The following is a 72,089-nucleotide window of genomic DNA, read 5'->3' on the forward strand; positions in this document are numbered from 1 at the left end:
GCATGTAACAGATGTCTAGGAGCTGCGTGTGTGATCTGTCATGTGACAGAATTGTGTTGATACTTTTCAGTAGGACAGCACTAGTCAGCAAATGACATGTGTCTCTATGAACTGCACATGTGATCTTGAGATACTTCCATGGTCAGAAAAATCCCAAGATCTGTCCCTGATAGAAAATGTTTGTGACCACCTGGGGCATCAACTCTGTCCCCCAGTGATGGATAACTGAAGGAATTATAATCCTAAGTAAGAGGGAAAGGCTATTTCGTGTCAAGGTCTGACCAAGTAAAGATCTCATGTTATATGCATTCTACAAAACATACTATAATATTTTAAGTAAAGTCATTAAAATGTCCATAAGTTTGCATGACCTGATAGAACCCAGTCATGTAAATAATAAGATCAAAACCATGTGGATATCGTGGAACATGTAAGGGGTCCGTAGGCCCTTACTATAACTTTGAACTCGGCACAGGTCGATAGGGCGAACAATCGATTGTGACGTGTTGCGAGAGCGAGTGGAGATGTGCCAGTGTGGTTGGCGGGATTGGTGTGTGTGGAGGCCCTTGTTGAAACACAGGGATTTTTTAACCGAGAAGGGTGTGACCATCGCCGTGGTTAGACCCCTATGTAATAGATTAATACCGGGAAAGTGATGAAGTATCATTATGAAAGTGATCAGTGACGTTACTAGTGCCGATATTTGGTTTCGCGTCTACCGCGCCGGCCTAACCTTGGATTGCAGTGTTGGATGCAGTGATGGATTAGCGTGTGACGATAATGGAAAATGAAGGAAGCCTGTGCTGAGATTAGCCGTAATTAGATATGTATGACGAAGGCAGTGGCTGTCTCCTTTTTGTGTTTTGAGAAGAATATAAGTTCGTAATTAGTAAAACTGTGTTGGTGTTCCTTATTACCAGACATTCAGTATTATAGTATTGAACAGGACGAACTGGAAAGTAACAACTTCCGTAGCAGTCAATTCCGATTACCAGCCCCATTAGGTTCACAGTCATATTAATAATAAATATTGGGCTGCTATTCGATCTGACGAGGTCAGGATAAAAACGGAGGTGTTACAAACAGAAGACATGACAATGAATCAGTGCCGAAGATACCATCACAATTAAACTAAATAACAATTTTGCGACTGATAGTGCACAAGTTAGGCGTATTTTCAACCAGCACTTTCTCAATGTAGCAGCAGGAATAGGACTAAATGTTACAGTTCAAGAGGGAAGAGTGTATATTAAAAATGTTATTTCACAAAACCTGAAGCAAATAGAATTAGCAACACCATCTATCACTAAGTTGTAACAAAGGAGATATGGTGTTAATGGAAATTCAAAAATAATTCTCATAAGTAACGTCCTTAGAGATATACAAACTGCATCACTAGCACAGGGCAATTTCCCAGGTGGATTAAACATAGCACTGTGAAACCACTCAGTAAGAAAGGTGACAAGAATGATCTAAATAATTATCATCCAGTCTCCTTAATGACGTTTTCTCCAAAATATTCGAAAACTAAAGCACTCGAGAGATGTTTCACATTGAAATGGAAACAATTTACTTAGTACATCACTGGTAGGAGTAAAAAAGGGTTTTGTCAATTCATAAGTCTATTTCAACATTGGCTATGAGCACTATGGGACTTAACTTCTGAGGTCAACAGTCCCCTAGAACTTAGAACTATTTAAACCTAACTACCCTAAGGACATCACACACATCCATGCCCAAGGCAGGATTCGAACCTGCGACCGTAGCGGACACGCGGTTCCAGATTGTAGCGCCTAGAACCACTCGGCCATTTGAACATTCACTCATCAAATGTTATTAACCCTTAAATAATAAAATATCGACAGATGATATTTTTGTGATATTTCCAAGGCGTTTTGTTGTATGAATCATATTACTCTCATAGGCAATATTAAGTGTTACAGAAGTGATGATTTTACAAAGAAAACCTGGTTTGAATCATATACACAAACAGAATTTAGCTTGTTGCACTGCATAATTCAAACGATGTTGGAACAAGAGTAAATTTTAGTCATTGGGAACAAACCACATAGGGTGCCCCACAGGGTTCAAATTTTTCCCCACTCCTTTTCTTTCTATATGCGATTTTTCTTGGTACTTTTTCCAGGTGGCAGTAATAATAAATCCCATTAGACACAAAGCAACAAAAGAGATTACTAATATTTTCAGAGAATTATTAAGTGGTACTCTTAAAATGGACTTTCCCCAAATTTTGAAAAAAAACTACTGTTTTCATTTCTGTACAACAAATAGAACCATTGATGGATCACATGAAGAATATTCAGCAAATATGAAGAATGCTCAAAGTTTGTGTATGGAAGAAACTGCTCAAATAACTTTGGTTACTTTTCATCTCCATATAATTGCTAGTCTGAAAAACAAACGTATAAACTGCATAACATATCATGCATACTTCCACTCAGTAATGTCTTTGAAATAATTTTCTGAGGTAACTCTTCACTTAGAAAGAAAGTATTGACGAAACAAAAGCAAGTAGTGAGAACAATGTGGTGTTTCTGAGAAGTCATCTTGTAGGTAACTCTTCAAACACTAGCCTCTAATGAAAGTCGTCATCAGTAATAAAACGCTTTTTGAGAAGAATGGTTATGTTCATACCTACAATTAGAGGAAAGAACTAATTTTATTTTCCATTAAAGCTGTCAGTGGCTCAGAAAAGAGTTCAATCTGCAGCAACATAAATTTTTGATCATTTGTCTAGTAACATGAAATGTCTGACACGTAGCAAAACAAGTTTTAAATCTAATCTTCTCGACAACTCCTTCTGTTCCATGAACGAAATATTTTTGAAAAAAGCTATTAGCTTAGAAGGAAAAATTACTTTTAAGTCTAGTTCCACGAGCAGGATCGGAAGGCAAAACGATCAGGAATTTTAAAACCAATAATATGTACATATTCAGTAGACAGATCGATCAAACGATCTGTGTAACATGGAAGCAATGGACTACCTAAATTGGTTTTAGTCATAATCTTTCGACTGAAGCTGAAATCGAATAACAATAGCTCTGAAAATAATTTATGTCTTCAGTTGTGAAGTACTTGCAGTAATTCGATTTTTGTGTGCAAGAAGATCTAACGCCCCTGAAATTCATCAGAGTTGTACCTAATTTATAGACCTACAGCCAGTGAAAGAAAGCTTAGAAAATGGGGTCCGAATTTCGAATGTGGCCTTATGAACGTGTATGATGAGGAGCAGAATCACACATGTTTTCTTCCGGCAGCCAGCTAATGCAGATATCGCCACCTAAGCTATCCCATCATCATTTCACGATCACTGCCACCAGACTTCTTTAGGGTATCACTCCGCTGCTCTCTGCTATATTCATCGTCTCACTCTGCTGGACTGCGATTGGGTTTTGACTCTGTCAGCTGGTTGCCACTTTATGCAGCATGCACCCAGCAAATGTTTCAAATTTTACTGACACATTTACTGAGGGACATTCTCCCACTGCTCAGTTTATCGTAGTACTGCAGCCGATTAAGAAGACCCTTTACGCAACTTCCAACAAGTTATCACACTGCAACCTGAAAGTGGACATTTTTTCACCGAGAAGTAAAGTACTTAGGAAGTAAATGGGAAAAGATGGAGTGAGACCAAAGAACCGCACATGTAATCCGTATATTACGTCCTGAAGTGAATAAACAGAAAGAATTTCAGTCAGTCCTTGGTAAAATAGATCAACAATAGCCTACAAAGGAATTCTTATCAGCCACAAAAAAAAAAAAAAACACGCTGTTTCTGGAAATAATTCGACCCTGAACTCAAATCGAATTTCTATATCTCTCTCAGTTTCTGTGTGATACTGTTTTTTGTAAATGTGTACATCAGTCTATGTATTATAGCAGTAAATGGCCGGCCAGAGTGGCCGAGCGGTTCTAGGCGCTACCGTCTGGAACCGCGCGACAGCTACGGTCGCAAGTTCGAATCCTACCTCGGGCATGGATGTGTGTGATGTTCTTAGGTTAGATAGGTTTAATTAGTCCTAAGTTCTAGGGGACTGATGACTTGAGCAGTTAAGTCCCATAGTGCTCAGAGCCATTTGAACCATTTTTATAGCAGTAAATGTGTCTGGAAAAAAGAACAAAAAAATTCTGTTAGCGCACAAATTAATCCCAGAAGTCAGTAACACAAGAATAAAGAAAAGTGAATAAACGTACTTAAAAAAAATTTCTTACTGGTTTTCTGCGATACTCAGGAATGTCTCTTCGAGAGGTCCAATAGTCGGACAATATTGCAGTACTCCAATAGCCTTGGAACGCTTTTACATTTGTGAAATGTCGCGGTGGAACAGTTCTCCTTGCTCGTTATTAATGGCACCAAAGTTATCTGAGAAATGGTTCAAATGGTCGTTCGGGAAATTTATTTTGTGTGGCATGTTACGTCCTATGAGGTGGTGGGATCTCTCCAGTTGTTGTAGAATATTGCAGAGGCTTTCGGCCTTGTGGTTACTCAAAAAGTACTTACAAACACTTGTGAAAGACAGCCATCTCATTGTTGCCCAAAAAGTACTTACAAACACTTGTGAAAGACAGCCAGCTCATTTTTTTTTTTTAAGTACCACTCAACAAATAAAGGAAATGTTCGTCTGTCGTTAATTCCGTTATTTGCGGTCCTACAAAATTCCCTCACTAATTTTTGCACCACTGGTCCTTGGGAACTTACCTCGCCAATACATGAACTCATATGATGTTTTGTGCATGGCTTTCATGAAGTTTAATATGCAGGTGATTTAGATATATATTTTTGTGGTTTGCAAGAATCTATGAACAAGCGTCAGTCATTTACACTAAATTCATTCCTAATAGTCCGCGTAAGGGATTCACTGTCATCTTCCTTGGAGAAATACTCGGAAAAAAGAGCGTGGTGAACACGATAAACACTTTCTTATGCCGGCCGCTGTGGCGGAGCCGTTCTAGGCGCTTCAGTCCGGAACCACGCTGCTGCTACGGTAGCAGGTTCGAATCCTGCCTCGGGCATGGATGTGTGTGATGTCCTTAGGTTAGTTAGGTTTAAGTAGTTTTAAGTCTAGGGGACTGATGACCTCAGATGTTAAGTGCCATAGTGCTCAGAGCCATTTGGACCATTTGAACACTTTCTTATCAGGAAGGAGATTCTTTTCTTTTGAACCATGAAGCTAGAAGTTCAGCCTGTTGCTTTGAAAATTTTAAATTACGAATAAGACCATTGGAATCCCATTGACAAAAATAAATGTGGCTCATTTGGCTCATAGGGGGCGCGAATTTTGGATCGACATGCATATCTCCTTTTTTGTCTTCTGGATGTTAGTCTCTGTAGTAATATTCACTCAAGTTCACATTCTCAGGTGGCATGGGCAATTCTTCACTCTGGCGTATAGGTCTTAACGCAAGTGGTAAATGAAGGTACTGCACCGTTTTCTTTATTTTAGAGGTCATTCCAGTCATTTTTTTGCCACGGGGAAATAACAGTTTGTTGCGTGTTCTCTCCAAATCATGGGGACACTAAAAGGTATCTGATCCTTCTAACCATCCTATCAGCAGTGTAACACATGTCGAACAGCATACGTGGGGCCCAGTTTTCGGTCATGGCCTCCAACATTGCACTCAAAGTTTATATAATTTTTTGTACAAGATGATTAAGTTTTCGTTTTTGCGATTTCAGAGTTAACTAATCACAGATATAACAAAAGGAAACTGGGTTATTTATTCAAGTAGGAGACACTTACTCTTCTGAATTTACACAAAACACAAACCTTCACGAACCTACACGAGTTCACTTCATAAGGTCAAAGCTCTCTCACTACTGAAGCTGATTCAAGAAACACAACATAATGCGATGCAATATGGGCATGACCCATTAGTAAGGCCACTTCATATCCTGGCAGTGAAAGTATTATTTCAACTGTTTGTAAACAATTACATCCGCAAAAAAAAAAATAATAGCAAATTAACCAAACAAAACCAAAGTAACCAGTATGCAGTATTTTCATGTTATTTTATAGGCAGAGGGTTCCACATCACGAAAACTGACTGACAGTCAAAAACAGGTATCATTTTGGAATTCAGAAACCATGAACACCACTCATGCTAAGAAAACCATTCATATTCTTTGTGGCAAAAATGCTGTTGAACAGAGTTGCTATAGATGGTTCATTCCAAATGATGCCACAATAGCTTCACCACTGAGCATATTCCATAAGGCTGGTCTCCCTTTCCAATGAATTTGCGGTTATAAGAAAGTGTTGTCAGCTCTTAAGTGCAGTATAATGTAAGCTCTGTGCATCATTCACATTTATTTCCCAATAAATGCCTTCCACTGTTGGACTGGAACAATTTTTAGCATCACGTAACTGATGGTTTTGAATGTCCTACAGGTTATGTATATGAAACCCTGTAACATGCCGAAGAACAGCGGATTGAAAAGAGGTTCTCTCCAGGATCTAATAACGATTTCTGATGGTCATTTATCACAACACTCTGCTGGCAATATTTGTACCTTATCATCACTTACCAAAATGCACTGCTGAGTGCCTACAGTGGTTGTCAGTGTTTCTCAGTAATGATTAACATATGGTCATATGTAGGTCCTTCAATAGCCACGCCAATACAGAGGCTTTATCCTTTATTCAGACAAGGCATTAGAACCCTCCACTGAGACCTATAGGGAAACAAAAGACCAACCAGCTGCTGAAAGCGCCTCTGTGATTATTCCAGAAGACTCAGGTGCAACATTTTTCCATAAAGGATATTGGGACATACAAAGAGCCAAAAAAATTGCTCACAGTATGCATACAAGTATGGCATCAGTCAAGACATCACCAACATAAGTGCCCACTGCCGGCTGTACACTACACCCCAGCCAGCACATCAGCAGTTCCATTCCTGGCCATCTCTGTAGGGTCCCTGGGACCACCTCGACATCGGAATTTGGTATCATTTCTGAAGCATAAGTGGGTAGTAGCAATGGATGGCTATTCACACGTACTCTATGAGCTATAAATATCTTCCACCTCACCAGAAGGCACCATGTGGATGTTAACCAGTATATTTACAGTAGAAGGTCTTTAATGGACCTCTGTTGCAGCCGCTAAGGTCTTCAAACCTCTGTACCTCTAACGACATGAAGCCTCTTCCACTGTCCCCTCTCCTTACTAAAGGTGCAGCAGAACGTCTGTTGTGGGCTGCTGAAGACAACACACAACCGAGAGCATACAATAGGAGAATAGAACAACACAGATCATCTTGCTATGTACCACACCACACCCATCGCCGGAAAGAGCCCAGCTGAACCTCTTCATGAAAACCAAGGATAGCACTTCGTCTCGTACAGCGAGACAGGAACCAGTCACCAGCACGTTCTCAGCATACTTTCAGAGAACGAGATTCAGTAGTATTCGTGGCTCTGGGCAACAATCTCGTTGGCTCCTGAGCACCATAACCAATCTCGACGGTATGGCAAAGGCAGCTGTAGAAACCGGGCTGAAATGGTTCATCGACACATCAACAAAATGCGCAGTCAAAGGTTCTCCATGTTCCACGAGACACTGTTGCTGTTAGTTTAAGTACGACCATCATCCTCACTATCACAACTAGACCCAGAAGCTCGTAAAGTGCATAATGCTTGAGGTACTTAAATCAGGAGCCTACAATGCACTAGTTGTCACAAAAAATGCCTATTTATTCAGGCCGCAACAAGTTATCCCTGTCGTATTTTGTTGCGATTATGGTACTGAACGAGAATCAGTAATGAAACGTGTGTGGTCAAAAACAAAATTTACTGGCACCCTTTCTCCGCTATTCCGGGGGTAATAAATGTCCGCAAAAGAAAATCTCCGCTCCAAGCAACAGGCCAAGTCGTAATCAGCATTACTCTCATTGTTAATTGTCCTCCTTGTGTTACTCACTTTTGTCCAGAGTGGATGAAACTGACTTGACGCAAAGTAAAATGTGTAGCATTCGTACCACTGCTTCACATTAATTTGAGCTGTGAATGCAATGCTTTGGTAGATGACACTGACAGGCGCTTCTCAACCTAGTGGAAGAACTCGAGACCAAAAGATGCGTGAACAAGATGAACAATATAACTTTCTTACTACTTTTTCTGCTGCGACATCAATAAAAACAGTAATTAACTCTCTGTGTTCCAAAAACAAGTTTTAACAGTTAAAGAGTTAAATACACAAATAGTAACTAGGCAGTTAAGTGTATTGCTAGAAATTACGCTGACTGCAGTTCTATTAGATGAAAAGTACTCATACTTGGATGTCGTCGCAGCACTGAGTTCAGGGAGACCTGCTGTGATTTCGTTCCCTGCTGAAATATCCAGAAGACACTTTCCCTCAGGGCAAAGAGAGTAATTTATAAAGTCTTCAGAAATAATAACCTACTAGTTCATATATCTTCTGTCAATGATATATTCTTATCAAACATTACATAAATGAAAATCTGAACCATTGCTACAGTGTTAAGACCTGTTAGTAAAAGTAGTGGAGCAAACCATGTGTCACCCCACTCTCCACTGTTGCCAGATGTATCCAAGATAGGGACGATGACATCATCCAAGATGCCAGCCTGTAGACTTGGCAACAACGCATGACATAATCCACGATGGCAGCCGTGACGTCAGCTGATGAGGTGAGTACCATTATCCAAAATGGCGGCTTTTGGCAGGAAAGTGCCATGCCTCCCTGGCGGGAAGTTTGAATTTTAGTGGGAAATTGAATTATGTGCATCTATGGGTCAAACAGCAGTCCCCTGTCCCCCTTTCCGAATTTTGCATGATGGAGCGTTATCCTCTTGAAAATTGGTGGGAATTTCGATTTTTCGAGGGAATATTGCTCTAAGAGCTTACTCCTGCAGCTGAGGGGAGCTGCTATGTGGTTGCCCTCACTAGAGACTGCTCATGATATTTCTTCAAATTGGTATAAATGTGTATAAATTTGTTGAAATTTATTATCCACCTGCAGAATTAGTGGCTCAGTGTTACCACCACAAGAGGCTAAGGTACCAGTGGCTTGTGAACATTGGTGTTGCAGGAGCATATGTTCAATTAGTGAGATGTTGGTGCAAGACTAGGGGAGTTTTAATAGCTGTATTACATGCACATATTCAGGCAAGGAGTACATTCACAGCTCACTGCATGAAGAATGGAAGTGAGTATTAATGCTTGAACATATGAAGAGGAAGAATACAGTCCTGCAAATAAATGCTTTGCATTAAAGATGCATTACACAATGCATGGAAATGTATGTCCCTGCTGCAATTGTCTGTCATTTCTAAACCCATGTATAATCACACCACACAAGAGACAACTGCCTCTGATCGAGCAGACCAAATAACTGAGCTAGTTCACGAATGCACCGATAGAGGGCGCCACAATAGGACACGTGATCGCCCAGTTCAGTAAATAGGGGCACAGCATCATGATGACATCACATCTTTTTGTCAGCTGCACATGTGCCCCAGCCTCCTCATCCCTCCCAGCATCTGGAGGGGAAAATTGGTGGGAAAAGGAATCAGCCTGTTCTGGGCTGCTGGAGAGAGGAAGGCATGTACTTTATTTATTTTTGCAACAGCTTATTTAGGGACAGATTTCACGTAGTTTATTTATTCCTCCGATACAAAACCCTCAACCTGACATTCTTGGGGTCACAACATATAGTTTACAGACCTGGAAACTACTTGTAAGTGCAGAGAGGCAAACATCTCGTAAATTACCGATATAATCCAGTAAACAGGATACAGACGTGCAAACTACTGACAGATCACCGAAATATACATGTGTAATGCTATACAAACATGCTCACAATGCTTAAACACCAGAAAGTAACGCTGTGCACAGACACTCAGTACACATAAAAAACCTCAATGTATCAGTGACTCGAACCCTGGTCCTCCTGGGTGGAAAGCCCAAGTGCACCCCCCTAACAGAATTAATCCACCAGAGGCGCTTGGAAATGATGGGAAATTAAAAGTGGCAATACCCTTTCCAGGCCTCGAACCCTAGTGCTCCTGGATGGAAAGCCCAAGTGCACCCAAAACACATGGAAACTCTCCGGCTGCGGGAGAGGAAGGTTAGGTTAGTGTACTTTATTTATTTTGGTCGGGAAACTGACGCAAATATCAATCCTAATTATGTAATTAATGACAATGATCGATCCTAATTACTTAAGTATATGCATAGCGCTGCACAAGGATTGCATAAAATCGCAATACAGCGCAAAAACTGACGGCACGATACAACTGGTGTTATCCTGCTGGGAAAAAATTTTGCAATCCCACTCGAAACCAGTGACAGAAACACACAAACTCCACCCTACACCTACAAGCTAGGGGGAAAAAGGCTGGGGTGTAAGGTACTTTTTTTTGGGGGGGGGGGGGGGACACATCCAACTGACAAGATGCTGGTGTTGGACAGAGAGGAGTTGAAAAAAAGTGTATTACCTGCAAGCATACAGCATCTATCGTTGTTTGACGTCGGCGTTCACTACCGACACCTACTAAAAATCACCCTACACCCCAGGTAGTCGAAGCCAACACACGCTATCACAGTTGATAGAAAAAAAATGCGTCAAAGCTCTAATTACAGTTCGAAACTCTCGTGAAAAACCAGCACTCGTATTGAGTGGGTCAGAATGCAACACATGTACTGGGGGAAATCGTCGTCCTAAAAGACTACAGAGGAGGCGGTAAGGAACTTGCGTTCTCCTCGATGTAAAATCACAAATTGCCGAAAATCGAGGCCCTCTCTCCACCTACTGGGTGGATGGACTGAGGGAGGGAGCTACTCTACCAGCAGCCTCACGACTCATGCTGACTGCTGTCCGCCTTGATACGATGGTCCTTCGCCTACACAAAACCAGGTACAGTTGACTAAACAACAGGAGATAAATGGACGACTTTCCGAAATGCATCTTGGTCATCTACAGTAAAGTGACACAGACGCCCCTAATGGTTAGGGGGCATAGCTGCAGCCACGAGCTGTCACAGACTAGACAGGTACCTGACGCCTCCAATAGGCCTCTTCTTCTGGGATGGAAAACATTTTTGTTTAACATCACGTAGGACGCTCCAGCTGGGACCGAGGGGGAGCCACGGGCTCGTAGAGAAGTCGCCCGCCATTCTGCGCTGGACTATTTAACATCATTTCGACTCCTATAATAAAGCAATTATTAAAAAAAAACATTCACGACGATAATAAATGTCCTCTTTCCATGAAAATAGACAAAGTCCAATTTCATTTAGTTTTATGAGCAAATTCGGTATAGTTTTTACGTTCGACTGCACTCGCATCTCATTATTTTGTGATGTCCAGCAAAGTGTACCGCCACTGATCACAAATGATCACTGTAGACATACACACCCCGCATAAAATCAGGAAAAAAAAACTTCGACTATTTTGACCCGAAAACTACCGATCACCCCAGAATGTCCTCGTTATTTCGAAATTAAATTTATCATGACAGTCACTTTGCATGGCGAGTAATTTTTGTTTTTGTTTTTTCCTGTAGTTGGATTACACTCACCAGGTAGGTCAAATGGGAACCTGTGGAGGGAACAAGATATTGTTTTCGGGGAACACTATTGAGAAATGACATCTGACGCTAACCACAGAGGGATTCTACAGCCCACAACATACATTTCACATAAGGGCCATGCTATTAAAAACACGATCGTGGTGACGACGTTACCGTCACTATGCATGAAAAGTGGTCTTGAGTCTACAGCCACACATACACGAGCCACTGATAGTGTTACGCTTTCTGATAGAAATGCTGGCTGCGATTTGGAATCAAGTCTATCCATTCAACCACTTACTAGCGTTGGATCCTGTAGAGACATCTTTTAATGATTACAGCCACTGGTGAATCATATTCGTGGCACTCTCACATCTCGAAATGAGTCAGTTTTTCGAAACTCTCTGCTAAGGATCCCATACGACAGAAACTCCAGGGCTGTGTTTTTGGACAGTCCCTCTGCATCTTGTAGCTGATCCTAAGTCTCTGCCCTGTCCTCCCTGTAGCTTAGTCCATGTGATCGTCCCAGTTTAAGGCTGACCTGTACGGAATTCGGAGAGCGATATATCTAAGACCTTCTGCATCCTCTATGGAAACAGAACGAGCTGAGTTAATGCGACAGGAGCACGTTTTGACCACTCGGTGGAAATGGGAATATGGTGTCATATCTCAGGCAGCCATGTACAGTCTGTAAGAACAGCACCAAACTAAGCTGGTGGTGTAAGCGTAGGCTTCCGCGGCCGTTGTCTTCTTCAATAAAATTCTTCAGGGTATCAGACCGCATCGTCATAATTTAAAATGCGCCAACGTTTCGGCCAGCGTTGCAGCTAGCCTTCATCAGGGCCTTACGTTAACTGCTAAATGAACACACTTGGTTCCTTAAATAGCTGCACGAGAAAACCGTGTCATTACTTGATTGGCTGTAAAAGGAAGAGGAGGAGGGGTGAAAGGTATGCTTTATTGGTGTTTCCTTTATTATCTGTCATTGGCTGAAATAGCTGTTTTCTATTGGTCTTTATATTAATCCACCCCATTGGAGGAGACGGACGAATAGCGAACAGGTGATGGCTGTGACGTCACACTGTTTCCATGCTGTCCAGAAGCCGGCTGCGGCTCTCCGCGTGTCTGCATGGGCCGCCACGGCTCTGCCGCCGCTCCGTAGCCCTGCTATTGCAGGCAGCCAAGACCTCGGAAGCTTGTACCCGTCCTCTCTATTCATGTTGGCGGGTCTTTTGGCTATTTCTATCGCCTCTCTAATCTTTCTTTTGAAAGTGAGAGGCTGTTTCGCCAGGACGCGGGCTTCTTGAAAAAATATTGGTTTCCCGCACTCGTCTCGGTGTTCCGCCACTGCTGACTTAGTGTGTTGTTTCAGGCGGATATATCTTTCATGTTCCGAGAGCCTTGTGCTAATCGGACGTCCCGTCTCACCTATGTAGACTAATCCACACGCACAACCAATTTCATACACGCCAGCTGTGTGTAGTTTGTCAACAGATAATAAAGGAAACACCAATAAAGCATACCTTTCACCCCTCCTCCTCTTCCTTTTACAGCCAAACAAGTAATGATACGGTTTTCTCGTGCAGCTATTTAAGGAACCAAGTGTGTTCATTTAGCAGTTAACGTAAGGCCCTGATGAAGGCTAGCAGCAACGCTGGCCGAAACGTTGGCGCATTTTAAATTATGACGATGCGGTCTGATACCCTGAAGAATTTTATTGAATAAGCTGGTGGTGTTTATTGTTGAGAAAATAGGAAGACTACACATCATACATGGCATGGAGGAAGGACGAAGATTTTGCAACACATCTCCAAACTACATACAGCTAGTCCGAAGGAGATCTGTGTCTCTCAGTGTGCATTCATGTCTATCACCCAAACGTATGTGGCAATCCTATTAAATACACAGGTATTGGTTCATTGGAGCAGGTGGTTCGTGATCGAAGTCGCTTCCAAAGACCGATGTAAGGTTTCAACACCTGTAGTGTAGGATGAGCATACACAACAGACTATCAATCACACAAGAGGGTTCCTGTATTTCTCCTTCATAGGCAGTTTAATACACTGTTTTTTCGGTTGTAACGCCCAATCAGTGTACACCTACATACACTTCGTTTTTTTCTACCGTGACTTCGTGATCCACGTCAGCTGCTGCTAAACCAAAATTAATCATAGAAAACTGAACTTCGCATGGCATGAACTATACAGCTACCACACCAAAGTCTCGTAGAAATAAAACACAGACACGATGTTTCTCATTGACAAAAATGTGGAAGACATTGTGTAAGTAGGCTATTTAGGTTTTCTTATTGGTAACGCCACGTAGCACTCTGTATGAAACTCACTGGCTGTGCTGTGTGCAGTCTGTGGCTAGTTTCCATTGTTGTCTGCCATTGTAGTGTTGGGCAGCTGGATTTTAACAGCGCGTAGCGTTGCGCAGTTGGAGGTGAGCCGCCAGCAGTGGTGGATGTGGGGAGAGAAATGGCGGAGTTTTGAAATTTGTAAGACTAGATGTCATGAACTGCTATGTATATTATGACTTTTCAACACTGTTAAGGTAAATACATTGTTTGTTCTCTATCAAAATCTTTCATTTGCTAACTATGCCTATCAGTAGTTAGTGCCTTCAGTAGTCTGAATCTTTTATTTAGCTGGCAGTAGTGGCGCTCGCTGTATTGCAGTAGTTCGAGTAACGAAGATTTTTGTGAGGTAAGTGATTTGTGAAAGGTATAGGTTAATGTTAGTTAGGGCCATTCTTTTGTAGGGATTTTTGAAAGTCAGATTGCGTTGCGTTAAAAATGTTGTGTGTTAGTTTAAGCACAGTCATGTATAATTTTTCTAAGTTGCTTTTCATATGTCGACCCTTAGCCGAGGATACCTCTCTGGAATCTTCTGATTTTTTTCTTGTAGTTTGTGTAATTAGTGTAGCTATTGTTTATTGCTAGCGCGTAATTGTAGAGAGAATCTCCTTTGTAGTTTCAGTCTTTCATTGTTGTACAGTAAAACAGTTGTGGCATGCATGTAGATTTGCACCAAGTATTTCGCAGCTGCGCTTGCAATTAACTAGATATTATTTTCAGTGCTATGTTAATGTGTTTTCTTATTTTGCTCTTCAAATTGTGCTTTTCTGTGTTGTCGTGTGAAATATTGTGACAATAATGGCGTGTGAAAAACGTAGTACTAGGCTCCAAAGTAAACTGAGAAATGACAGTGAAGACGAAAGCAGTGTGTTAGCGCCACCGTGTGATGAATTAACTAATCTTCAAACTAGTAATTTGGTATTTGTGCCTAGGGAAATGGAGCGGGCGGCAAATAATGGCGTAGACAGTGAAACAATTAGTGAACAGGGAAGCTTTATCGATCGATCGGTCGCCAATAGCTCGCCTCAGGAATCTGAAATGACAGGACACAATCTCGCAAATACTGTAGATTCAGGTTTTGGGTCCTCACCGTTTTCTCAAATAAGTCAAGACACATTTTCTGCTTGTCAAAATGTGAATGTTGCCGGTGCAAATTCACTGCCGAAAAGCACTGAGGAACCTGTTTCAGACATCAGTGCATTGTTATTACAGTTAATGCAACAAATGGGACAAAGGCTACAAAAGTTAGACACAATGGAACAAAATCTTCAAAAGTTAGACACAATGGAACAAAATCTTCAAAAGTTAGACACCACACTTCAACACACACGTAAAGATTTAGCTACTGAGTTACATAAAATTGAATCGAAATGTCAAAAAGTCTGTAATGACGTAAAAACACAAATTTGTGAGCATTTCCAACCTATTTTTTCGCGTCATGAAAATGCATTACAGAATCAAGAAGCAGCCATAAAAGAACTGCAAACTATTGTTCATGAAAATCACACCTTGCAAGCTAAAATTGAATCAGTTGCATCTACCGATTCGGTTACGCAACTTGCAAAAACTCAGGAAAACTTAAAGGACACAGTAGATACTCTGAAAATTGGTTCAGAAAGACACATGGAGGAAATCAGTTCATTATCAGAGAAAGTAGTTGAACTTTCGGATCAGCTAAATAATTTATCTACGAAGGCAGATGATAATCTGAATGACACAAAACCGGTAGTCTTTAATGACACAGAAGAGTGCCAACAAATTATGAAATTCAAACAAAATCAGAATCAAATTAATACGCAACACCAAAGAGAAATCCGGGAAGTACAAGATCAGCTGACACAGGTAATACAAGAATTACGTATTTCAGAGGACACTCGCGCCCCAATACGGGAAGAGGGACACAGAAATACGGAACAGCCACAAAATAATAACACAGCGCATTTCGGAAATTATGAAAGAAATTGGCAAGGTGCACCGAATTTTGAAATGGAACCGCCGAAACGACGTAACAATGACCGATATGCGACTCACCGACATGATGATTTTGACTATAAGCTGTTCATTACTACGCGTAAATTCAAAACATTTAAGAATTCCGGCAACGACATTCATCCACAAGCGTGGCTTCATCAATTCTCTCATTGTTTTCCTCCAAACTGGTCATTAGAGCACAGATTAGAATTTATGTGTGGCTATTTAGAGAATGAAACAGCTGTAAGAATGCGATCGGTCATTCACGACTGCCACAGTGAAGGAGAATTTTATCATGGCTACCTCTCAGCATATTGGTCTCAAGCTACACAAGACCGAGTAAAACATAGTATCATAATGATGAAACATTTCGAACAATCTGAATTCTCCAGTCTTGTGAAATATTTTGAAGACATGTTGCACAAGAATAAGTACCTGTAAAACTCATACAGCCCCTCAGAACTCATCCGCATTTGCTTAATCAAATTACCTGAACATTTACGACATATTATTTTGGCAGGACGTTGCAAAGCCGACATTGAAGCTTTTCAGGGACTCTTATGAGAATTAGAAATTGACACTTTCAATCGCGGAATGCGGAAACAGGAACACAACAATTACAGGTCACATCCGTCATAATTCCGCCATGAAAGAAATAATAACTGGACACGACAAGGCTATTCTTACAACGCAAATCGTGAACAAAACAGACACCACCCATATGACAACCACTGGCAGAGTAATAGTTACAGAGAAAGATCGCACTTCCGTAATTATGAATATGACAGAGATAACCATAGAAACAGACAATATGGAAACCAAGACAATTATTATCAAGGGAGACACAATAACTTCAGACGCAACAGCTCAGCGCGCAGTTACGATTCCGGGAGAAATTCTCCACCACATGACCGACAAACAAGAAACTATGTATACTACCAACAAGACGACAGACCTGAATTCCATCAGAACTGGCGGGATTCAAACAGAGCAGGGCACTCTCGACAAGGTGAATTTGTAGAAGTTAGGTCTCCTAATCCCAATAACGACGCACGCCAACAAAGAGACAGACAATGACTCACACCGCAAGCAGCCATGTGCGCCGGCTGGCTCAGGGAAAAATTACATAGACGCTAACCTTGAGAAAAATTCCAGTATTCTTTACTGACGTATACCACATGATAATTGCGTCGAAGTTGAAACACTGCGTACTAGGAAGAGTAAAGGTTTACACCACATTTCACATGTAAAACCGTTTATTGAGAGATAATCTGCTTTTTAACTTTGTCTTTGCCATATAACTTTTCACTTTAGATTACTAGTATTACTTAGAATCTGTTAACATGCAACAATGTTTGAAGTTAAATATCCAGTCAAGAACCAAGAGAACTTATTTAAACAGAAATTACGAATGCATTGTTATTGTGAACAGACGACACAGTGTTATTGTGTGTGTACATTCTTGCTTGTTAGTTGCACGATTATGTAACGACTATAAGGCTCACATACTTAGAACATTTACCAGTACTGCTAATAATATTTTAATGCAACATTTTGGTTTACTTGAAAATACATTCTGGATTTAAAGTACTTTCTGTGAGATACCAGATGACACAGAGGTTAGTTTATGTGACAGCTACACGATTTTATCACGACACTACTAATGAGTGACAATTTACAATGTTGCTTTTGCAGTGTTTCTGTTTTATATCTGCACAGTTTTTCTGAATTCTTCTGGAAAGTAAAACATGTTTTAGTAGTAACTTTTGTGGCATAGCTACAATGAGACTGCCTTTTCTGTAGCACAACAATACGTTACAGCACAGTACTTTCTTCATCACGGCAATAAACGTAATAACTACGATATCTATACGCAAAGCATTTCACTTTCGTTTATGATGAGGTGAGTACATTGGCTTCTGCAGAACTTAGCTTTCGGAAGACGATAAGTACGACACTTCCACAGAGATTATCTTACAACAAGACGCACAGTTTAGCGCTACAGGACATGCATTTGAGTGATTAATTTTGTACTTAAACCATTTATTTTTCAAGATTTTTGAATTACAAAGAAAATTTTCCGTGATACATTTCATTCCATAGCTGTAATCGGTAACACCTGAGGGTATAATTACATTAATCCTCAGGGGGTACACGCCTACTTTATGTACCACGTGTTTGGCAAGCACAAGGAGCCCAGCTAATATGGTATTTGCTTATACAACTTTACACATCGGTACCATAATTCTCTAACACACAAATTACACAGCTATCTGATCATTTAACTGAGAGATAAACATTTTTTTTTACTACATCAGTGACACATGTTTACGCAATTACACAGTTGGGTAACTTCACACTTGTATTTTGTCTGTACTTTCCGAACTCTTCATATTTTTTCGGAACCATTGTGATACTATGAGAGCTTTGAATGATGTATTTGGTAAGGGAGAATGATTTTAAAATACGTTTGAGGTAGATGACACTATTGAAATGAGCAGAGAATTTTCTTTAGGTTTTTACATTATTGCAGAAAGTTACGACGTTTTTGAGATTTGACTGAGGTGTTATGATGTTATTTTTACGACGACGATGTGTATTATGCTGTTGAGGTATGTTTATGATCAATCAGCTGATGTTATATGAGGAATTTGATTATGCTACGTATTTATTAAGATGAAATATTGAAGAAGTGTCGAATATGTATATGTGTAATAAGGTAAGGAATAATGAGTAGTGGTTAGGGACTCTGACTTGTGAAAAAGGATGTTGGAAACCAAGAATCGTACTTTAAGAGTTATGAAATGTGTGTAAATGCGTGAATGTATCACAATGCAGGCAAAATGTTTTGCACACTGTTATATTCATAGCATTCTGTTTCTACACATCTGCAACGCAAATTCTCGACCTGTGAAATTTTTTATATGGGACAGTCACTGTAATGCAAACTGGTGTCGTAAATATTTCAGTAAGAAAGTTAAGTGACCACCTTCACGTAATGAGTCGTGGGCACCCAGCTGTGTGACAGTCGCCTGGAAAAAAGCTATTAGTGTGTGCCTTTCAGAGGCTCAGGTGGAAAAAAAAGGGGCCATTATCCTCGCTATTGACATTCCTTTGTAGAAAGCATCGCAAATACGACACGCTCAAACTTGAAAACATATGATTACACTGTGGAGCTCTTAATTTATGATATTTACTAAAATTCCTAACGAAATGATGATAACATTTTACATCTACTGTCTTTCTAGTTGAGAGAATTTTCTTGCCTTTGGAGACGCCATTTGCCTAGTGAATGACGTTTCATATGTTGCTTTATATATATATTTGCTCATTTTGTTTAATATCAAGTTTCTAGCTGCACTGCAGCATTGGTTAAAATAAAATTTAATAGATGTACTAATATCACTATTTTCTGTCTACGGACCCAGTAAAGAATACGTTTATGATGTACTTTCTTAGAAAAAAGAGCACAAATAATCATTTCCCTTCATGGGATTTGCATACATAATTTTCTTTTCAACTACTTGGTAATATTTCTCGTAGAATAAGTTGTGGTGCATCACTTTAATTACATAGACATTAAGATGTGAATATACATTTCCCTTGTCTGCATTGTTGTCTTTAGTGTAATATCTTTTCTGCTTGAGCTATGTCATGTTTAGATATAAGTTCTTGCATTTGCTGCTGCTGTTTGCCAGGCATAGTGCTACTAAATGTCACTTTACATTACTCTGTTAAGCCAGTTTTACGACTGATTTATTTTTCTTGTTTGCTGCTCATTGCCTTATATTAGTTGTAATATTGCTGCTTGCTTTGCCAATTTGCATTTTTTTGTCATTGCTGTTTGTGTTAATTGTTTTGTGCTGCTGCATTGCCTTGTCCCTTAGTTTAGCATCTGAGCTCAGTAGATTTAAGTTAGCTTAAGATGGGGTAGGCCATATAAGAGAACAAGTTCTGATGAATTGGAAGAAATGCATTGAGAAGCTATAAGACAATGGTTTGGCCAAAAAAGTATTTTGAAAGAGGATATTAACCAAAAAAGTAGAGTTTAGGGACAACAGGTTTACGTAGGATTTTCTTGGAAATAAATGATGAGGTAAGACAATGGAAAATAAATAATGAGGTAAGAAATGTGTGAACATATAAATACAGAAAGCATGCTTGGGTAGAATTTTTTGGGTGGAAACAAATGTTGAAATAAGAGGAAAGATACATGGAATGAAGTTTTGGGGTGGACTGCAGTACCAAATGTCACACTGAAAACAAATCCTGTACTGAATTTTTGTGTTATTACACTATGTAAATTTGTGTTTTTCCTGTCTTAATGTGTTTAGCTAGTAAGATTTATGTTGTAGAATTTTTCTGATAATATGTTATTTACCTTGTAAAGATGTTTAGACATTATTTATTCTGTTTTGTTGCTCAAGTGTGGAGTTGATGTTTCAAAAGTTATTCTGATATTTTATGTATGTACTTACATCATTATTCTTGTAACACTGATGTATATGCTTATTTCTATTCTTTTGTAAAGCCTGTTTTACTACAAATGTTATCTGTATTGCAATGTTCTTTAATGATGTATATTGTACCTTTGTTATTGTATTGTTATGTTAAAAAATTGTAATTGACACCAGTTCATCAAATTAAGTATCATTTCACTGCACACGTTTCTGTTGGTCATAGTATATGGACAATATGTGAGAAGTATGGACTGATAGTGTTTGCACGTGTGTTAATAATTCAGCAAGGGACTGGATAACAGCATTGCTGGTTCTAAGGACATTCCAAAAAAATTTTTTGTGAGTGCACAAGTGGTGGCTATGGACTTGCTATATTATCCGCAAGACTCTTCAATGGTGATTGTGCACATGCACAGTCACAATAGATGGCTGCTGGCCATCTCTACAAGGATTACAGTGGGTCTGCATCTTTGATGACCCACCAATACCATTATTTCTACAAGGACTACAGTGGGTCTACACCTTTGCTGACTCACCAGTACCATTATTTCAACAAGGACTGCAGTGGGTCTGGACCTCTGGTGGCCCACCAATACCACATTCTCTATCAGGACTACAGTGGGTCTACTCTGTGATGACCTACCTACCAATATTCTTCAAAACTTCGAATGACTCTGCTGTGGGTTTGCTCTGTTGTGGCCCATTACCTGTCTGCATGTCGAGAGTCAGCACTGTCTTTCCATTGGAAGGAAAACACTACTTCTTCAAGACTGCATGGAAATCCACTACTTCCGTGTGCATTTTCTTTTACTGATCAGACTTTGAGAAAAACACTGCAATTTTACTGTGATGAATGATCAGGACTGTCTTTATGGACTGTGAGAAAATTTTAGCTTTTGACCAAAATTGTATCAATAAGTGTGTACATTTGATTTCTTTGTTATTGTAATTGTGAAACAATTTTAATAAATATGTATTGGCCAGTGCCCAAAACAATTTGTAAATTTTTTTGTGGGAAGCATGGGGGCTATGTAAGTAGGCTATTTAGGTTTTCTTATTGGTAACCCCACGTAGCACTCTGTATGAAAATCACTGGCTCTGCTGTGTGCAGTCTGTGGATAGTTTGCATTGTTGTCTGCCATTGTAGTGTTGGGCAGCTGGATGTGGGGAGAGAAATGGCGGAGTTTTGAAATTTGTAAGACTGGGTGTCATGAACTGCTACGTATATTATGACTTTTCAACACTATTAAGGTAAATACATTGTTCTCTATCAAAATCTTTCATTTGCTAACTATGCCTATCAGTAGTTAGTGCCTTCAGTAGTTTGAATCTTTTATTTAGCTGGCAGTAGTGGCGCTCGCTGTATTGCAGTAGTTCGAGTAACGAAGATTTTTGTGAGGTAAGTGAATTGTGAAAGGTATAGGTTAATGTTAGTCAGGGCCATTCTTTTGTAGGGATTTTGGAAAGTCAGATTGCGTTGCGTTAAATATATTGTGTTTCAGTTTAAGCACAGTCATGTATAATTTTTCTAAGGGGCTTTTCAATTGCAATGGTTCTAACAGCTATGACCTATACAGTTATTCTCATCTTCCCATCGATAGGGTTGCGGATGTCTCGGTGCTCCATTTCGAAAAGCACTGGTTATTCATTTTGCAGTCATGTACATGATTACTGCTCCAGTGCTGACTATCACCGGAAGGTGCTGTTCACAACAAGTGTGAGGTAGTACAAATAAAAAGAGCTACTGTTGTCTTATTGGCGAAAAAAATAAAAGAAGACATGTGTAGGGTATTGTAGCATAAGGAAATAGGACGAGTCTGTACCAATGAGGAACGTTTCCAAACAACTGTATTAAGGGGATGACCTCTACACTTAATCCCATGTTTCGCAACGACAAGTAGCGGATATCCAGTGTTCTGTCAAGGTTCCCTCCATCCCAACGGAGAGGTGTCAGTCAATCATTATGCAGTAATCAACAGCCTACTGAGTGGACGCTCGGGAATGGAAAGACGCCATTGATATGGAACGATATACTGCAATACATACTGCAGTTGATAGCGAGATCAATTTTAGCAATTTTACTCAGAAGTCGGAGAGAGCAATATCCACCACATTCTGCAACCTGTGTATAAACTGAGTGAGCTGAGGTAGTGCTACAGGAGCGTGCTTTGACCACTCGATGGCAGTGGGAACACGCATCTTGGATAACGGTACTCACTTCATTCATTTGTTACTGTCGCCATCTTGGATTACGTCATGTGCTGTTGCCAAGTCTACAGGCTGGCATCTTGGATAACTTCATCGCCACCATCTTGAATACATCTGGCAACAATGGAGAGTGGGGTGACACATAGTTTGCTCCACTACTAATAAACACACCCTTGCAGCAAGACCTTGAATTACACAGGTCATTTAACAAGATGGTGGCAGTCCCTTCATTTATGTGGCATAACCAACGGCAGCCAACTTTACTTGCAAGACTAGTACCCATCCAACCTCTGCTGCCTAGCTTAACGTCTCATGCATCCAACAAGCCAAGAAAATAATCTGTAGGTGAATGTAAAAAATTGGGAATCAATGATATTATGATAATTTTGGCTTTAGCAAAGTTAAAGACACCAGCAGAGCAATTCTAACTTTGCGATTGATAATGGGGGCAATACTTCGGAGAAACTAAAGTAATTTTATAGGATTCATTGACCTGATAAAGCAGTCGTATGTGAAATGGTGCAACATGCTTTTAATTCTCAGAGATATAGCTCTAAGCTAATAGGAAAGACAAGTTGTAACACCACAGCCCTTATGCTGTATGGATTTATTTTTTTTTTTTGCTTTATTTAATGTTATATTGTTGATCGTCTGTAAATGTGTTTGAATCGATAACATAAAATTGTGTACTCTTTTCTTTGTCAAGCCTTTGATGTCGTGATTTGATTCTATGCAAAGTAGTGTATCTGTAATTTAAAATTCTTTGTCCCATTTGGAGGGAACAAAACTTACTGTATATAATTGTAATTTTGTGTGAATAATTTTTTGTAGAAGTGTCAATATGTGAAAATGTTCTGTTTTATTTAATGTGTTTGTTTGCTGTTATGTAAACTGCTGACCTTCACTTAGGGCTCTTAATTATTCTGTATGTAGAAGGTGTAGTGGTTCCCCTCGGGAACGGAACTGTGTAGCGCGCACAAATTGTGGTTGGCCTAGGTGGAAAATGTGGAACTGATAGTCAGTCGTGAACAAGCAACGAGTCGGGGACGAGCCAGCAGTCGGAGATGAGCTACGAGTCCGTGCACTGCCATGTAAAAGACGCATATGGTGCTGGTTCCGAGAGAGGTTTTTTCTGCTACTTTCTAAGGCCTCAGATGGATGGATAAATAGCTGGAACTATTCTGGAATTTGTGTCTATCATCGCCACCAAGAAATGACCGAGTCCAGCAATTCTGCCTGCAATTTCACCTACCAACATGCATTTGCCACCACATTGCGCAATCATTGCAACGTAACACTATAATGATGTACAGTGAAGGATCAGCTTAATGGATGTGTTATTGTGCTGAAATATAAGGTAATTTACATCTGAATTTATGTACCAACCTTGATTTTCTCCTCATCATAACACCTCTCAGGTTCCTCTCCGTTTGAGCTGAAGTGATATCCGAGTGTCCTTACTAAAAGAAGTTAAAGCCTAGAGTTTTGCTAATTTATGTCTCTTGAACTTAGTAAAAAGAAAGTTAAAGTTAATGTGGCAATAGAGTGAGTTAAAGTAAATATTATTTGCTCAAAATAACTTTCCTATTAAAACTGCTATTTAAAGTGCTGTTGCTAACTTCAATATTAAAAGTTCTTAAGACTGAGACTTATAAGGCAAATGATCACATTATTGTCTGTAATAAATCCTAAAAGGTGAGTCAGTTTCTTGCAATTTGGTCAGTATTGTGTTTCGCTGTAGTAAAAGTGAGAAAGTTGCAGTTGTGAAACTTTATATATTCATGTTTGCTAAGTGTTTGTGTATCTTGTGTATTAGAAGTGCATGTTAATAGTAATACTATAAAGACCATTCACTTTATGTAAGCCTGAAAGTAATAGGGTGTTTCGGTATCTCTTATAATTTAGCAAATAGTTTGTGCTGCTCCAGTTGTTAGCTTCAATCTTAAAACATATGTGTGTCAGAGTTCATTGCACTCGCGTGTGGCCAAGTCTAGGTTGTGTTTGTCCGTTATAGTTACTTATACCTAATTTCTTAAACGAGAATGTTAATCATTCTCTTGCCTAGTTAGGCTGGCAGCCGTTTTCTTTATCCGTTGAACAGTGCAGATAGGCAAAATTTTGTTTGGTACTGTTCAAATATTTACGTAATTCTGACTTTCATTTCCGGTAAGCCATTTCCGTTAGGTACAACACGCTCAACTTAACAAAAATCCTCCCAGAGGGTAACACTGCTCTGTTGCTTTATACCATAATTGCTAGAACAAAATAGTTTTATTTCAAAGCCTGTTTCCAGCTTTAAGGTTATGGTACAATAGTAGCAGACAGGAGTGTTGTAAAGTGCAATACTATACATATAATAATCAAGAGGGAAGCGCTCATATTAAAAAATGCGTAAAGCAGGACAGTCTTCCTCTCCTACCGTTCAAACCCTTCATCAAAGAGGCTACGAGAGAAATAAAATAAAGTTTCCGAAGTGGGGCTAAACCTAAGGGTGAAATGATATCAGTGATAATATTCACGCGTGATGCTGTTTTCTTTGGCAGCAGTGAGGAAGAATCTGAGGATCTGATGAATGGTACGAACAGTAGCCCATGGGGATCAAAATATGGGCTGAGGAAACACCAAAGAAAGACAAAAGTGTTTAGGAGAAGCAGAAATGAGATCGGCGGTAAAGTTAACATCAAAATTGGGGTCCACATAACAGATGACCTGTCTGAAGGAATTTTACCATCTTGAAAGCAAAATAAACGTGTAACAGATTAAGGAGGATATACGAAACCAACTAGCACAGGCAAAGAAGCACAGAGAAGCAGAAATGAGATCGGCGGTAAAGTTAACATCATAATTGGGGTCCACATAACAGATGACCTGTCTGAAGGAATTTTACCATCTTGAAAGCAAAATAAACGTGTAGCAGATTAAGGCGGATATACGAAACCAACTAGCACAGGCAAAGATGTCATTAAACGTTAAAAAAAATCAAATAGTATCGGACATAGACCTTTATATATTCCACGTTTGCAATACAGCATTCTGTGCTAATGAAATATGGGCCACGGATATACATAAAAATAAGTGAATTGAAGGGTTTGAGACCTGATGCTATAGAAGATCGTTGAAAATTTTGTGGAAAAAAGAAGATACGCCGCATAATCGTCGAGGAAGGGAATATATCGAAGACAATGACTGGAAGAAAGGACAGAAAGATGCACGTGTTAAGAAGTCATGGAATAGTTTTCATGTTTTTATGCTGTTAGAGGGAGCCACAGTGTGCATGAAATTTGTGGGAAAGTAGCTATTGGAGTATTTTTAATGTACAGTTGATGATGTTGGATGAAAGTTTACTTACATGTAAAGGAGTAGCTCAGGACAGTAAATAGTTGCGGTAGCCTCAAAACAGCTACTGGGTCTAATGACAACCAAAAAACAGAAAGTGACACTCACAGAAACGTTTCCTTTGACCAGACGCTCCGCCTTAACCCTTACAACTTGCCTGCCTGCATTACAAGGCTGATGGACAAAAATATAATTATTTGACTTATGACACTTTCTTCAAATGGCACTTTAGATATGGGACTGATGAGCGTCAGAAACAGCTGGAGTTGCCTAAACGCAATGAATTTTGGATTAAAAAGAAAAAGAAAGGATTATTTCTAGTCTCACGAGCAACGCCCACAACGACACAACCTCCACTAAAGCGAAGTGAAAGAACTAAAGCGGACGTTTCGTGCTTCTAGAGCGTCCCAACAGCAGTCCGTGCGCTCGAACAGTGAAAACGTCAATCAGTGAATAGCTTTCAGCTGTTAGGTCGTTCCTTTTGACGTCACGAAAAGCTTTTAGGGTCCATTCAACGGCCACGCGATGTATGTTCTGCCTGCCTGTCTGTCAACAGTCACCCCTGCAGTAATTCAGCATCATTGTCACTCTCACTCTCTCTCTCTCTCTCTCTCTCTCTCTCTCTCTCTGTCTCTCTACGTGATACCATACGCAGCAATTGGATTTCTCTATATATGAAATATTAACTCGGTTAAACCACTGGTACAAACTATGAAGATAAACTGCAGCCATTTGATGCTTTAAATTACAGTATTTCAGATATATGGGCAAAAACTGTTAAGGAGAAAGCTATAGAGGACACTAAAAAACATGTCCCGCATTCCACCACAGCACAGCACTGGTCAAAAATGTCATATTGTGATGCCACAATCTCATGGAACTTTATCATTACTTGGATTAAAGAACATAAATTAAGACTAAAATTAATTTAGAAACTACAATAATTAATGAATGTACAAATCTGCATATTAATTGTTTTGTACGATGTGAGAGTGACCAAGCTTTGATTAATCTGCATCTACATTCATAATCCGTAGGCCACCGTATGGTGTGTGGCGGAGGGTACCTTGTACATCCCCCAGTCATTTCCTTTCCTGTTCCACTAACAAACTAAGTGAGTGTAAAACAACTACTCTGTACGAGCCCTAATTTGTTTTATCTGGTCTTCGTGGTGCTTACTGGAAATGTACGTTGGCGGCAGAAGAATCGTTCTGCAGTCAGCTGCAAATGCCTGTTCTCTAAATTTTCTCAATAGTATCTCCCGAAAAGAACGTCGTCTTCCGTCCAAGGATTCTCTCTTCACGAAGCATCTCCGTTGAACTCAAGTGTTGATCGAACCTGGCAGTAACAAATCTAGCACCGCGGCTCTCAACTGCTTAGATATATTCCTTTAATCCCACCTAGTGGGGATCCCAGACACTCGAGAAGTACTCATAAATTGGTCATGCAAGTGTTCTATACGCGGTTACGTCAGCATATGAGCTACACTTTACTAAAATTCTGCCAGTAAACCGGAGCCTATTATTCTGTACTATTGTCCTCACGAGCTCATTCTATTTCATATCGTCTTTCAACGGTACACCTAGACATTTTATGGACGTGACTGTCAAGCAGAACACCAATAATACCGTATTATAATATTATAGCACTGTTTTCTTATATTACATTTTTCTACATTCAGAACAAGCTACCACTCATCACAGCAAATATAAATTCAGCTTACATCATCCTATATAGTCCTGCAGTCATTCATTGAAGGCACTTTGCCATACACTCCAGCGTCATCGCAGATTGTTACTCACCCTTTCCATCAGACTATTTATGTATGCAGAGAACAAGAAAGTCCTATTACACATCCCCGGCGCACTCTTGATATTACCGTTGTCTCAGGTGAACACTCGCCATAAGGGACAACGTATTGGGCTCTATTACCCATGTTTTATGCACGGACCCAACCAACGAACTCACGCACACGCTGGTCACAGTTCCTGTCGCGGCTGTCGGCATCTCAGGTCGTTACCGCCGACGGAAGAGGTCGCGCCATGGCTGAGCTCGGGTCCGCAGCGCCCTCTGCCTTTTGCATATAAGGAGGAGCGCTGGCCCCGGACGGTCAGTCTATTGTCGATTGTGTCTTGCTAACCTTTCGTGGAGTTTATAGCGGAGCCATTGCAGTGTGATATTTGCTATTGTATTCGACTAGGATCAGTACACGGATTACTCTTGGATGTTACTTGGATTTGTATTGCGGGTACACGTTTCGTCAGAAATAAAGATAAGTTATCTCTTCATTCTAGCTGGCGCAATTCTTGTCATTAATTATCTTTCGGCCAACAGACATAGCTACATCCTGGTCACTACCCACGCTTTATACAATTTGTGGAGGCTGCCTCAAAAGTAGCGCCGAGGACCTTGGGTTTGGGAGCCGTCACAAAAACCCACATATCTGGAAACCTATTCCTTATGCTCGTACGTTTGCTAATACTTCACAGGGGCAACGTGTCAAACATTTCCTGGAAATGTAGGAATATGGAAACAGAGGAGCTCATGATTAGTCCAGCTGGAGCAGACAAGGATATAGGTATGGCGCTCACTCAAAAGAAAAGAAAACATTAATTAAAAAATATTTGTAAGAGTACGGTAGCCAGAGATGGTACATATAGATATAGAGGTAGTTTCCCCTCATGGTTTCAAGTCGATATCTAGCTGCTTAACAAGGTATTGTCTCCAAAAGAACGATTTCCGATAACACAAAATCTTTGTTGGGAACTGAATGATTTCACACGCTGAAATACACTTGCAAGGTGATGTTGGTCATTAGGAGACGCCAGTCCCTGGCACATTGACATACCACAGTGGTTTTTCCAGACCTGCTGAAAAAAAAAAAAAAAAAAAAAAAAAAAAAAAAATGTTAGATTGCCCGTAGAAGTCGAGTTTTTAAATTGAAGTCTAGTTTTTAATTATACTGACAGAATAAATCACAGCACCAAGAAATAATTAATGTGGAGTAAAGAAATTAAGAGGGTACATTTGTCTAGGTAATATATTTAAATGATTAAGGTTACAAGATTACAGAGTAATGTAAGCGCGAGAGAAGCCACTGCAAATGTGAAATTCTGGTACATGAATAAGCGGTGTAACCGCCAGAATGTTGAATGGAAACTTGCAGACGTGCATTCATTGTGTGTACTGGTGCCGGATGTCAGTTCGTAGGATGGAGTTCCATGCTTATTGCAATTGGTCGGTCAATACAGGGATGTTTAATGCTGTTTGTGAATGGTGGTGCAGCTGTCGTCCGGTGATGTCCCCTAAGTGCTGGACTGGAGACATTTCTAGTGATGGAGCAGGCCAAGAGCATCTTGGGTTACAGCAGTGGTATGTGGGCATGCGTTCTCTCGCGGGAAAACTCACCCAGCACTCCGTCGTCAGGCCACGAGTGGCGTACTAGGACCATCCGACCGCCGTGTCATCCTCAGTGGAGGATGCGGATAGGAGGGGCGTGGGGTCAGCACACCGCTCTCCCAGTCGTTATAATGGTATTCGTGACCAAAGACGCTACTATTCGGTCGAGTAGCTCCGCAATTGGCATCACGAGGCTGAGTGCACCCCAAAAAATGGCAACAGTGCGTGGCGGCCTGGATGGTCACCCATCCAAGTGCCGACCACTCCTGACAGCGCTTAACTTCGGTGATCTCATGGGAACCGGTGTATCCACTGCGGCAAGGCCTTTGCCCCTCGCAGGAAAACACCCTTTGGAAACTTGTTCATGAATCACAGCATAACAGATCTAATCACTAGGCTCATTTACAGATTTGCAGTCCGGGTGACTGGAATAACCACGAACTGCTGCTGCTGCTGCTCGTACGAAACAGCACGCGAGGCGATAACTCCAGGCGTACGTCCAGTGTGTCTAGGCCACAGACAGGTTGGATCCCGGTGCTCACCTGCCCTCCTCCTAACAAACATACTGCCATCACTGGCACTGAGGCAGAACCGGCTTCCGTCAGAGAAGACAACAGATCTTCAATCCACCTTCAAACGAGCTCTCGCTTAACACCGGTGAAGTCTGAAGTCAGTGGAAAGTATGTTACACAGCGCCTGTCTCTGGGTTTCTGTTGAAGTTACCGATTTGTAGAAGTTCGTCGTGTCACTGTGATACCAGCTGCTGCTCGAAATGCTCCTGCAGATGCAGTACGATGCGCCAGAGCCATGCGCCGAATGTGATGGTCTGCCTTCTGGGCAGTGCCACGTGACCATTCGGAGTCCTGTCTTCCTGCGAGAGTACCTGCTCGTGACCACCGTTGCCAGCAATTATTTACAGTGGCTATATACCTGCCAAGTCTTCCTGCATTATCATGGAAGGAACATATAGCCGCTCGTAGTCGTTTTACACGACCTCTTTGGATCCCAGTGAGCTGTTGAAAATTATGTTTCCGTCGACCTAAAGGCATTCTGGACTAACATCAGCTGACTACGTCGAGTCTCAAATGTAACTAATCCTCATGACAATTACAGCCCAGCGATAGTCTTACGCGAGTGGCGCGGTATGTGGATAGGCATCAACTTTCAGAAGTAGAAAGGCGCCGATCAACTGTTGTTTATCTCGCACAAATAATTCATGGTGTTGCAGTTTTTTACTGTTCAGCGTAGGACTCAAAACCAGCAGCAGCTCTCACTTGATTGGCCGCCGGGAAGAAGCCACCAAGCTTTCACACGACAGTTTGGAACAGCCTCCAAGCCACATGGACCAACACTTCATGCGCTACGCTGTAACAGTGTCACTGCGTGCTGAAGCCTCCAACGTTCAGTTATAGCCGCCTGTTTTCGATGAGCAAACTGTTTAAGCATCTCGTTTCTCGCTCTCGGCGATAGCTAGATTTGCAAATACCCATAATGGAGAATCCTACTCGCACGCACAAAACGAATCTCAGTGTCCGTGACCTCATTCATCCAAAACTGTTTGTCGTGCCATGATACAATTTTGCATAAACATTCAGTGATATAGGCTCACCGGACAAAAAGATTCGTCACCCTAGTGTGCAAGGACAGATGAATCGTTAAGCCTTTACAGAAGTCGCAACCATCGAGTCGCGTACTCAAACACGCGCGCGTTGCCTCTACGTGAGCATCAGGCAGTAGCGATCGGTTAAACATTTATGTCTCAATCGGGCATTGTATGTAAACATGGGTAAATATGGTAAAAAACAGAACGTGACAGAGTGGCAAAGAGGGACAATCGTGTTAGGTCATGCCCATGGCCATAGAGTGTGTGAAATCAACGCACCGATTCACACTATTATAGTCGAGGTGAGTCTAATTTACCCTCTATATGTTGGCGAAAATACATGTATAAATTCGGATGTATGCATAGAACGTCATCCAGAATTTTGCCAAACGCATTCTCTCACAATTATTTCGAGCAGTTAGTTGATGAATCCAACAGTTACGTTACCTCTTAGCAATAAATAATCCTGAGCTAATAACGAGCAACAAAACATACAGGGATTAGTGAACACAAGGTTGTCGTAGCGAGACTGGATATTGTAAGCCCCAAACCCTCCAAAAATAAACGAAAAATATACCTACTCAAAAACCAGATAAAATTCACTTAGCACCTTCCTGAGAGACAATTTCCACTCCACCCAAATTAACAATGTTAGTGTAGACCAGATGTGGCTTGAACTGAAAGAGATCGTTTCGACTGCAACTGAGACATTTATACCAAATAAATTAACTAACGTCGGAGCTGATCTCCCCTGGTACACGAAAGGACCAGAACAGTTTCAGAAACAAAGAAAAACGATGCAAAATCAAACGATCGCAAAATCTCCAAGATTGACGATCTTCCACAGAAATTTATCGCGCGCTTCAATGGTAGATGCTTATAACAGTTTAGATAACGAAACTTTGTTTCAAAACCTGGCAGAAAATCCAGAGAGATTCTGGTCTCATGTAAAGTATGCCTCCGGCAAGACACAATCAGTGCCTTGTCTGCGCGACAGCAATTTAAATACTGTCAACGGTACTGCCAAAGCCGTTACTAAACACGGGATTCCTTCACCAAAGAAGAAGTAAATATTCCCGAATTCGAATCAAGAACAGCTGCCGACACGAGTAACTTAGAAGTAAATACCCTGGAGTAGTGAAGAAACTTAAACTTCCGGTCCAGACTATATACCAATTAGGTTCCTTCCAGAGTATGCTGATGCAATAGCTCCATACTTAACGAGAACATACAACCGTTCACTCGACAAAAGACCCGTACCCAAAGACTGCACAGGTCACACCAGTATTCAAGAAAGGTTGGAGGAGTACCGTTCTTGTGACACACAAGAAGTGCTGAGTGCTGCTGAGAAGGGATTTCAAATTGATTCCGTGTTTCTAGATTTCCAGAAAGCTTTTGGCACTGGACCACATAAGCAGCTTGTAATGAAATTCGTGCTTATGGATTATTCTCTGGAATATGTGACTGGATTCATGATTTTCTGTCAGAGAGGTCACAGTTCGTAGTAACTGGCGGAAAGTCATCGAGTTCAAAAGAAGTCATTTCTGACGTTCCCAAAGGCAGTAATATAGGCCGTCTATTGCTCCTTATCGATAAAAACGATTTGGGAGACAATCTGAGCAGCAGTCTTAGGATTTTTGCAGGTGATGCTGTCGTTTATCTTCTAGTAAAGTCATCAGAAGATCAAGACAAACTGCAAAACGGTTTATAAAAAAATATCTGTATGAGGTGAAAATTGGCAATTGATCCTAAATAATGAAAACGGCGAGGTCATCCACATGAGTACTAAAAGGAATCCGTTAAACTTCAGTTACACGATAAATCAGTTAAATCTAGAAGCCGTAAGTTCAACTAAACACCTAGGAATTATAGTTACGAACAACTTAAATTAGAAGGAACGCATAGAATATGTTGTCTGGAAGACGAACCAAAGACTGCGTTTTATTGGCAGAACAATTAGAAAATGTAACAGATCTATTAAAGAGACTGCCTGCACACCGCTTGTACGTTCTTTTTTGAAGCACTGCTGCGCGGCGTGGAAAACTGATCAGATAGGATTAGCGGAGTACATTGAGAAAGCACGTTTTTTATTATCCAGCTATAGGGGAGAGAGTGTGATTGGCAACGGTCTTGCACCTTACATGAGTCCATTTAACGTGACTATAATCACTTTGCGAGGACGTCAGGTCAATAAAAACGACTGACAGTGGCGTAGTCGCTTTGTAGATAAGTAGCTATTGTTTGTTGGAGTAATACTCTAAATTACAGTGTAGGAAATCTATGTGGAAACGCATCGGCACGCTGGCTAGGTAACACAGCGAGAATTACGCGATTTTGTAATTATAAGATTTTGCGGAGATGCAGTATGCGAGACAGAGCTCGGTTACCCCTCCCCCCCCCCCCCCCTCCCGGTTATCCGCTGAAGGTCAGAATGCCACAGCCTACCGGTATGAATGGTGAACTGGGGAAGTTCTGTAATCCGTTTAGTGAGTCCACGGCGGCCGCCGGCCTCTGAGGGACATGCGGCTGCAGGTGTTCAAGTGTTTACAAAAACAGAGCAGTGGATAGCTGGACGGGCTTTCCTGTGCGCGCTCTCGTCTATGTCCCACTAATTTTACGCCTTCGAGTAACGCAAATGGGGCAGGTCAGGAGTTTTGAATAACAAAACTTTCAATGCAAGAGTCTGTGATCGCTACGACGGGGAATCTTGCCGGGTAAAACGCGAGTGGTCTCTTAGGAGAAAAATTCCAATACATGTGTTATTGCCCACAGCTGTGGTTCTTCCCAGCCGGCGTGGGCGGAGTTTACTTGTGAAACTTTGTAGAAAGGGAAGAATTATGGAAAAATTGGCCGGCACTGGCTAACTGGGTATTTTGAGAGCTTCTAGTGGTGTGATTCGCTCGGTAAAAGTTGAGGTGGGAAAACAGAGGTGAAGAGCGATCTTGCTCGACTCTCTGTAGAGGTCTTCCGTTCTGGGCTCTCGTACTGGGAGGACGTTAGCCAAGTCGTCTCCCATCTTGGTCTTTCGTTCTGAGAGAACGTTAGCCGCCCCAGCTCTTTGCTGCCTCGAAGACTGTAGCAATTAGAGAAGTTTATGGACAGCGTCTGTTGTCCGAGTAGTGTAGGAGTGTACTTTCCAAGACGCCACGCTCCGACCGCATAGCCGCCTCGTCGCCGTCGGGGACCGCCGCTGCAACAGGAATATTACGTGAGATCGCTCCCGCTTCGGCCTGTGTTAGGAGTAGCGTTAAATAGTTGAATCACGTGCAACTGCTGTTTCCATAGGGGTTCCACGATACTTTGGGGTGTAGTGGTTCTTCGTATTTTACATTTTGTGTCGATGACAGTCGGTCAGCCAAGTTATAAGAGATCGCGTTTTGGACCGATTTCAACACAGTTCACTGCCAATGCCAGTTAGGAGGGTAATTTGTAAATTGTTCATTGTGTTTTATTCAGCATTGATCTGAAGGTTGTAATGAAATTATTGTGTTTCAGTGGAGCCTTTACTTTCAGTAGTTTATCCTGAATTCACCCTTTTACTTTATTTTATTTTTGTGTATGTATTTGATGTCACTAAACACTCTAAGTGTTCGTGATCGTTCATGTTTGGAAGTAAAAATAGGTGTGATTTATCGTCAACACTACCACCACAGATTAATTAGGGGTACCATGGCCCCATTTAAATCTAGCGTTGTCCATTTTTGCGTACAGTTCCACTCCCAACTTCTGTGTAAGTTGTTTGTCATGTGCGAACACACGCAGAATCGGACAAGCAACGGGTGGGATGTTACAAATCTTCTCACGAGATTCAATCACCAAGTTCCTCCTTGGAATGCGAAAATGTTTTGTTGTTGCCCAGTTACATAGGGAGGAACGTTCACCGTAATACGACAAGGAAAATCAGAGCTCGTGGGGAAAGATACAGGTGGTTCGTTTTTTCCGCACGCTGTTCGAGATTGCAATAATAAAGTATTATTATGAAGATAGTTTGATGAACACTCTGCCAAGCACTTAAGGGTGGTTTCCTGAGTATCCATGTAGATGTAGAAGTTGTTGGATTTCTTTGTGTTTAGTGGAGGACTGTTCAAAGTGTCTACGAATAGCAGTGTCCCACACTTGGCCGTGAAACACAAATTCAGAATTGTGGTCCGAAGAGATCCTGACTGAGAGGGACCAGAGTCGCTTTTTCCGGCTTTTTAATCAAAATAGGTTCCAATCACGATAGCAGTTGCTGCAGGTACTGAATGAAGGTCCGGCCCAACATACACTCCTGGAAATGGAAAAAAGAACACATTGACACCGGTGTGTCAGACCCACCATACTTGCTCCGGACACTGCGAGAGGGCTGTACAAGCAATGATCACACGCACGGCACAGCGGACTCACCAGGAACCGCAGTGTTGGCCGTCGAATGGCGCTAGCTGCGCAGCATTTGTGCACCGCCGCCGTCAGTGTCAGCCAGTTTGCCGTGGCATACGGAGCTCCATCGCAGTCTTTAACACTGGTAGCATGCCGCGACAGCGTGGACGTGAACCGTATGTGCAGTTGACGGACTTTGAGCGAGGGCGTATAGTGGGCATGCGGGAGGCCGGGTGGACGTACCGCCGAATTGCTCAACACGTGGGGCGTGAGGTCTCCACAGTACATCGATGTTGTCGCCAGTGGTCGGCGGAAGGTGCACGTGCCCGTCGACCTGGGACCGGACCGCAGCGACGCACGGATGCACGCCAAGACCGTAGGATCCTACGCAGTGCCGTAGGGGACCGCACCGCCACTTCCCAGCAAATTAGGGACACTGTTGCTCCTGGGGTATCGGCGAGGACCATTCGCAACCGTCTCCATGAAGCTGGGCTACGGTCCCGCACACCGTTAGGCCGTCTTCCGCTCACGCCCCAACATCGTGCAGCCCGCCTCCAGTGGTGTCGCGACAGGCGTGAATGGAGGGACGAATGGAGACGTGTCGTCTTCAGCGATGAGAGTCGCTTCTGCCTTGGTGCCAATGATGGTCGTATGCGTGTTTGGCGCCGTGCAGGTGAGCGCCACAATCAGGACTGCATACGACCGAGGCACACAGGGCCAACACCCGGCATTATGGTGTGGGGAGCGATCTCCTACACTGGCCGTACACCACTGGTGATCGTCGAGGGGACACTGAATAGTGCACGGTACATCCAAACCGTCATCGAACCCATCGTTCTACCATTCCTAGACCGGCAAGGGAACTTGCTGTTCCAACAGGACAATGCACGTCCGCATGTATCCCGTGCCACCCAACGTGCTCTAGAAGGTGTAAGTCAACTACCCTGGCCAGCAACATCTCCGGATCTGTCCCCCATTGAGCATGTTTGGGACTGGATGAAGCGTCGTCTCACGCGGTCTGCACGTCCAGCACGAACGCTGGTCCAACTGAGGCGCCAGGTGAAAATGGCATGGCAAGCCGTTCCACAGGACTACATCCAGCATCTCTACGATCGTCTCCATGGGAGAATAGCAGCCTGCATTGCTGCGAAAGGTGGATATACACTATACTAGTGCCGACATTGTGCATGCTCTGTTGCCTGTGTCTATGTGCCTGTGGTTCTGTCAGTGTGATCATGTGATGTATCTGACCCCAGGAATGTGTCAATAAAGTTTCCCCTTCCTGGGACAATGAATTCACGGTGTTCTTATTTCAATTTCCAGGAGTGTATTTACGAGAAAATCTTGCAACGGTAACTGCTTGCAATGAATATTCGGAGTCGGTCACCTCGCAAGAGGCCTTTGCTCACATAGGCACATAAAAACAACAGCGAAGTACATTGGGATATAAGAATACGTGACTAGTTTTCTGAACACATTCCAACCCGACCACAACTCTATTGGCCTGAAAAGTCTCCTCATTAGAACCCCATATAAAATCCATGGGACATGTTGGAACAGCGGGTAAGAAGCAGCTATCAGTATCCCTTCAGTTCGGTGGAAATCAAATCCTCAGGAAGTAGCTTAACCTGGATGCGACGTAGCTGCACAATCTAGTGGACTCACATCCTAACCGAATCCAAGTAGTTATAAAGTCCAGGGACGGAACTACACGGTATTAAATGATGGTAGTAATGATTTCTCTAGGGAAGACTAATATATTTTTTTCTTGTGCGCTTATTGCTACTACGCAGCAGTGCGCTTGTTTTGTGAATACTATCAGCAAAATGAGTTGTTTGTAAAGTTATCAGTAGGAAAAGCAAAGGAAAGATCCGCGTTGTGACCCTGATGGACCAGTCGAGACCGGCCGACTGTCATGTCACAATCTGCCAATGAAGTCACTGTGTGCGGTACGAAGGGGACTGGAATCAGCACACCGCTCTCTCGGCTTTTGTGGACTTCCTCGACCTAGGAGCGGCTACTTCTCGCTCAAGTAGCTCCTCAGTTGGTATCCGATGGAGGCCACACCCTATTGCAGTCCTACCACTAAGGAAAAATTCCTGGCGGTACTGGGAATCGTAACCGGGTCCTCATATAGCAGCCAGACACGTTGACCACTGAGCTGTGGTGGCGGACGAGTTAGTTTTTCGGAAGTAATAAATTAATGTGTCAAACCTGGTGCTGAAGTTTTACTGCGTTAACAGTGAAAGTGTGACAAGATGTAATCGTTTTTCTCTCCCTTGTTTCGTGAAGGCTGTCGGCAAGAAGTTTCGGAAAGGTTTGAAATTGTTTGTAAAGCTTGATATAAGTTTTAAGCGGTCTCCTTCTCAGATACAGCCTGAATTGTAGTGCAATGTTTCGAAACAACACATGTATGTAGTTTCTAACTTTAAAACTAGACTTACTGCGTTAAACTTTTAACGAAAGTTTGTTGCCCTTAAAGAGTACTTCGGAGTTTGAAATTCGGTCCATAACTGAATGAAATGTTGAAAATTACCCCTGGATGATGTTAGATAGACAACCCTTACCTGGGATTGTGTGACTGTTTTAGGTATTCTGTAATAACTTACAAAGTGCTGGAAAAAATTCATCACCATCAACGACAAAGCCGTTTTGCAGGCAAGTAATGTGAGAGGTTTTTCATCATTGTAGGACTGCATGATAAATTGAGACCAAATGAGACACACATTTCACAGTAAATACTGCTCACCAGTGTGGGATCCGTTCCAGATAGGTTTGATAGAAGAGATAGAGAATATCCAATGTAGAGCAGCGCGCTTCGTTACAGGATCGTTTAGTAATCGCGAAAGCGTTACGGAGATGATAGATAAACTCTAGTGGAAGACTCTGCAAGAGAGACGCTCAGTAGCTCGGTAATTGCTTTTGTTGAAGTTTCGAGAACATATCTTCACCGAGGAGTCAAGCAGTATATTGCTCGCTCCTACTTATATCTCGGGAAGAGACTATGAGGATAAGATCAGAGAGATTAGAGCCCACACGGAGGCATACCGACAATCTTTCTTTCCACGAACGATACGAGACTGGAATAGAAGAGAGAACCGATAGAGGTACTCAAGGTACCCTCGGCCACACACCGTCAGGTGGCTTGTGGAGTATGGATGTAGATGTAAAGGGTACTCCAACAGTCCCAACAGTACACAGTGTTGCCCTCATCTGGTGCCAACACAGGCTTATATACTCGCGTGCAAACGATCGTAAAGGTGCCGAATGTGATCCTGTCACAGAGTGTCCCATGCATGTTGCACCTTTCGTTCCATTTCAGCAATCGTTATCTTAGGTTTTGGAGAACGAGTAAGTTCCCATTCCACCATGTCCCGTAGTGTTCAGGTGGTGAGAGATCTGGCAGTCTTGCTGACCAGGGCAGATATTCCACGCCATGACGAGTGCAGAGCACTTTGCTTAGCAGCAGCCGTATGTGGAAGTGCATCGTCCTGAACATCACATCAGCTTACTGCCGAAGAAATGGCAGTAGCAACCTTGCAGAAAGTCCGAATGTGACCGCGAGTTGTAACTGATGGCCCCCCATACCTTGAAGCCTAGACTGAGACAATTGTGTCGTGTGCGAATACGCTCCGGAATAGGCTGCTCACTATGTCGACGCTGTACACGTGTACGTCCATCACTCGCATACAGCTATTATTCTCATGACTAACGACAGTAGAGCGCCATTCTACAGTCAACTCCTTCATGACACCTTACTAGCCGCGATTTGCAGCATCGTAATGTCACTCGTAACGTGACCAGAGGCACAACTGCTCTTAGTCCTGGTGTGAGCAGGCGGTTGCCAGTGGTCCATGGTGAGATATCAGGTGCAACATGCTGCCAGATTTCTTCCCTGAATCATATTCGTTCTGCCACTGCCACTATCATATCGCGTCGATTTTGATATGCGTCTCCAATACGGGAGCGTCCGTAACCTGGTCTTCGGACATGGGAAACTTGCACAGACCACTGCTGAAACCAGTGACATACCACTGATACATTGTGCCTAACATACGCAGCTGCCTGTCGATATGTCCACACACCTTCCCGCAGGCCCAGAATGTCACTCTCTTCAGATGGCTGAAGTTGTTCAGCAGGAGTACGTAAACGCTGTCGGGGCATGGTTGTACTTCGGAATGAATGTTGTACAACTGTTTATCTCCAAACTCTTAATAGTTATTACCTGCAGAGGCAAAAGAGAGGGCCCAGACAGAGGCCTCCACTGCACTAACTGAACCTGACAAATGAATCACCAACAATACAACCATCACTATGCGCATGTTAAAGTGCGCTCACACGATGTCTTTTTTGTGTTCGGTTTTGCGCATGCGCGTAAATTTCCAGCAGTGCAACTACACATGCGCATTTGCGCACGCGTAAATTTTCTGGAAATGGAGGCCGCGTGTAAAGCGCATTGCTACCCGCCTTCGGTGGGAATCTCCTCTCTTTTTAGCAGACGACAGGTAGCTGAGACCCATATGTGTTTTTGCAATGTGCGGAGGCTATGTCGTGAAGCGAATTGTGTGAAGTAATGTCAAGGAAGCACTCTTAAGTTTATACATGATTACAGAGAAAGAACGAAGTCATATGGAGTGCCCCGTCAGAAGATTATTTGAATAAAAATTCAAGATTTGTTGCCCCCAGCGTCAAGTAGTATCTGAAAGGTCTCCGATCATATTTCTGTACAGAATAAAATACCGTAAGTTTACCAGTAGAAAAGCTTAGAAGAATAAATCAAAAGTTTATGGAAAGTGTGGGCCAATATGAAAACTTTGGAGGAACAGTCATGCTATGGCGACATAAAAGCACAATGATGGGGTGTGTTTAACTCCTCAAAAAACTACTAAAAATTGAAATGAAGTCCCCTGATGATGCAAAAAATACAAAATTGGTGAGCACAATCTCCGTTCCAGTTGATTCTGGCGTCTATGAAATTTCCGGTTTTGTCGAGTGCGAGGATGTCGATCTAAATTTCATCTTTCATAATTAACGTTACATAAACGAATTAAATGCAAATGACGCACTGAAAGGAGATTAATCTTCATTTAACGACTAAGAACCTCCCTTCAGTATTTCTCAGATTCAGGAATAGTCACTGAAATGGTTTGTTTTGAAATGAGGAATAAGTAGTTCAAATTCGAATATAAGTCGTCATTTACTAGCTAACGAAATTTTATTTTCAGCCTTATCGCTGCAGTTCCCCGAGCAGAAAATCTAAAGGATCTAAAATCCTTTGAAATTTGTTGACAAAAGTTTGACACCACTCCGTCTTTCTCATACCTCTCTACAGATGCCGATACTAATTTACACACAGTCGCTTTTGTGTTTTATTTTTCTATCGCTTTTTTATCACAATAAACACAATAGAAGCTCTCAAGCAGAGAATGTAGTTCATAGCAGACTGCTTGCACAATGAGGCAACGTGTGGATACGAGAACGCTCATGCGTACATGCGTTCTTTCCACAAATTTTTATTCCCGTGCGTCTGCGATTGAGCACGAAGAAAGAGGCATCTTGCGGACATACTTTCATAGTGCCATTGAATACAGTCATTGAGCGCTTTGTATTTATTTTCTGTCAGTGCAGATGAAGGTAGTAGCTCGAAAGAACGATTAAACACATTCTCGGAGTCATTCATGCTAGCGCGAATGCAACGCTTAACATTCTGCTGCTGCTGCAGTATCATTTGACAGAAACTTACTTTCATACACCTTCATCCTCCTTGTATTAACAGTGATTACTGTGTGCTGTCCTCTATTGTAGACCGAGCACTGTCTGTATATGTGGCACAGTTCAAGTACGCTCAGCAACTCGTTTCACTGGTAGCATAAAAATTGAATACGTGAACTTAGGCCTTTGACTATGATGTCGTAGTCAGACATAGCACTGACAACTGTCTTCTACGTCAGCCACTCCATACATGTGTTTGGAGATGTTACAGCATCAGAGTAAAGCTAGTGAATCCGTAAAGTGGGAACAACGTACACAGTGAAATTTAGTCCTGTTTTCCAACAGGTAAATGGCAGACACTATATTCTTCTATGGTTTAGGCAAAGGCTTTCATCAACAGGTAGATGTGTAGACCTTAATTAACGAGCATGTGACTCGTACGCTAGTACCAAACACAAATGTTTAATAAGTGGTGGATTGGTCGAGGTGCTTCAGTTAATGTTTCCTCTCCGCTCGCCACACCATAATCCCTTAGCTCTCGGCTACAGCGATATACAGTGTAAATACACTATGTTCCACACCAGTTAACAAAGTGCACACTTTACCGAAATCTATGAAGTATGTTTTGCAGCAAATCTGAGGGCAGTCAGGTGTGTTCACACGAGTTCTAGATTTGTTGAGAAGACAGGCTGGTGAATGTGTAACAATGTGTGCTAATAACATGGAGCAATTCCAGTAGTTCCACAGTCAGCTGTCGCAGGATGTAATGACCCGTATCTCACCGAGTTTTGTACAGTTACGTTTATTATGACTTCCTTCTGATTTATCTGGCATGAGTATAGGACAATATTCTGCAACGTCTTGTATATAAACCTACCCAAGAGTTCGGCAAGCAAATTGTAATCTGGTAAGGCAGAATTAATGGCGCAACAAATAACTGATCTTGAAAACCTCGGATGCCGGCCGGAGTGGCCGTGCGGTTCTAGGCGCTACAGTCTGGAGCCGAGCGACCGCTACGGTCGCAGGTTCGAATCCTGCCTCGGGGATGGATGTGTGTGATGTCCTTAGGTTAGTTAGGCTTAATTATTTCTAAGTTCTAGGCGACTGATGACCTCAGAAGTAAAGTCTCATAGTGCTCAGAGCCATCTACAATCCAATGTCGCTGTTGACGGGCCCAAGCGAGGCGTAAAACTTTGTGTCGTGCAGTCGCCAAGAGTACACAAGTGGGCCTTCGGCTCCGAAAGCCACATCGATGATATTTCGTTGAACTGTTCGCACACTGACACTTGTTGATGGCCGAGCCTGCAGCAATTTGCGGAAGGGTAGCCCTTCTGTCACTTGAACAATTCTCTGAAGACGTCGTTGGTCCCGTTCTTGCAGGATCTTTTTCCGGCCGCAGCGATGTCGGAGATATGATGTTATTTACCGTACTGCTGATATTCACGGTACACCCGTGAAATGGTCGTAGGGGAAAATCCCCCTTGATCGCAACATCGGAAATGCTGTGTCCCATCGCTCGTGCGCCGACTATAACACCACGTTCAAACTCACATCTTGATAACCTGCAATTGTCGCAACAGTAACCGATCTAACAACTGCGCCAGACTCTTGTTGTCTTACATAGGCGTTGCCGGTCGCAGAGCCGTACTCTGACGTTTATATATCTCCGTATTTGAATAAGCATGCCTGTACCAGTTTCCTTGGAGCTTCAGTGTATAACTAAGCATTCTACATATTCTTCATTACATATATTTCAATTAGCATGCTATACTACATTTAGAAATTAGTAATTACAATAGCACAGGCAAAAAACCACGCACACTGTTTGTAATAGTACATGATAAACACAACAGTAGTTGCAAAATACGGTAATGTGGGCTTTTAGTTCGGAGTACTAGCAACAGCGGCGATGGGAGAAGGGCTTGGCAATAGATCTTAAGGGTAGCATCTTGCCGAGAACATGAGAAAATTCTGGTCCTAAGTAAAATCATTAAGTGGGTTTGAGACTTCTAACCAGGCACTCTTCAATCACTCTGTTGTGACAGATGAAGAAAGCTAAGCGAAAGCCGAACTTTTAAATTTAAGAAATCTTTCACGCAGGATAATCGTACAAACGTACCGTCGTTTTTCCATAGTATCTCGTACTGAGGACAAAGTGATACGCATCCCTGGTATCGAGAAACAACTGGAAGAGTTGAAAACAAGTAAGTCGTCAAGTCCTGATGAAATCCCAGTTGTGCTTTATAAAGAACTCTCTAGAGCACTGGCCCCTGTTTTTTCACGAAACTCTCGCCCAGCGGAGAGCCCAAGCGACTGGAAAAAGACTCAAGCGACTTCTGTATATAAGAATGGTAAAATAACGGACCTGCAAAATTACATACTGCTATACTTAACATTGATTTGCGACAGAAACCTTGACCATATTCTCAGTTCGAATATAATAAATTTTATTGAGAAGGACAAGTTTCTGAGTGGCCGAGCGGTCCTAGGCGCTACAGTCTGGAACCGCGCCACCGCTACGGTCGCGGGTTCGAATCCTGTCTCGGGCATGGATGTGTGTGATATCCTTAGGTTAGTTAGGTTTAAGTAGTTCTAAGTTGTAGGGGATTGATGACCTCAGAAGTTAAGTCCCATAGTGCTCAGAGCCATTTGAACCATATTTTAAACAAGTTTCTGTCCGCAGATTAACAGGGTTTTAGAATGCGAAACGCAGCTTGTCGTTTTCTCACATGATGTTCTGCGAATTATGCATGAAGGGCAACAGGCGGACTTCATATACCTAGATTTCGGTAAAGCGTCTGACACGGTGCATACTGTCGACTGTTAAAGAAGGTAAAAGCATACGAAACGGGTTCCCATATATTTGAATGACTCGAAAACTTCTTAAGTAACAGAACCCAGTATGTAGTCCTCGATGACGAGTGTTCATCAGAGGAAAGAGTAACGTTAGGATTGCCCCGGGGAAGTGTGACAAGACAGTTGTTATTCTCTGGATCCATAAATGATTTGGCGAACAGGATAAGCAGCAGTCAGCGGATGTTTGCTGATGATACTGTGGTATATGGAAGGGTGTGGTCTTTGAGTGACTGTAGGATACAAGATGACTACACAAAATTTCTAGTTGGGCGATGAATGGCAGCTAGCTCTCAATGTAGAAAATATAAGTTAAAGCAGATGAGTAGGAAGAGCGAACCCATAATTTTCGAATACAGTGTTATTCCTGTGTTGTTTCAGGTAGTCACCTCGGTTAAATATGTAGGCCTGACGTTGCAAATCAATATGAAATGGAATGAGCACGTAAGCATTGTAGTGGGGAAGTGGAATGGTCGACTTCGGTTTGTTGGCAGAGATTTAGTCAAGTGTGTTTTCCCTGTAAATTAGACCGCATACAGGAGACTAGAGCGACCCATTGTTGAGTTCTGTCCGAGTGTTTGGGATCTGCACCAGGTCGGGTAAAAAGGAAGACATCGAAACAACTCAGAAGTGGGCTGCTACGATTGTTACCGGTAGATTCAAACAGCGCGCAGGTATTTCGGAGATGCCTCGGGAGCACGAATGGGGATCACTCGATGAAAGGCGACGTTCATTTCAAGGAGCATCATGGACAAAATTTATAGAACCGGTATTTGAGGCTCCTGCAGAACGATTCTATTGCCGCCGACATACATTTCACGTAAGGCTCACGATATGAGGGATTGGGGATCCTACGAAGGCATACAGATAGTCGTTTTTCCTTCGCTGTGTTTCCGAGGGGAAAGGTAACAGAAATAGCTAGTAGTTGTACAGGGTACACTCCGCCACGCACTAGACGTTGGGTTGCGAAGTATGTATTTAGATGTAGCTGTAGATAAGGAGAAATTGAAAGAGGAACTTTATAACACACAGTTAAAGAACATAAAGGAAAAGAAGGTGGCGTGACTCCCAAAGAAAGGAAAAGAGAAAGAAGCGTGACTGGGAGAATATATGAGTGTTGGCTGGAAACTTTATGAGGCTAACAGAAGGAAGTGCTTCGACTTCTTCTTAAAAGTAGCAGGGTCCAGATTGCAGGGCAGGTTGTTCCAGAGGCGGACAGCAACGACAGAGAAGGAGTTCGGGAATGTTTTTGTTTTCTGAGTGGGTGAATCTAAGATGGTTAATAAATAGACTTTGTGTTTCGAGTATGATGGCTGAGAGGTGTGTCATATCTGATGCGAGATAATATGGAACCGGTAAAGTAGACAAAGTGTGTGGTAATCACGTACTTTGTATGGCCACAACCACCCTAACTGTACGTATGAATCAGTGATATCGTCACACCGACAAATGTTGCAGGTATAACTTACACAAGCATTCGTGGTTAGTTCTAGCCGTCTTCAGTTTTCACTACTCGTGTCATGTTGAATCGCATCACAATAGTGGAGGTGCGGTAGAACCAAAGATTGCTCGAGTTTAGGTTTTGCCTCCTGAGGAGGTATGTTCCCAAACTGTGCGAGGACATGGAAGCAAGCGGAAGTCTCGCGGTACATTTCGACGGTATTCTCCGACGGGTTGAGCTCATCCAAACATACACCCAAGTTTCACACCATTTTCTATATGGTACTGAATTACCGGCGAGTTAAATAAGAGCAGTGTATGTTATGGCGATTACGAAAGCCGACTAATATTTCTCATACAGGTTCAATCTGCACAAGTATTCAGTACTTAATAATACATCCCTGAGCTTTGGAAATAGCAAGTAAAATGCTAAATGTAAAACGACAGGGAGCAGGTAGGGAGGTGGTTTTGAGCTGAATCCAGCGAAAATTATGAAAGACTCCTGATGAGGCGGCATTCTCTAAGAGTGGTCACGACATTGCACGCCGTGCTGGTTGCCACTCATTGGGGCGATTGTTTTCTCTAAGGTTACAGAGGTGTGGGAAACAGAGTAGTAGTATTCGTTGTGAGGAATAACCGATGTAATGACGACTGTGAGACAATTTACCCTCACGGCCAGGTCACAAAAATGGTACTAATGGCTCTGAGCACTATGGGACTTAACATCTGAGGTCATCAGTCCCCTAGACTTAGAACTACTTAAACCTAACTAACCTAAGGGCATCACACAAATCCATGCCTGAGGCAGAATTCGAACCTGCGACCGTAGCGGTCGCACGGTTCCGGACTGAAACGCCTAGAGCCGCTTGGCGACAGCGGCCGGCTGGCCAGGTCACAATCAATAAAATTTTGCGTGCTCTTATACGGTGGTCGAATGGATTTTACATTAAAACGCAACATTTTAAAGGGAATCTGTAGGTTTTTTGAGCGTTCGATTCACACCCTGGCTTGCTACTGACTGCAGCAAAATTTCGTTAAGGTTTGCTCCCACGGAGTGGTGTGACGCCACATGCTTTGTATACCCGGGCACAATTGGCCTTGCTGTAGCGATCAACCCATGATGAAATACTTATACACATCTTCTTGAGCACTGGGATCAAGATATCATTCAATTTCAGGTCCTCCTTCTTCCTGAGAAGTTTAACCACCTGTATGGCCTCTCTGTATAGCCATTCAAGGTATCCCCTTGTGTCTGCCAGTACTTGAGTCCTACCGACTTGAATGTGGTAGTCTCCTGGCTGAAAATTGTTCCAGAACGGCTGATCAGCCTGTGTTACACCAACTACAGTTCCACTTGTGCTCTTGCAGTCGTTTATTGAGATTTCTTTTTGTAGTACCCTCGTATAGCCTCCCAAACAATATGGATTCCTATAAATTCCTGCTTTTTCCAGCCGTTTGCGAGCATCCTTTGCAATTTCATGTGATCCGACACCTTTCGGATGGGGCTGCAAGTTACCGCGACATTCTATTTGTCAGGTTTCTCCAATGCGGTCAGCAAGGACCTCAACGAAAGACAGTACAACTCGATTTCACAGGTGCTTGTGCATCACTATCATGTTTGCGTGCGGTCCTAACGCCCTTTTTCCCTCAGCGGACAAGTAACCATTGTTGAGCAATGCACTGGTGAGGTGTTGTAATTATGCATCAAGTAGCTCTGGTTCACAAATGTTCCTTGCTCTATCCACCACCGTTTTGTGACCCTTCGCTTTTGTTGTGGGTGGTGGTTCGAATTAGGTGTGGATAACGGTCTGTGCGCGTGGGTCGTCGGTAAATTGTGTGGCCTAAATTCCGATCTTCTATCTTAAGAAAAAGCACATCTAGAAAATTTAATCTTCCAACTGCCCCCTCTTCCAAGGTCAACTTCAGATTAATCCCGTTGAGATGCTGTGAAAAAGACCTAGTTCCTCTCTGCCATGCCTCAACAAAACAAACATTTCATCTACGTAACGGAACCAAATTTTCAGTCTTTTGTTGGCAGTTTCCAATGCCTGCTACTCGTGTTTTCCCTTAAAAAATTCGCTATAACTAGACAAAGGTCTCCCATCAGTTTGTTCATAACTGATCCTTCCGTATGAAATACGTGGTCGTAGGGCAATATTGAAATAGTTCTGCCACATCGGAAGGAAAATACGATTCAGCTGTTACAACACCTCACTGAGTGGATAAATAATATGTGCTCCGGCTGGACCACGATAACGTTTAATTTATTGATAAAATGTGCCAGATTATTGAAATAAGGGTAGGATCAGCTTACGTAAGGTCATAATAATGTTCTTAAGATCTTGGAAATCGAGTAGGTGAGCGAATCGTTACCACTCACTACCACTATGGGTATAAGGGGAACATGTTTTTTTATGTACCTTTGGCAACCCATAAGGTCTTGGTGGTACCGCAGTTGAACAGACTTTTCTGAACGGTCTTTCATCAACAACGTAACAGTTCTAAGACCTTTGACAGTGGAGTTTTGACTCAGTTTCCTATATGTCTGAGGATATAACAACTCGCCGGCCGCGGTGGTCTCGCGGTTCTAGGCGCGCAGTCCGGAACCGTGCGACTGCTACGGTCGCAGGTTCGAATCCTGCCTCGGGCATGGATGTGTGTGATGTCCTTAGGTTAGTTAGGTTTAAGTAGTTCTAAGTTCTAGGGGACTGATGACCACAGCAGTTGAGTCCCATAGTGCTCAGAGCCATTTGAACCATTTATAACAACTCGTAATTTTTCTTATGCTAGTGAGTCACATGAAAAACAACCGTCGCCATTCCCTTGTCAGCGGGTAGATTAATAATACTATCGTCCACATTCAGGAGTTTTGTGGCGTTTCTTTCGTTCACAGTTAAATAACTCTTTGGAGACTTCATGCGAGCCAAAATTCCTACAGCTTCTGTACGAATAGGACTCTCAAAGCTCCGGTTTCCTTCATGACGTCCTGTAAGGATAAAAACGAAACGTTAGGTTTTAATGTGAAATCCATTCGATCATGGCCTAAGAAGTCACTGTGAATCTACCGTCCGTTTTAAAGGATAGATGTAATTAATGTATTGTACGGTTCCGGATGGAAAGAAGAATAGGGAGGATTTACAAGGCCGATGCTGCCAGCAGAAAAGAATAAGTAATTTTGATAACTATAGGTTCGGCACAGACAGCTAGAAGGAAATTAGAAGTTACTATAACAGCAGTGGTTGTTATTTTTGCTGTTTGACGGTTTAAACAAAAAAGCTGACAGAGTAATGAATCAAGGTAAAGAGAATACAGTGCTGCTGTTACAAACAGGTAGACAGCTTTGGGGTAAAGAAGTGTTAGCGTTAAGAGTAACTTCACTATTGGCCATTAAAATTGCTACACCAACAAGAAATGCCGATGATAAACGAGTATTCATTGGACATATATATTATACTAGAACTGACATGTGATTACATTTTCACGCAACTTGGGTGCATAGATCCTGATAAACCAATGGCCCAGAACAACCACCTCTGGCTGTAATAACGGCCTTGATACGCCTGGGCATTGAGTCAAACAGAGCTTGGATGGCGTGTAAAGGTCCAGCTGCCCATGCATCTTCAACACGATACCACAGTTCATCAAGAGTAGTGACTGGCGTATTGTGACGAGCCAGTTGCTCGGCCACCATTGACCAGACGTTTTCAGTTGGTGGGAGATCTGGAGAATGTGCTGGCCAGGGCATCACTCGAACATTTTCTGTACCCAGAAAGGCCCGTACAAGACCTGCAACATGCGGTCGTGCATTATCCTGCTGAAATGTAGGGTTTCGCAGGGATCGAATGAAGGGTAGAGCCACGGGTCGTAACACATCTGAAATGTAACGTCCACTGTTCAAAGTGCCGTCAATGCGAACAAGAGGTGACCGAGACGTGTAAGCAATGGCACCCCATACCATCACGCCGGGTGATACGCCAGTATGGAAATGACGAATACGCGCTTCCAATGTGCGTTCACCGCGATGTCGCCAAACACGGATGCGACCATCATGATGCTGTAAACAGAACCTGGATTCATCCGAAAAAATGACGTTTTGCCATTCGTGCACCCAGGTTCGTTCAGTACACCTTCTCAGGCGCTCCTGTCTGTGATGCAGCGTCAAGGGTAACCGCAGTCATGGTCTCCGAGCTGATAGTCCATGCTGCTGCAAATGTCGTCGAACTGTTCGTGCAGATGGTTGTTGTGTTGCAAACGTCCCCATCTGTTGACTCAGGGATCGAGACGTGGCTGCACGATCCGTTACAGCCATGCGGATAAGATGCCTGTCATCTCGACTGCTAGTGATACGAGGCCGTTAAGATCCAGCGCGGCATTCCGTATTACCCTCCTGAACCCACAGATTCCATATTCTGCTAACAGTCATTGGATCTCGTCCAACGCGAGCAGCAATGTAGCGATATGATAAACCTCAATCGCAATAGGCTACAATCCGAACTTTATCACAGTGAAACGTGATGGTACGCATTTCTCCTCCTCACACGAGGCATCACAACAACGTTTCACCAGGCAACGCCGGTCAACTGCTGTTTGTGTGTGAGAAATCGGTTGGAAACTTTCCTCATGTCAGCATGTTGTAGGTGTCGCCACCGGCGCCAACCTTGTGTGAATGCTCTGAAAAGCTAATCATTTGCATATCACAGCATCTTCTTCCTCTCACTTAAATTTCGGGTCTGTAGCACGTCATCTTCGTGGTGCAGCAATTTTAATGGCCAGTAGTGTAAAATTAAGTAACAGCTGCAGTTACAAATAAAGAATAATTAACATGTTGGTACAATTATAATTACAATTAGGTGAAGGTACAAAATCAAAGATAATTACAGAGTTTACACAGTTTAAGGTAGTATTTTAGAGAAAAGGGGATGTTATGTTGGGTTACTCGTAGTGTTAAACCAAGTCAAGTAGCTATAAGTTTACACGTGGGGTCGCATTTTTACTCTTCATGTTATCAGTCATGTCAGTAACTGTTTTCTTTCCAGCTGTTGGTTCGATAAGTAATCTATCACCCTGGGTCCAGATATTCCGAAGGCCGAAATGAGATATATCATTGATGAAAATCGTTATGCGTTTGCGAGTCAGGTAGTCCCGTATTGTAAGCACTGTCTTTGCTTCTTTTCTTCTGTCTGAGAATCTCCGCCCTTGCGTAATGGAGGCAAGCAGGGTAGTGTGATGCTTTCCTCAACGTATTCTTCATGTCTTGACTTGTCTCTCTTCGTAGGAATCAGGAATACATTATGCAACGTCTGCAGCTGTTTGTCTCACTACTTATACGTATGTACGCTTATGAAGTAATGCAGGAATCGCATGATTTATCAAAACCCAGTCCTTTCCTTCGTATGAACGTTTCCAACTCTATATGTTGCTGGACATTTGTTTCTTTGTATTTCCGTGCTGTAGTAACCTCCTAGTGCAGGTCGCGACATGTAATCTTCCAGAACATTCGTTGTTGGGTTGCTCTCCTGAACTACTCGAATTTTGAATGTCTGATTAGACCAGTTTGGGGTGAAAGGCGTCTCGAAAATCGACATATGATACTACTTCCAACTCAATAACCGAATATGGATTTAACTTTTCGTGTACCTATAATATTGATCATATTATATACGGCTGACAAAAGGCATTTCAGGTTTCGTATTAATTGTTGTATCTTTTGTGTAATTATATTGATTGATTAGCCCTACCACTGTATGAAAGCAGTGAAAGGTTTAAAATTCTTTCCTGTAAGAGTTCTATTGAATCGCTCGGTAGATGAAGCTTTCAATTTGGAAAGAGGTGAACAGTAATTAATCTTAAGTTTTTCCATTAGCTTCTTGAATTGACTGTTCTAAAATTCATTCCTAAGTCTGTTTCTAAATGTATCGGAATCGTATTACCTTTCCTGTATATTTTTCTAAATACATCTGCATCCCCAGCGCCAGTTTTAATCATTAGAGCAGCGCCCCATTTGTATTCGGAGTACATGTCAATAACTGTTAATAAATATTCATTACCTGAAGTTTATTTAAAATCTGCAATAAGGCCAACTAATTCAACTTGATGAAGGTCATCAGTTCCCTTTGTGATAACCTCTCTCTTCAGATAGACTTTGACATTCTGAACAAATAAATTCTTCAGCTGATTACAATGAAGGTGGCAACAATAGAAAGATCTTGTTGCAGTGACGCATCAGTAACAAGTGTTTCTTTACGTTGTACCTTTCAGGGGAAGATGGGAAAAACCAAAACAAGCCAAGATACATTACAAACCATTAAAATTTCATCGTTCGTCAATGAGGCCGTTTCTACTAACTGGCATCACGATATAAATTCTAACATAAAAACTTCACATTTCTGTAGTTGTTCAACAATACGGTCCATTCCGTTCATTGACCTGAAAGAAATGTTATATGTTTTCATTTTAACAACGAAGTCTGTTCCACTCGTTGGTGTCATATGGGAAACCTGTAAAGTGAGAATCATACCACCGCTTTTCCAACACCTTCACAAATAATTCTGTAGTCACAGGCTCGTATTTTTCAACTCATATTTTAATTCAGAGCGCAGGAGATGAGGGACACCCCTTGCTCTCAGTACTATGCACATCTATTCTGGTAACAAGTCTTTAATTCACTTTACTTTCCCCAAACCCTTCACAAAGACATGTAACTCAAGTGGAATAACTGAGCATACACTACTCAGGACCATCTCCAGTGGCACATCAGTTGAGCCCATACTGTAATGCTGGTGACTATCTTTTAACCATTTTACACAAGCTATACCCCCACTCATAGCAGAGCCCTGTCCAAGGCACAATGAAACCATCAGAAGCACCACCCAATATCCGAAAGGCAAGTTCCTTCAACAAAAATTGATTGTCGGAACATTTCACAATCAAAGATGATGTTGTACGTAAACATAGCAACAAGCAATCTACTGCTAGCAAAAAATAATACTAAACGAGAGAGGATGTGTTTCTTACCTTAAGTATGAAATAGGCACACAACTTCGAATTGACATATATTCAGGTTCCAGATGTGTGTGCATTCGAGTAGCCCATTATCAGCGTAGTACGCTTCTTGGAAGAAAAGAGAAAACATCGCAAGGATCAATCTCACGGTACTAAAAAAATCCTGACTTCCTAGAAATAAAAGTTTTCCCCCTATCTTGAGTAAGATATGCTACAGATTACTGAAATCTTGTGTCTATGGAGGCGTAATACACGCTCTAAAGATCCAAAACAACCGCATTGCTCTTCTTCCCGGCGTTGTCTCGCAGCAGGGTTGCGCATCAGCGGCCGGCGAGGAACCTGCAGGTGCGACCTTGACATTGTCCGAGGTCGGATCCGAGACCCTGCCATAAGACTCCGTTCACAATGGCACCGACAAAGATCGCCAGACGCCGTCGCCAGGGGTCGTCCGATAACATCGGACGACAGCTTGGTCACGGTGCGTCCGATCTCGTTCGTCAGAGTTTGGCGGTGTCGAGCAGGTTAGGTTAAGTTAGGTTAGAATCTAGTCTTAACGAAGTAGCCGGCCGCGGTGGTCTAGCGGTTCTAGGCGCTGAGTCTAGAACCGCGCGACTGCTACGGTCCCAGGTTCGAATCCTGCCTCGGGCATGGATGTGTGTGATGTCCTTAGGTTAGTTAGGTTTAAGTAGTTCTAAGTTCTAGGGGACTGATGATCACAGATGTTAAGTCCCATAGTGCTCAGAGCCATTTGAACGAAGTAGTTTAGATTATAACTTCTAAGGGTGGGACAGACACCATGACACCTCTATGCATAGAGACGAGTGCTGCAATGTGGCGTTTGCTATTGAAAAGATGCCGAATGAGCCAAGACTGTCTCAAAAAGAGCGCTTCGAGTACTGTACACCCTGTCTTTAGTTACTGGAATTATCAGGCAAGTTTCACGAAATACCCATGTATTATGAAAATATATAATGGTAGTTTCAGTGCTACAGTGCAGTAAGAATCTCTTCCAAACACGCTGTTCAGAGTATGGTTTATTATGCTACAGAAACGACTACTGTGTGTAAAGGTCTTGCCAATGAGGCTATGAGGTTATGGTTAATTTAAGTGGTGAAAGTAGATGTTTCTATTACATGAGACTGTGTGAAATTGGTGTGTTAGTAAATAAGTATTATTTAATTAATAAAAAGCAGATTTGTGATTCCAAAGCAGCTCACTTCCTTTAAAACAGGTGAATATTAATGCAGTTTTGGCAGTAGATATATTCCGATAATCCGATTACACCACTGGAAACCTCTCTGCTCTTTGCCTCTTCCCCAGTGCATTTGAGAAAGTACGTAACAAGATTTCTGGTGGCAGTATTATTTCAGATTCAGAATAGCTTTCAATTACGAAAATCAATTATGCCACAGTGCTCCCCTTGTCGGTGGTTCGAGTCCTCCGTCGGGCATGGGTGTGTGTGTTGTCCGTAGCGTAACTTAGTATAAATCAGATTAAGCAGTATGTGAGCTTAGGGACCGATGACCTCAGCAGTTTGCTGCCAATTGGAATTTAGCACAAATATCCAAAAAATTACGTTACAGTGTCGTTTAGAGCACTTGCAGGAAACATAGCTCCAAAATTCGATATAGAACAAATTAAAAATATCGTAGTATTTTTGGGCACAAGAGTGAAAATGTTAGCTTTTAAACGTATTTATGGCATGGTAAATAACGTCCACCGTACCACACAAACATTCTGAAACTGTAATTTTTAGAACGCGGTAAAGGCCAAATCGCTGCAAAGATTTAATCGGCAGATGCCAAATTTCAGTGTGTCACTTCTAGTTTTACTTGAGCCAGAATTGCATCTTTAATGTGAGTATCGCATTTTTTAATACAGCTCAAATCATACTTCTAGGCAAGAGCTCGAAGTCTGTTTTGCTGAATTTTTTTGAAGTTGTGCAGACATACGTCAGTTAACCTTCAAAGACTGTCATGCAGCATGTATGTGTGGAAGACAAAGTCTGGAGTAAGATACTCTGTCACATAAAGCGCTGTAAAGTGGAAACACATACGTACACCACATCTACAAACCACTTCAGCTAACAGAACTACCGGCCCACTGACATAAAAACTCCAGTAAGTGGTAACAATAATTTGTAGAGAGCTAAAAATGACCACTAACTACAACCCAAAAAGATCCATTACAGTAACTTTAATCATAAGATACACCATCCATGCCACTTGAACAAAATCTTAAACATGGCTGCGGAACAGCAACTGTGTAAATGTGAAGAGGTAGGAAAATCAGCCAACCAGTTGCTACTAAAGGTTTATTCATCTTGCTGGTCAAGGTCTAACAAACCTTTATTTGCAACCGGTTGGCTGATTTCTCAACATCTTCACTTGAACGAACTATTTTTCGAGTTTGTAACCTACACCAAGGAAGTGTTATAGGACTTCTATTGTTCCTGATCTATATTAACGACATGGAGAAAATCTCAGTAGCCATCTTAGATTGTTTGCAGATGATGCTGTAATTTACCGTCTTACAAAGTCATCAGATGACCGAAACGAATTGAAAAATGATTTAGATAAGATATATGTATGGTGTGAAAAGTGGCAATTGACCCAGTACAGAGGAAAATGTAAAGTTATTCATATGAGTACTAAAACAAATCTACTAAATTCCGATTACGCGATAAGTCACAATTCTGAAGGCTGTAAATTCAACTAAATACTTAGGGATTACAATTACAATTAACCTAAATTACAGTGATCAAATAGATAATGTTGTCGGTAGAGCAAACTAAAGACTGCGATTCATTGGCAGAACACTTAGACGGTGCAACAGGTCTACTAAAGAGACTGCTTACACCACGCTTGTCCGCCCTATCCTGGAGTACCGCTGTGCGATGTGGGATCCGAATCAGGTGGGACTGACGGATGACATCTAAAAAGTACAAAGAAGGGCAGTTCGTTTTGTATTATCGCTAAATAGGGAAGATAGTGCCATAGACATGATACGTGGTGTGGCAATCATTAAAACAAAGGCGTTTTTCGTTGCGACGAGATCTTCTCATGAAATTTCAATCACCAGTTTTCTCCTCCGATTGCGAAAACATTCTGTTGGCACCTACCTACACGGGAGAAATTATCATCACGATAAAATAAGAGAAATAAGGGCTCGCACAGAAAAATTTAAGTGCTCTTTTTTCCCCGCGCGCCGTTAGAGAGTGGAACGGTAGAGACAGCTTGAAGGTTGTTCCTTGAAACCCCCCCCACCAAGCACTTCATTGTGAATAGCAGAGAAGTCACTTACATGTAGATGTACACCTAAAATTTCTGATAAAGATTTTGCCTAGTTGTGATTTCCAATAAACCTGTCATTTCAATAAAATTCTTCAGGGTATCAGACCGCATCGTCATAATATAAAATGCGCCAACGTTTCGGCCAGCGTTGCAGCTAGCCTTCATCAGGGCCTTACGTTAACTGCTAAATGAACACACTTGGTTCCTTAAATAGCTGCACGAGAAAACTGTGTCGTTACTTGATTGGCTGTAAAAGGAGGTGGAGGAGGGGTGAAAGGTATGCTTTATTGGTGTTTCCTTTATTATCTGTCATTGGCTGAAATAGCTGTTTTCTATTGGTCTTTATATTAATCCACCCCATTGGAGGAGACGGACGAATAGCAAACAGGTGATGGCTGTGACGTCACACTGTTTCCATGCTGTCCAGAAGCCGGCTGCGGCGTGCCATTGCTTTGTGTACTCGCGACCACTACTGCGGCTCTCCGCGTGTCTGCATGGGCCGCCACGGCTCTGCCGCCGCTCCGTAGCCCTGCTATTGCAGGCAGCCAAGACCTCGGAAGCTTGTACCCGTCCTCTCTATTCATGTTGGCGGGTCTTTTGGCTATTTCTATCGCCTCTCTAATCTTTCTTTTGAAAGTAAGAGGCTGTTTCGCCAGGACGCGGGCTTCTTGAAAAAATATTGGTTTCCCGCACTCGTCTCGGTGTTCCGCCACTGCTGACTTAGTGTGTTGTTTCAGGCGGATATATCTTTCATGTTCCGAGAGCCTTGTGCTAATCGGACGTCCCGTCTCACCTATGTAGACTAATCCACACGCACAACCAATTTCATACACGCCAGCTGTGTGTAGTTTGTCAACTGCATCCTTGGTAGAACCGAGCATGTCTGATATTTTGTTTCTGCTTCGGAAAATTGGTTTGATGTCGGCTTTTCGTAGAATTTAGCCAATACGTTCGGTGACCCCCTGTACATATGGTAACACAGCAATGCTCTGTGCCTCCTTCTCCTCTTCCCTATTAGTCTTCTCCCTTGTCGACATGGTGCTGTCTATCATCTGCTTCCCATAGCCATTAGTTCCGAAGATGGTCCTGAGGCGTTCAAGTTCTGTCTTCAGATGTTCTTCGTCGCTTATCCTGTACGCTCTCTTCGTTAGCGTGTGCAGGGCGGACTTCTTCTGCGTGGGGTGATGGTGGGAGGAGGCGTGAAGGTACCTGTCCGTATTGGTTGGTTTCCTGTACACTTTGTGGCCAAGTTTACCATCAGGTTTTCGATAAACTTCCACGTCGAGAAAAGGCAGCACCCCATTCTTCTCTGTTTCCATTGTAAACTGAATTTTCCTATGCTGTTGGTTAAGGTGCTTGTGGAAGTTCTGTAACTCCTCTTCTCAATGGGGCCAGATGACGAAAGTATCATCGACATAGCGGAGCCAACAATTTGGACGTAATGGTGCGGACTGGAGGGCTGTTTCCTCAAATGCCTCCATGAAAATTTCTGCTGCGATAGGCGATAGGGGTGAGCCCATAGCTACACCATCAGTTTGTTCATAAAATTGACCTCTCCACTTGAAATAGGTGGTCGTCAGACAGTGGCGCACAAGCTCACATATATCAGGTGCCACGCGTTCTTCTAGGATGTTCACAGTATCTGACACTGGGACATTCGTGAATAGGGATTTGACGTCGAAACTAACCATCAGATCTTGGTCCGTAACACGCATTTCCTTTAGGAGAGACACGAAGTGAGTGGAATCCTTAACGTAGGACTCGGTTTGATGCACTAGGTGTCGGAGCCTAGGTGCCAGTTCTTTCGCTAGGTAGTAGGTCGGCGAATTTATACTGTTTACTATGGGCCTTAAGGGGAAGTCGGTTTTGTGTACCTTCGGTACACCATATATCCTTGGTGCCTGTGTCACTTGCGGGATGAATCTTCTGGCCTTGTCGAAGTTGATTCTAGAGTGCTTGAGCAATGCCTGCGTCGTTTTGATTACCTTGGCCGTCGGATCTCCCTGAAGTTTCTTGTAGATAGGTTCTGCGAGAATATCTTCCATTCGTTTGTTGTAATCAGTTGTGTCCAAGACTACAGTGGCGTTGCCCTTATCTGCCTGTACCACTACTAAGTGGGGGTTGTCCCTGAGTTCCTTGATGGCATGGTATTCCTCAGCGTTGATGTTTTGCTTCGGTGGCTTTGCTTTATTCAGAACTCTGACCGTTTCCTGCCGGATCTTCTCCGCCTCGGCCTGTGGCAGATGACGTACCGAAGCCTCTACGGATTCTATGATATCTTCTTTTGGAACTCGCTTAGGTGCGACTGCGAAATTCATCCCCTTGGCCAGAATTGCTGTGGTTGCTTCGCTCAAGGTGCGGCTGGAGAGGTTGACCACTGTCCGTCGCCTGTCCAGCGTCAATGTTTCGTCCGTGGCTTTCTGTTGTAGTTTGTCGTACTTTCTCATCTGGCGGTTAGTAATATTATTGCTGGTCCTTGATGCTTGCTGAAAGGTTAATCTGTCGACTTTATCCCAGTCTTCCATCTGAAGTTTTCCGGCCAGAAATAGGTGCAGATCACACAAATTCCTGTTGTGAGCATCGAGACTTATGCGGATGTGGCGGATCCTTTCCCGTAGCAATGCTTTACTGGCTTTAACACAGATATTCCTCGCCTTGTTCGTTTTTATATGAGACGTCAACCGCAAAGAATACGGCACAACACTCGTGTCTCTGCATCTCTTCAAAAACGCAAGGTCATTCAGCAGTTTACATCTTTTTAAACGCAGTGCTTCTAACTTCTTGATGTTTCCGTGGATTTCCTGCCCATACAGGTTGGTTAAATGTAAGCGTAGGCTTCCGCGGCCGTTGCCTTCTTCAATAAAATTCTTCAGGGTATATCCGCCTGAAACAACACACTAAGTCAGCAGTGGCGGAACACCGAGACGAGTGCGGGAAACCAATATTTTTTCAAGAAGCCCGCGTCCTGGCGAAACAGCCTCTCACTTTCAAAAGAAAGATTAGAGAGGCGATAGAAATAGCCAAAAGACCCGCCAACATGAATAGAGAGGACGGGTACAAGCTTCCGAGGTCTTGGCTGCCTGCAATAGCAGGGCTACGGAGCGGCGGCAGAGCCGTGGCGGCCCATGCAGACACGCGGAGAGCCGCAGTAGTGGTCGCGAGTACACAAAGCAATGGCACGCCGCAGCCGGCTTCTGGACAGCATGGAAACAGTGTGACGTCACAGCCATCACCTGTTTGCTATTCGTCCGTCTCCTCCAATGGGGTGGATTAATATAAAGACCAATAGAAAACAGCTATTTCAGCCAATGACAGATAATAAAGGAAACACCAATAAAGCATACCTTTCACCCCTCCTCCTCCTCCTTTTACAGCCAATCAAGTAACGACACGGTTTTCTCGTGCAGCTATTTAAGGAACCAAGTGTGTTCATTTAGCAGTTAACGTAAGGCCCTGATGAAGGCTAGCTGCAACGCTGGCCGAAACGTTGGCGCATTTTAAATTATGACGATGCGGTCTGATACCCTGAAGAATTTTATTGAAGAAGGCAACGGCCGCGGAAGCCTACGCTTACATTTAACTGTCATTTCAGTCAATAGTTTCCGAACTATATTCCGATTATATTCTCCATTCTCAGGATACCATAAAGTACTCCTTTGACCAGACTGATGAGTTTCTCACTGTCATGTTCCGTGTCGTGTCGGCCATTATGACCGAGAAAAGCAAACTGATTTGAATTTCACCTACTGTCGTCGGAAATCTCTACGTTCGGGCGATGAGATTGGCTTCGTTGTGACCGCGCACGTAGTGGCGTACTGATTTGAAAAGTTCGGCCGACTTCGGATCGGTCGTCGGCGGAATCCATCGATACCGGTGCCACTATGACTACAGCGTAAGAGGGTGCATCGACCGACTCGTTGCTGCTGCCTGGTGTGGCTGCAGACTTCCGTCAGGGCCTCAATGCTCTTGTTGAGTAAAGCTGCAGTTAGGCTCGGCCCCATAAATCTGCATGCTCTGTTGATGGTCGTCGAGGTGGCGTGTAGGTGGAAGGTCCAACAGCGACACGGAACACAGCCTGAGAGGCGGTCCCACCATGAAACCGATAAGACAGTATTTGTCCTGCCCAGGAGTGGCGGGTCAGGCACATTGTTCCCAAATTGAGCAGCTCGCAAACGGGCAGATCGGTTCTGCATTCACAAAATATTGTACCGGACCTAATATCTGGGTAATCACAGGTGTGACTGGGAAGAGTGCAGCTTGCCGATTTGAAGTTCTTTCCACAGTTGTGGACTCATAGCAGTAGACTTCTAGCTGGTGGTTCCTGGTGACACTTCATCATATTTGCCAAGAGTATGAAGTTACCAAATATTTCGATTATTGCTGCCGCTATCGCTTTTAACTTCATCATTCTGCTACTATTACACGCGTGCTGGAAGGAAGAATTTAACTGTTCTTGCTCAACTTTAGACGCAGTTGCCCAGAAACAGATGAATATTGTGAGTTAACGGGCGAGTTGTGGCGCCCTGAAAATATGTTCGGAATTGGGGCGGTCGCAAAGGACCCCCGTCAAATCCGGGGGATGGCAGCAAACACGTGGTGCCAAACGTTAGCCGGACGAGAGGGGTACCCCAGAGCATGATCCAGCCGCATGGCTGGGAATGTCGCTGTGACGAGGACGGTGCTTTGTGTCGATGAAGGAGATGTCTATGCCGGGAGTGACAAAGATGGCGGACATTTCACAGTTCGTACAGAAATTAATAGTAGCCAGATGAATCATGATACCTCAAAAAGAAACGTGTACATTACTATTATTTGCACGACGATTCTGATGGTGTAATCAGATTTTCAATATCTTTATTAGTTTAAAGTTTAGTATCTGATGGTAAATTATACAAGTAACACCCAGTAACGAATTTCCAAAATATAAACGCTTCACCCGATTTTCTTGATCGCCGTGTCTTTAGACAGCTATTAGTATAAACCTAAATTGGTATGAATTACAGGCATGTAAGTTAAATAGTACATGACTTATTGGAGGTCAAAATGGCCGATTACTATCGATCACGTCAGGCCATAAGTACTCCATAGTTACACGAAAAAACGGTAGCAGCATACTTATAAATATATTTATTCATCTATGTCTTTGTTTATATCCGATATATACTATTTACGAAGAAATTGGTTAAATATTTACTGTGTTTTAGAAAGCACAGAGACATTACGCTACTGGCCTACCTTTTGCTTCTTTTCTTTTGATATATGTTTAATTGTTTATGTATCTAATATTGTGTGTTAGAGCGTGTTTATGGCCCAGCCATAGGAATATTTATTTAGTTTCAACTATTTAAGTGTAGATCCAGTATTTCGAATATGTTTCATTATGTTTGTGAGTGTGCGTTGGTTTGAAGACAGGGCGGGAGGACTCTAGCCAATCACAGCGATCGTTGCAAAAAGGACACGTGGAGAGACTGTATGGAAGTGGGGGAGGAGATCGTATCGAGAGAGAACACAAGAGGGAGTTCTGGACGGTACGGCAGAGGACACGGGAGTGAGTGCTGGACGCGAACAGTACAGCGCGACGGACGCACAGTGGCGGAAAGACTTGGACAGTGGAGCAGTTTGCGCGTGGTCGCGGCAGATAGAAATACTTCGGAGTGCCCACTTGTGAGATCTCCGTGGTTTCTACAGTGAAGACGTAGTGCGTGTTTAGAAGTGAAAATCTCGCGAGCTATGTTGTTGTTCACAACTAATTAAGTGCGGTAGGAATCTATTATTTCTCTGTTATTCAACTTATATTTTATTTAATTGCTGGACCATAGACACCAATAAGTGTTTTGCAGAAATATACCACATTCTCAAAAGTACTTCTACTATCGTACTCATCATTTAAGGTCTTTGAGCTAGTACCTGCAGATTTTATTTAATTGCAATCTTTCATTTATAAATTTCTTTGTTACTTTCGTAATTCGCAATTTCCGAGTGATAGAAATCTTCGACCAGTCGATTCATGTGTGTACTCTTATCGTATACTGTTGACTCCGCAGTATTTGGCCTGTAATGTGGCAACTACGTATCCCAGGCCCTAGACAACGCAACCAGCTGAAACTTTTAATATTGCAACTCTGAGTCGGAGGGTGCGTAACTATTTGAAAGCCCACAATATTTAGTTCGCAGCAAATGGTTGCCGCACTCTATGGCAAGTGGGCCTTACGAAGTAGTTATTTAGTTCTTCCCACGTCTATGGAATAATTTTCAAGTTAAATCCGACATTTCCAATTATTCGCAGATAACGTTAAAACCAAATTAACTGATGAAGACGTTCCTTCATGAAAGTAATTGCTTTGCACTGTTCCTTTAACTTGCGCTTAGCAACGACGGTTGTAAAATGCTAAAACCAGCAGTAAACACCACTTTCAAACGCACAGACTTAATATTGTCTGTTAAAAATCACGATCATTCTCTCCAGACGACTTGGTCGACGTTAGCCATTTCAAGTCGTACAACGAAGGAAAATATTGCATAAGATCAACTATTTTCCGTTGCAATAAACTCATTTTACGTGGGCCATGTTCACATTTTCGCCGAATCACTCTAACTGCAGTAACCACTTCAATAATGCAGAAAAGATTTCAAAGTTTCAAAACCGGCATCTGACTGTCTGGCCTTACACTTAGTCGCCAAGCAGAAATTCTGCTGTGTGGAACACCAGTTTCAGTAAACTGATGTAGCGAAGACTGTTTACCACTACACTTTCTTAACGGAAAGCCTGACATTAACGTATTTGACTCTATACCTACACTGCAACAGTAATTTTGTGAGAGATCAATGCATACACAATACATGCGAATTGCAGAATTTAATAGTGCCGTTGTTTCGGCTCATATGTTCCTGAATCACACTGGCTCTGAATCACTTTAAGCCACAGGTACTGCAACGTCACACTGAAACCGACAGTGTGCTCTTACCGCCAGCTCCACTATTGGTTTCATTTGATTTTCTCGTCACTGAAATAAGTCGTATGACCTCCCAGCATGTGAGAGGTTTCATTTCATTCCTCCTTTCCTTCTAAGAGAAAAGTTTTCTGCTCAGAAAGCTTTTTCCCTTCTAACTAACGGAATGAGGCAAAATGCGGTCAGTAAATTTTGTACAAACCGCTATTTAATGCTGTTAAGAAGTTTTCTTTTAATGTGCTTGTAGGTGACTGAATTTAATATGATATTAAGACATCTTAAGCAGCAACGTACACAAATTTTCCGAACAAGGAAAGCTTGTTGTCCAGGTAGAAAAAGATTTAAAAACAAACACTGCAAAGTCTGGGCCAGGTCAATCTTTCCATCTGATCGCACTGCATTATAGTTTCCCTAATAAGCATCACACGTCTTGTTCTCTTGTTCTGGAAATTATTAGTTGAAACCGAGTTTAACATTCAAGGATATGGTACTCTTAAAAATACAAAACGGTTAACAACCAAAGACTGAGTTCACCCTCCTACTGAGGTGTGTTTATAATCGGTAAACCAGGGGACACCGTTTGTCTTCGACTTACTCCAATGAGCATTGGAAGCCAAATACTCAAACGTTTACAATACTACGACGACTCTGAATCATACAGTTGACGTTCTCCTTCTAAATTAACAATTCCTTGTCTGTGACGAATTAAAATTTGTAGCAGCAACAGAATTAGAACCCAATAACGAGAGATTACAGACCTACAGCTTTACCTACTCCACCGTACTTCTCCTTCTATGAAGTGCTTTTACTGATTTCTGTCATCTATTATGAGAGGTAACACAGTTAACTAAGATACAACAGCCGGAGCACCATGACCTGCATCACAAAGTGTGAATCTAGATTTTGTCTTTAATCTCTCAAAACGGTGTCATTATTATTACTATGGATCACGTTTAGAGGCAAAATACATTTACACGATACACTAAACGCCAGCCGGTGTCTCCGAGCGGTTCAAGCCGTTTCAGTCTCGAACCGCGCGACCGCTACGGTCGCATGTTCGAATTCTGCATCGGGCATGGATGTGTGTGATGTCCTTAGGTTGGTTAGGTTTAAGTAGTTCTAAGTTCTAGGGGACTGATCACCTCAGAAGCTAAGTCCCATGGTGCTAAGAGCCATTTGAACCATTTCATTTGAAGTAATTCATTAAATCTTTGTTCAAAGCCCGTAATACGGAACGAATTTGACTTATCAGGCGAATAAAGTGCTCTCCACCTTGTATGACACTTCGTTTCTTCCTGCCTTGTCAGTAGGTCTCTACTTGAGAAATGTCACAGCTCAAAGTATTTGATAAAGGGCGCATTCTTGCGCTTTATGAAGATGGATAGTGTATCAGCATCACTTCCCGTGCCCTAGGATACAGAAAATCTACTATACATCCCCAGACAAAGAGGATGGAGAGGATGGCCACATCAAACACCATCGTCCACGGACTACCACGGAGAATGAAGACAATAGTATACTGCAGTGCACTGATGATTCCTTTCAGGACTAAGACAGAAATTAGGAACATTCTCCACGTAAAACTAAACCGATCGACCATTCGTCATCGTCTCAACGAGAAAAGACGGTATGCACGAAAATCAGCGATTAAGGAAATGTTGCAGGAGCAACATAAGGCTACCGAGTTGAACTTCACACTGGCGTTTTGAAGATGATGATGTTTGGTTTACGGGGCGCTCAACTGCGCGGTCGTCACGGCCCACACAAAGTTTCAATTTCTTCACACTCCAATTTTTCATGCAGTCCAATCTAGCCACTATCACGAATGATGATGATGGTAAAATTATGAGGACAGCGCAAACACCCAGTCGCTGGCAGAGAAAATCTCCAACCCGGCCGGGAATCAAACCCGGTATTCCGTGGTCCAGGGGCAGCAACGCTACACACTTTTTTTTAAAAAAAAGTGAGAAGTGATTTATTTATGTGCCAAAAAGTTAAAGTCAACGCTTATGTGAAACAATTTTATTTGGTTTTAAATCTCATTTTATTAGAAGAAGATCGATTTTTCTGCATGATTGAGCTTTGCTTAAATTACTATAAGTAATGATGTTCCAAGTGAATTAGTTATCCATATTTAAAGGAAAGCGAAGAGATAGTACGCCAAATGTTACCATTCGAGAAAACACGGAACTTTTATGATGCTGATGTTACGCAAATGATTGCATTTTTGAATTCTCTACATCCGAGCTTGCTGGAGGTTAATTTAACCAGTTAACTGAAGAAATTCAAATTAGTTGTGGTGCCCCCTCTGGAAAAGAAATTTTAAACGCTCAAGCTGAGTTATTGTACGTACTTTATTGTATGTCTTCGTCAACTGGTGTTATACTTCATCTACTGATTTTGGATATTTAAGTAATAACAAAGGATAAAGAAGATGTGGCGCCACATGTGGCTTCTCTAGATTGTCGCACAGATGACAAAATGGTAGATACCGAAATAGATGACAGAGGGATAGAGAAACAATTAAAATCGCTCAAAAGAGGAAAGGCCGCTGGACCTGATGGGATACCTGTTCGATTTTACACAGAGTACCATAAGGCACTTGCCCCCTTCTTGCAGCGGTGTACCGTAGGTCTCTAGAAGAGTATAGGGTTCCAAAAGATTGGAAAAGGGCACAGATCATCCCCATTTTCAAGAAGGGACGTCGAACAAATGAGCAGAACTATAGACCTACGAGGCCTGTTCAGAAAGTAAGCTCCGATTGATTGCCAAATTGAAACCACAGTGAACATCAGAAATGTTTTACTTGTAACAATTAGCTACACCTTTCAGCTACTTCTCTACGTAGTCGCCGTTCTGACTTAGACTTTTGTCATAGCGTTGTACCAACTTTTCAATAGCCTCATCATAGAAGGCAGCCGCCAGTGCTTTCCGCCAATTCTCCACGCCGGCCTACACCTCGTTGTCTGTGTCAAAATGTTGTCTTCAAAGACAGCGGTTCATGTGACCAGAGATGAAACCCAGGGGGAGACAATTGCGGACTGTATTGTGGGTAATCTCACATTTCCATTTGAAAACGATGCAGGAGCATCTTCATTGCCCCTGCAGAATGCGGCTGAGAATTGTCTTGAAGAAGAAACAGCACGACAGTTATGTAATGTTAGCTGCATAGCTTCAGGCGAAATTTCTCACCAGGCCCTCGTACTTGGCGGCAGACACTATTTTCTAGACATCTTTACGCACTCACTGCGAGCTCAGAAATGAGAAGAGCGACGTGATGCTAACTGGGGTTATACTAGAGACACTACCCAACACATCTGTGCAAAGCTTTATCGGATTTTCATAGTCGTTTCCATTTCGCGACCGATCGGAGCTTACTTTCTGAACGCCCCTCGTATATGTCTAACGTCGATCAGTTCTAGAATTTTGGAACACGTATTATGTTCGAGTATAATGACTTTTCTGCAGACTAGAAATATACTCTGTAGGAATCAGCATGGGTTCCGCAAAAGACGTTCGTTTGAAACCCAATTCTCGCTATTCGTCCACGACACTCAGAGGGCCATAGATACGGGTTCCCAGGTAGATGCTGTGTTTCTTGACTTCCGCAAGGCGTTCGATACAGTTCCCCACAGTCGTTTAATAAACAAAGTAAGAGCATATGGAGTATCAGATCAATTGTGTGATTGGATTGAAGAGTTCCTAGATAACAGAACGCAACATGTCATTCTCAATGGAGAGAAGTCTTCCGAAGTAAGAGTGATTTCAGGTGTGCCGCAGGGGAGTGTCGTAGGACCGTTGCTATTCACAATATACATAAATGACCTGGTGGATGACATCGGAAGTTCACTGAGGCTTTTTGCAGATGATGCTGTGGTGTATCGAGAGGTTGTAACAATGGAAAGTTGTACTGAAATGCAGGAGGATCTGCAGCGAATTGACGCATGGTGCAGGGAATGGCAAAGATCCTATAAAGTTGATCGTCGGTAAAGCATATGCCAGACTGAGATTCATTGGAAGAATCCTAAGGAAATGCAGTCCGAAAACATAGGAAGTAGGTTACCCCACTTGTTCGCCCACTGCTTGAATACTGCTCACCGGTGTGGGATTCGTACCAGATAGGGTTGACAGAAGAGAGAGAGAAGATCTAACGGAGAGCAGCACGCTCCGTTAGAGGATCATTTAGTAATCTCCAAAGCGTTACGGAGATGATAGATAAACTCCAGTGGAAGACTCTGCAAGAGAGACGCTCAGTAGCTCGGTACGGGCTTTTGTTGAAGTTTCGAGAAAATACCTTGACCGAGGAGTCAAGCAGTATAATGGTCCCTCCTACGTATATCTCGCGAAGAGACCATGAGGATAAGATCAGAGAGATTAGAGCTCACACTGAGGAATACCGTCAATCTTTCTTTCCACGAACAATACGAGACTGGAATAGAAGGGAGAACCGATAGAGGTACTCAAGGTACCCTCCGCCACGCGCCGTCGGGTGGCTTGCGGAGTATGGATGTAGATGTAGATGTAGACTGATACAGTGATATGTGAGCATAAATTTGCAGCAGCGAAGCTCACGCGCAGGGATGGGGATAGGGAGAGAGAGAGAGAGAGAGAGAGAGAGAGAGAGAGAGAGAGAGAGAGACAGAGAGAGCGAGAGAGGATGACATACAAGACTAGACACAGATTGACGTACGAGTGAAGAGGACTGTAAGCGAGTGCATTGCAGAATATTCCGTTCGTTCCTGAACGAGTGAGGGGCGGCAACAGGCAAAGGTTCCTGGTGGAGACAGGTGGGGCAGCCGATATTACAAGCAACGACCGGATAGTTGACTTCGAATACAACGACCAGACCACGAGACGTCGCGTTCGTGCGGTGGTAACGCTTCCCGGTGGTAGCTGCTGGCCGTTAACAGCAGTGAGCATCACCTCCTGGTGGAGCTGTCGAAGAGCTGAATTCGTGTGCGACGTGATATGGGCGTCGCGCCTGGGCAGCAGCAGCCGAGCGAAACTCCAGGTACTGGCGGGTTGCAGCCTACACCACGAGCCAGCTAACCAATACAGGAAAATCAGTGGGCACAATTCACGTCGTTAATCATTACATGACATTGTAATTTTGTCAGAGACAGCAAAGGACTTGGAAGAGCAGTTGAAAAGAATGGACAGTGTCTTGAAGGGAGGGTATAAGATGAACATCAACAAAAGCAAAACGAGGATAATGGAATGTAGTCTAATTAAGTCGGATGATGCTGAGGTAATTAGATTAGAAAATGAGACAAAGTAGTGAAGGAGTTCTGCTATTTGGGGAGTAATATAACTGATGATGGTCGAAGTAGTGACGGTCGAAGTAGAGAGGATATAAAATGTAGACTGGCAATGGCAAGGAAAGCGTTTCTGAAGAAGAGAAATTTGTTAACATCAAGTATTGATTTAAGTGTCAGGAAGTCGTTTCTGAAAGTATTTGTATGGAGTGTAGCCATGCTTGGAAGTGAAACATGGACGATAAATAGTTTAGACAAGAAGAGAATAGAAGCTTTCGAAATGTGATGCTACAGAAGAATGCTGAAGATTAGATGGGTAGATCACATAACTAATGAGGAGGTATTGAACAGAACAGGGGAGAAGAGGAGTTTGTGGCACAACTTGACTAGAAGAAGGGATCGGTTGGTAGGACATGTTCTGAGGCATCAAGGGATCACCAATTTAGTATTGGAAGGCAGCGTGGAGGGTAAAAATCGTAGAGGGAGACTAAGAGATGAATACACTAAGCAGATTCAGAAGGATGTAGGTTGCAGTAGGTACTGGAAGATGATGAAGCTTGCACAGGATAGAGTAGCATGGAGAACTGCATCAAACCAGTCTCAGGACTGAAGACCATAACAACAACAAGTACCGTATTCGAGTTACGAACACTCATTCCAGATTAGAAGACCGCATTCGCTAGTCTAGAGAAGAGAGGTCGCTAACGAAAAAAGATATTTAATTTGACCCGCCAAACCGGGAGTATGAAAGTTGTAGTTCGGGAGGAAACTGATAAAAATAGTATTGTCATCCGCTGACAGATCGTGGGTCAAATTGACGGCATTCGTAATGAATTATTAGCATGTATTAAGGACTCTTGCTCTGGGGACGTTGAACACACAGTACTTCCTAGTTGGGAGATGGCAGTAATTGCTGATCGAGTAGAAGAAGAACGTAGAGAAGCAGAGAAGTTAAAACCACAATCTTCCAAAAACCGTAATGCAATAAGTACTTTAAAGGATAATAATAGCGTAGAGTGTTCATTGCGAGGTGAAGATCACGGAACGGAAAAGACAGTATTGTTAGAACGAGTAGAACGGACAGAGGCGCGTTAGCAGGAAGCGTGTAAACGGGTGTCGGACTTTGCAGTATCTAGTAGCCTTTATACTGCGAGTAGTGGTATGAATGTAGAGAGGAGTGGTGATAAAGCCGTTTCTGATTGGTGGAATGGTACGACCGAATCATCAGAATCTCCAACAAGAAAACGGTTCTTCGGGTTTGCATCAATATTACGACAGTAAACAGTACTTACCAAATGAATAATGGGCGGAATTTAATTTGTCTAACTGGACGTTCACGGCTAATCGGTTGCCGATTTTCCAATCAGAAGGAGAATTACACCCAGAAATATTTTTAAGCATCTATGAAAGAGCTTTGGCGTCTGAGTGGGACGACAGCGAGAAAATACAGTGTGTGATCAGACATTTTTTTAAAACATTTCTAAGTATATGACTCTTCCACGATTCGAGCAAGTAACCTTTTACTGTGCAGCTTTTTTCCCTCTCTCCAAAGCACTTATTTAAGGCAATAAATTAAAAATAAAACAAAAGAAGTAATTTCGACGAAAACAAAAAGGTTAAATCCTAAAAACGTATACAAAGGAATATGGCGTTAATTTTATCGTGCCCACACCTTTTTTCCCCCGTCACTTCTACATCGAGTAACATTTAAATCCAAACAAGAGTGTCCAAAGAAAAGGGGGATTTCAACTCATCCAACTCCTTGTCGATGAAAAACAAGGTACAGGGTATTAGGAAAAAGCCCTCGATAACGTGGCATCGTGGGCCACGTCTAGAGGGCTGTGGGCATATATCGGAAAAAGGCACTAGGATCTGCGTCATATCCACTCACCATCACGTAGTGGACATAATGTCCCACACGCCACGTTATGGCATTGTTCTTCTAACGGGACGCACGAGACTCTCCCCCGAGATAGCCGCCTCTGACGTCCTGAGAAGAAAAGCCAGTTGTCGGCGAATCCATCTCCAATGGCTATGACCGCAGGAGATCAACCAATGATATAATGTATCAGTTTCATGGCAACGATTGCAGCGATCCGTCACACTGAGGCCAATACGAAAAAGTCGCACGTTGGATGGTACAATATTATCAACAACTTGGTACCAAGAGGACGCCACTTCCACTGGGAAAATCGGGAGGATAACGTTACACCAAACAATCTTCCAATTCGTTTCTGGCCACAGGGCTTCCACAGAGGGAATACTATGAGGAATTGTCCAGCAGCATAACAGCATTTTTAAGGAGAGATTCGCTTGGGAAAGGATATTTACTCCTAAATAACTCACTTCAAGAAAAAATTCTTTAACGTGCCTTAGTTTATCACTAAGCCTACCAATATCTACTGGAGGTGTTAAACTCGTCGGTCGGATACAGTCATGAAAGCGAGCTGTAAGTGATTGGGGGCGCGTAGACATGTTGAAACGGTACGACGGATGAATAAGGCAGAAGCCTTAACTCGAATGTCAGGGAGGCCCAAACCTCCTAGCAGAGGGGGGGGGGGGGGGGGGGGGGGGGCGCCATTACCCCATAACGCATACGAAATATAGAGTTGCGCCAGATAAACCTGCCAGTTAAACTTTGCAACTTGCGGTACATCATCGCAGGAACTGGAAAGATTTGTGCAATAAAATAAGCCTTACTTAACACATAGATTTCCATGGCCCGGACCTTATGAAGAAGTGAGAGAGAGCGACGCACGTGTTCAATGATTGCTCCCTGAATCTTATGCGTAACAGACTTCCAGTTTTTCGTAGCCATCTTTAGCGGACAACTGTCAATTATAACACCTAACGATTGATATCTGTGACCTTCAAAGCCCATGGAAAAAAATGTTTCAAATGGCTCTGAGCACTATGGGATTTAACGTCTAAGGTCATCAGTCTCCTAGAGCTTAGAACTACTTAAACCTAACTAACAAGGACATCACACACATCCATGCCCACCGAGCGAGGTGGCGCAGTGGTTAGCACACTGGATGTGTGTGAGGTTAGTTAGGTTTAAGTAGTTCTAATTTCAAGGGGACTGATGACCTCAGATGTTAAGTCCCATAATGATCAGAGCCATTTGAACCATGGAATTTCAGCAGAGTCAAATCCTCGCAAACTGAGTAAGCGACATTTCTGGTCATTAACCTGCGCTCCTGTAAGACGACAAAAAGCATCCAATAACTTATTTAGCACTGGTATATCATCATGGGTATGGAGAAGAACCATAACGTCATCAGCATAAGCACGAACGGTAAACCTTTCTCCCAACAGCGACCAGCCACCCAAACGAGCAGCTATAGATCGCAAGAAGGATTCCAGAAATAGAAAGTAGAGCGACATAGATAATGGACTCCCTTGAATGACGCCATGACATACCACGATGGGGGAAGTAAGAAGGCCATTTACGAGATCAATGGACGCCCGAATATCAGTAATTAGAGAGCTAAACAGTAATCGTGCAGCCAGCCCGTATGGCCGAGCGGTTCTAGGCGCTTCAGTGTGGAACCGCGAGACCGCTACGGTCGCAGGTTCGAATCCTGCCTCGGGCATGTATGTGTGTGAGGTTAGTTAGGTTTAAGTAGTTCTAATTTCAAGGGGACTGATGACCTCAGATGTTAAGTCCCATAGTGATCAGAGCCATTTGAACCATTTCTTTTTTTTTTGGGGGGGGGGGGATCAGGGCAATTTTAGCAACCTTAAAGCTGGACGGGATAAGGCCCCCGTGGAATGGTTCAAATGGCTCTGAGTACTATGGGACTTAACATCTGAGGTCATCAGTCGCCTAGAGCTTAGAACTACTTAAACCTAAGGACATCACGCACATCCATGCCCGAGGCAGGATTCGAACCTGCGACCGTAGCGGTCGCGCGGTTCCAGACGGAAGCGCCTAGAACCGCTCGGCCACACCGGCCTGCACCCTACGTGGAATACTTCATCCACCATAGACGTTATCGTATCTCCTATCAGGGGCCAAAATCGAATATAAAATTCTTTGTGAAAGCCATCGAAGCCAGGCGATTTGTGGGAGAGAGAAGGAGCCACAAGTATATCATAGCGATGCAATACAGAGAAAAACTCTTCCTGGAGAGCTAGCGTAACAACACTGTCAAGGAGGGACGTAAAATCAACAGACGGTAGACCGTCTGAATCCACTCCAGTATAAAGTACCGAAACGTACTGGTAAAGTTCTCACATGATATCAGATTGGGAGGACCACTCACGCCCATCTAGAGAACGAATGGTAGTAAAACACGTCCTCTGATATCGCTTGTGAAGCAGAAGAATATAGA

This window comes from Schistocerca nitens, chromosome 7, assembly GCF_023898315.1.
Source record: "Schistocerca nitens isolate TAMUIC-IGC-003100 chromosome 7, iqSchNite1.1, whole genome shotgun sequence".
Classification (NCBI taxonomy): domain Eukaryota; kingdom Metazoa; phylum Arthropoda; class Insecta; order Orthoptera; family Acrididae; genus Schistocerca; species Schistocerca nitens.